This window comes from Crocodylus siamensis, chromosome 11 (assembly GCF_052110815.1).
Source record: "Crocodylus siamensis isolate JL-2025a chromosome 11, ASM5211081v1, whole genome shotgun sequence".
In the NCBI taxonomy this organism is placed as follows: Eukaryota; Metazoa; Chordata; order Crocodylia; family Crocodylidae; genus Crocodylus; species Crocodylus siamensis.
The window spans coordinates 49,482,561-49,554,649 of record NC_143405.1 but is presented as its reverse complement, the minus strand read 5'-3'; the positions used below and the strand labels follow the sequence as shown (position 1 = coordinate 49,554,649).

The following is a 72,089-nucleotide window of genomic DNA, read 5'->3' as shown; positions in this document are numbered from 1 at the left end:
AGGTCTATACTGTCTGCTCACTAAACCAGGAGAAACAAGGCCAGCCCACTCACTCCTACTATGCACATGGTCAGGCCCAACAGATAGGCTGTGTAGACAGCTTAGAGAGGTCCTGATCAGGTGTTCCAGAAGCACACTCAGGTTCCCTGTCTTAGGAAATCTTCAGAGTGGTGCTGGAGCAGGCAAGCAGGATGCCTTTAATGCCAGTCTTGCCTGAGTGTGGGGTAGGAGGGCTTACTGGTCAGTGGCAGCCCTGGGCTGGGCAGGGAGGTAAGGTAAAGATGACCTAAGTCCTACTGGAAAGGAAGTAAAAATAAAGGTATAAAAGTGGCACACTCATTCACATTTGCATACACAAACTGATTATTAGGGTGTTGCCTGGCATGTGAATTCTATTGCAGAAGACAAATCTAGAGGCTTCAGCTGTACATTTATCATGCACACTCTAATTATTCCACTTAAACAAGTCCAAAGGGTAACCACAGCCCCACCTAAATGACACAGCATTTTCCACTCCTCTTTCTTTGACTGAATCCTACTTTCTTCCTTCTGCATGAAGTTACAACATGGTATTTGTGGCTTCTCAAATGAGTCAGGCAGGGGAAGCTGCATTTTTAGAGTGATTGTATTAACACCGGCTAGGATATGGAACCAAATTCCAAGAGAAGTGGTGCTGGCCCCTACCCTGGGGGTCTTTAGGAGGAGGCTGGATGAACACCTTGCTTGGGGTCATTTGACCCCAGTACTCTTTCCTGCCATGGCAGGGGGTTGGACTCGATGATCTGCTCAGGTCCCTTCCGACCCTAGAAACTACAAAACACATACAGGCCTTGATTTAAGCAGTAGTGGAAAGGGAAACAAGGATAGTCTATTACTCCCTTCTTATAAAGCATCTATTTTTTTGTCAAATAATTTCTCCATAAAACTGAAGTGCACAACAAAAGGGATTAGCCTTTAAATAATGTGATGCTAGTGTTAATTCCATCGAAAACGGGGTTTACTAACAAAAACAGAATTAGAGGAAGCAAGTGGGAATTCTGAAAATCTTTTCAGAAAAGGAAGCAACAGCATGAACCAGACTAGAAGCCAAAACTCACAGTCTTTTACCCCAGCACTGACAACAACTACTTGGCTTTGCATGCCATTTCAATTCTCAGCATTTCCCTCAATAAATGGAAGTTTCTGCTTATCTATGACCCAGAGATTTGTCAAGATTCATTAGCTCTGTTATAATTATGGAGTCAAATACAAAGGCAGTGTGGTGTAGTGTTTATGGATTGGGCATCAGGGAATGTAGATTCTCTACCCAGCTCTCTCTCAAACTTCCTATATGACATAACCTCAGACTGGTAATCTCAGTCCTTTGTGCCTCATTTTTGCCATCTACAGAGTGAAGACTAGTAGTTCTGACCGAAGTAATGAGAACTCATTCTTCCAGATTTGTAAAGCATCCACAATATTTTCCATCACTGACTCCCTCTTTCTAGCTAACAAACTCCCAAGGCTTTTCACTGGTCATAAATAAATAAATAAATAAAACAGAGTGAATAAAGTCAGCCACAACGATAGACTTGGAAATGGTAAATATTTCAAAGCGGAGAGAAAAAGAGTGGAGAAATAAGAAAGTGAGTTTTAAAAGAGGTTCAGGTTCAAATGAACTCTAAACTAGATGATGCACCTTGCTGCGTAGACCCATATATGCCATGAGGTCAGGAGGAATTAAACTGTTTCACTGGTTTGGTTATAGGCAAAGCTGACAGTCGAATGGAGCAGAGATGGATCGGGAGGTGGCAATACCAAGCATAACTTTTTCCGCCATCATACAAAGAAAAAAAATCTTAAATTTCATAAAGAAAAGCAGAAAGAAGTGGGAAGAAGACACGGTTATTAAAAAGATGCAATTTTAAATCAAGCCAGGATGACACTTCTTCCCATCACAATTCTCTGAGGCCCACATTTATCATATTCGAGAATGGGCAGTCATGCTGTTCTGATCAGTTTTGGAACGTGTAAAGGTCTAAACAAAACAGTACTTTTTTCCTCAGACTGCATGATTTTCATTAAGAAAAACATATAGGTGTTTATTTTAACCGACCAAATCTCAGAAATAAGGCACTGCTGCTAAATATCAGTGGTTCATATATCGAGTCAAGCGGATGTCTCCTCTATTTTACTGCTTCAGGTCTGTGCAGTGTTTACCTGGTACAGATCAAACCTGCTGACAAGGTACAATATTGTGTTCGCCACTCAGACTTTACCATTTTTTCCACAGCAAAATTATTACTGAAGCTGGGCTTTAACCAAAACCTGGTATCCACACACCTACAAACCTCAAGAAAGTTGATTGTGACCCAGGCCTGCAGTTTCTTCAGTCATTACACTTCCAATAGAAATGTGTCCTCTCAAAAACCACAAGGGCTTTCATAAAACTATATTTGGTTTAAAGAGTTTTGCTACTTCCATTAATACTCTTCTATTACCCTGTTGTCAAAACATACATAGCTACCACCCTGCTAGATTTCCCATCAGCACTGCAGATGGGCAGGGCCTTAATCTGACTGCTAACGTGAGTCCAGAAGGTGGTAAAATGGTTCAAGTTACATGCACGAAGACTGTAGGCAGTACAGCAGCTTATCCCGTTAGGGCCATCCAATGTATTCCCTCAATGAACAACAAAAACTAAATACAGAATAAAATTCCCACAAGCCAAAGGAAACTGAGAATTAAACAAGTCACCATCAAGTTATGTCAGCTACAGTAGAGCTCAGATCAAACTGCACAGGGACATTTTTCAATACAGAAAGTAGTCAGCTAAGAAGAATGAGTTATAGCAGGTTTAAATTCTGACAGATGTTGAGAATTTAAGGGTGTGCACATTGTGGGGTTGGGGACAGGACCCATTACCAGTTACAACAATGACTGGTTATGTCTATACTTCAGTCACAGAATCATGACCCTTGAACACAAGTCAAGAGTGTAGTGTCAAAAAAATCAACTGCTCACCCAAGTCTTAGTGGCCCATTGGGATACAGTAGTTTAGGCACATTCATTTCTATAGCCAGTGGCAGACAAAGAAATGACGTGCCTGGCATCTGGTCAGGCTGCCATTGACTCTTGCCTGAATGGCCTGGTACACCTGGGGTAGCTATGAGCAATGTTCAGCACGAGTCTGATGTGAAGCTTCAAACTCAATACCTTCCGGAGCCATAGCAGGATGCTTTAGCACCTCTGCCACCCGGATGCCAGCAGAGCATAGAGATAAGCCAGCTAACTGGAAACTAGCTAGTTTGCACACCAGCAAGGGTTCAGCATAGCCAGGGCAGCAGAAAATTCAGACAGAGATAATGTCTGAATTCTGCATCAGCCACTGACATCAGTCACATGATAGTGAACTCATCTATAGATTACAAAATGGTTTGTAGTATTTATATAATCTATAATAATAATAAATGTATTTAGTCTGTCCAGGGCACCTGGAGAAGGCAACCGGGACGGTATGTGGGGCACTGGAAGCCCACCAAGCCTGAGCTTCCACAAGCACGCCCAGGCTTCCAGCACCCTGTGCACCAGCCCCACCGCTTTCTCTGGATAGGGCCCTTGTACATGTGAGGAATAATCGCTGGAATTTGTTATGTAGCAAACTATAATACATGGGATGCGTTTTAGTTTGCCACGTAAAAAAAAGTCATTTCAAAAACAAAATATGCCACCAAACGTGTACACTGTTACTCAATTAAATCATTAAAAAGGGCAATTAAACCACTAAAAAGGGGCAATTTCCTCATGTGTACAAAGGCTTTCTTATTCTATGACTATAAACAAGTCAGAAGGTCAGACTTTTAACAAAATATGTATTTATATTCCTAAGACTGTGTTTACACATGGATAGCTTTATGTAGCCTTTTGAGGGTGAGAAGTTTTGATTCCATTGAAGTATTTAGTCAAAGTTAACTAAAAATCCTGTATTAAAAAAATAAAACAAAACACTTTTGCAATAAAAATTCAATTGCAAATGTTTTGCACCTTTCAGCTTGTAAGTAAATACTATGCTAATTTCTTCAGGTTACATAAACGTGTTATGGAAAGTTGCAACAGCAAAAAGATGATTTGTGCTCAAGTTATGTTAATCCTGTAGAAATAATTACAAATTATTCAGGTGATTGAATTACCTGCCCCAGGTTATCCCTAAAATATAGATGTGAAGGTCTCCTAAAAGACCATTACACAATAGGCAATTTCAGAGTTCTATAAATTATTTATGGTTTGGGAATTGCCATTCTTAGTAAGTTTTAAATGGTAAAAGTTTAGTTTTCATGAATATGCAACATAATAAAAGCCTGCATGTTATTCATCCTAATTTAGGGCTTGACATTAAACACTTATTTGTTAGCTTTTGCATAAGCATTCACAGAATTATAGTCAACTGATCCTTTGAAGTAGTGGTTTTCAACCTTCTTGGACTCGAGGCACACCTTGATAGTCTCAGGTCACCCCTCAGAAAATGCCAGCTCTTAGTTTTCACTCCATTTTTGAGAACAGAAAGATAACATAGCAATTCTTTTGTTGCAGAGAATTCAGAAAGACCACAACAAGCCAGAATCTCTTGGTTTAATCTTGTGAATTGTGTTTGCATACCTTACAGTAACAACATTATGTAGCGCCCTGCATCACACCTGAAAGAATCTCAAGGCACCCCATGGGCCACGGCACCCTGGTTGAGAATCACTGCTTTAAGGAACAGAGCTCTAGCTTACAGTATTAATGCATGCGCTTAATTTTACCTAGCCATGAGTAAAGTAAAATAGAGGTAATTATAATGACTGAAATGGGGAGGGGGGGGTGGACACCTGCCTGCCCCCACCAAAAGGTGAATTACACCGACGTGGTTTCTGTGTGGACCAGTCCGTAAGTTATGGACACCAAAAAACTGCAGCAAGTTAAGAGAATGGGGATTGCCACCCATCAGCAGCTCCATAGTAATTCTCCATATGTCTGGTCTTACTTCACAGTAAGTGAAAGCAAAATTGTAGTAGTTCAGCCTTTCGAAGAAGGCTAAACTACCTCAGTTACTGTGAGGTAGGTAAGGGTTGGTATGTGGAGAGTTATTGCAAAACATGACATGCAGTAAAGTCCTATGACTTCTAACTCACGGCAATGTGTTAGTTTATCCATCCCCTAGGCCTTTGTCCATGTGGTTGTGTGTATTAGCGTTTTTATATACCTGGATATTCCAGCTGCACTCATAACATCAACAATTTAGTTACTTCCATCTGTCCCGCTCTATTAACATCTAACAAAAACACACCTCAAAAATAAGAATTCCCCCAAAGCTGACTTTCTCAAACTGAAGCAAGCAACAGTTTCATTAACATGATGCAATGTTATTTGGGGGGCTTTCTGCCAATCCAAGGAATTTATTTTCTTACGCTCAGAAATTGAAGACATTGAATAATAGATCTCCAGTCTCGGAAAGAACATTTCAAAAAAGCTGAGGAATGACTGGCCCTGGGATGTCCAATATTGGCCAAATCAAATATTGGAAGTGGCTAACAGAGTGACATCTTCACAAAATGGCAGGCTGGGTACGCCCACAAAGAAGGGCAACAGCAGTGCTGAAGGGATGCTTGCCATTTAATGAGCCGACAATGGTTAAGGTAACATAACTCTCACTTTACCAGGAAGAGTAAAATGTACTTTTTCCAAGTTAAGCAGCCTTGTCCTACAGATAAGGAGCACCTCTTGTAAAGTATCTGTAACATGTAGCTCTCAATGAGAGATGAGGGTACTCAGAAGTGTATCTAGCTGCCAGGGTCTGCACTCTGGGCAGTACCTGCAGTACAGACTGGGCTGACATCAGTAGTGACAGTGGCTAACCAGCAGCAGCAGTGCCTGCCTTTCTTATAGCCCCTCTATGAGGGCACTTGGGGCAGATGCCCAGTTGCCCACTCCTTGGCTAAGGACAGACATTACGCATACACTGGTTTAAGTGATCAGAAACCAATTTAGCCCTGTAACAGATGCTCAATACACGTAAACTAGTTTGAAAATGGCTGAAACTGGCTTGAGATAAACCTGGTTGAATGTAGTATCAGACTTAACTGATTTGGGTCAAACTGGTTTATGCAGTGTCTGTACAAGACCCCTTTCTGGGGACCCCTTAAACCAGAGTCCTCCAGCATCCCAGATGCTTTGCAGCCTTGCCCCGCCTCTCTGCCTGGCTTTCCCCTGCCCCCCACCCCTCACTGCTCATCAAGTCCTACGCCCTGCCTAGGCAGGGAAGAGTGCTGACGTAAGATGACCCCAGCCAGATGCCTATCCAGCCTTCTTTTAAAGACCCCCAAGGCAAGGGAGAGTACCACCTGCCTTGGAAGCTCATTCCAGATTCTGGCCCCCCTCCCCTCTCCCACAGCATGAACAAGCCAGCATATGGTATGCTAGCTAATGCTGAGAGGTGTCTGTGTAAGGGAGACAGGACAGTGTCCACTTAGGGCTTTTTGGAGTTAAATCAACAGGTAGCTGGTAATGTTTCTGTTTCTTCCTGGGAAAAAGTTTAAGAGGAGCTTGAATTAATGAGAGAGGCTTTAGTTTTACTGATGGGGTGTTAAATGCTGCATTATCAGCTCCCTGCTGGATTGGTCAGGAGCAGCAGGGAGGGGAGGAGGGCTCCCTAATCAGAGTCCTGCTGGGCCTGGCCAGGCCCCCATCAGCTCAGCACTAGGCAAGGCAAGGCAAGGCAAGGCTACTCTACTGGCAGGCTTTTAGCCTGCATTTTCTCAGTCCAGAGGGAATGTCTGTGCCGTTGGAAACCAGTTCAGCCTAGGCAGGTTAGACTAACCTGCAAAGAGTGAATCAATTCATGGCTTAGGCTTTTTAAATGTCTGTCCCTAGCTCTTGTTACATAGTTGAGGATGTTCGAAGCCAGATAGGGTTTAGCCCAAAAGGAGTAAAATGTGGATAGCATAAAAATATTTGGCAACATTTCGTTTACAAAGACAACTACCTTAACTCCTTCAAGATTCACAATGAATCAGAATTCATCCAATGCTGCAAATTTTAATGTTATAGAGGCATTCATTTTGTTATTTGCTGGAAGTGAAACTCACATACTTCTCTGGGCTTTCTTACCTGTAAAACAACACCATTGTATCCAGGGACCAGAGCTTCACTGTGTCATCCAATGATCCAGAGATAAAGAAAGATGAGGTACTTGGATGGAGGAGGAGCAGCCATGTCACAGACCTAGTATGACCATGATATACATGCAGCAAACCACTCTGCTCACTCCAAGATTTTACTGGTAAAAATTAAAAACAACAAACAAAACACAAATCAGTAAATAAATTCTATGCTGAAGAAAAATATACTTCTCTATTTCCTGTTCTTTGCTAGGAAGACAACATACAAAACTTCTGTGGAAGAAAAATATATTTGTGGCTCATTTGATACTATATTTTCCATACCAAGAGCTATTGAAGATACTGTGCTTTGAAGGAACACACTGAAATGACTACAGTTAGTCCCTAGTCATGAACACTATTATTTTTGTAGAACATGACTGATCTGAGCCTTTTTCTTCCATATCAGTTCCTGATTTCTAATAACTATTGTAGCAAAAGTAAAAAAAAAAAAAAGCTTTTCATGTTTTAATTAAGGTACTATAAAAAAGATCATATATTTCCTTTCATTAGAAAGGCCTATAAACTTGTATAATCCTGGAAGTAACATAGTTAACTAGCCACTTGAAATGTACTTGCTAATGTGTTTGAGAGACACAGGACAGTAGAAAAATTCCTGCTAGGTAACAGGCCAGTCAAAAGAATCGCATCATGTTACAATTAGCAAGACAGTGACTGAAAAGTGCTACTGTTTGGAGGAACTACTACTTCAGAATTTAGCCCCGGGGAAAATAGACAAGGGGTTCCAATTCTTCAGAGACCCCAGTACTTTCCATGCAATGGAAACCAAAGGCATTTGGTACTTAGTGTGATACACCTAGTACCTTGGCATCATCCCAGAAAATGATTCTCACATTCACTGGAGAACAAAAGGAAGGTAACTTGTGGAAAGTTAAATAGAAATGAATAATAGATAAGAATCCCTCATACTTATCTGCTGAAGTTTTTAGAAAGTTCCATCAGTTCTGTATTTCATATATTAATATTTATATCTGGTTTCAAGCATCAGAAAACTTGCAATATTTATCTTTATTAAAATTCAGAGAAACACAGACAATGACAAGAGGAAGGACTGAAAAGCCTTGACTCCAGAACCCCCATGCTATTGCAAAAGGCTGATTGTATAACATGGCACATGAGCTCTGTTTTCCAGAGGGAGGGAACAAATGCAAAAGCCTCTGTCTAGATTTCCTCCCTGATTTCAAATGTGGCAATAGGCTTCATCCAGTGTATAGCAGGAAGAATTGCCAAACTTTAGGTTAGGCTTCTATCCCATTCTTGTAGTGAGATGCTTCTGTTTCAAAGGACTTTTATTGTTCTCTCATTAAACCTGTACAGCCAAGTAAGGGAAAACAAAGCGGTGCGACTGTCGGTTGTGATGCTTTGTTAGTGGGTGTCACTACTTTCAGGCTCCTTGCAGGATGTAAGCAAACGCCCAGAGCATGATGAATCAACATCAAGAAAAGTGTCTTCATTGTGAGGGCGGCCAAAATCTGGAATGAGCTTCCAAGGCAGGTGGTACTCTCCCTTGCCTTGGGGGTCTTTAAAAGAAGGCTGGATAGGCATCTGGCTGGGGTCATCTGACCCCAGCACTTTTCCCTGCCCAGGCAGGGGGTGGGACTCGATCTGCCGAGGCCCCTTCCGACCCTAACATCTATGACTAGACACAGGAAAGAAGAGTACTTTGGTGAGCACTGGTGAGTCGAAGCAGTAGGTAGGTTTTTTTGGTGTCATAGTGGAAGAGATGGCAATTAGAAAAGCAGTAAAATCTTTGCATAGCAACATCCAGTTCCATGCTTGTGCACCAGCTTTGCTGTAATGCGAGAATTCTGCACTGTACTTGGAAAGATTCAGATGATAAAAAACACAGCGGTAAAATTTCAATAAAATCCCAAATCATTCCATTTTGCAAAGCATACAATAAAGCTATTCAGCTTACTTTGTGAAAGCCATTTGATGTCTTTGATTTCTAAAGAACACATTTTCTCCGGAACTGGCAAGGGAACATATGGTTTGAAGGATGCCAGTATCCAAACAATGGTCTAAATCGCTCTACACCCAGTGTGGGATTACACAAATGGTTTTGTTTAAAGGTTGCACTGACACTCAATTAGAACGGCCACAGCTCACTCAAGGCTCTTTCTGGCGAGTAATTTTGATCTTCTGGAACAAATGCTAATAAAATTCTTGATAATACCCCATCGTATGCCAAACCGCTTTATGTGCAAACTATTTTAAAGATCAGAATAGTTTCACTGAAGTTATTTTTGCTTTACTATTACTCTAAAGCCAAATACCTCAATTATCATGAGTCCAGCTCTACTGGGTTCAGAAAGAACCATTCATCAATCTGAATTGCTTATTTTATACTTTAAACTGAGACATACAATCTCAGGACTTTCTAGGACTAGAAGCAAATCCTTGCTCAGACAGAATCTGTGATTGCTCACTTCAGAGGTAAAGCTACTATTGCTAGTTTTCAGCACTGGTGGATTTTAAAATTAGATGTTTTTTGTGCATAGAAAAGCTGTCAGTGGTCTACGCCCAACTCACTTTGGTCCTTATCCTTAGATAAATAGAATTATTTGGGGGACGGGGAAAGGGGAATGTGGAAATTTCACATCTGAACTGATGGGAAAAAAGATTTCTGGCAGGGTGGTTGGAAATAAAAAGTTGATTAAAGCCACTGAAAGGCTTTGAATATGAGACCAAATACAAAAATCAATAGAAAGCGTGAAGGTGAGGCACTGAGTGGTGCAGTATATAAGCTGACCACATGGCTTTGAAACATATCACATGATATTTATTCCAAATAACCACTATGTGCGTCTATGAATAGATAGCCAAATGCACAGATTTATAAGGACATCCTAAACAAATAATCTATACAGAGTTAATTTTCTGAGTCTATAAAATTGACATCTCTCTACCTGGGGAAAAAAAGCTTATAATTGAACATGTGACCAACAGAGTTAACCTCTGCTTTCTGTTTTTTTAAATGTCCAAAACTAAAACTAAAACCAAAGAATACAAACATAGTTTTGTGAGCCTGATTTCATTAGCAAGTGTCACAATCTTTCCAAGATGCCTTTAAAGTCTCCGATTACTTCTACCCTAGCAGAAAGGACTGTTTCAAAAGAGTTAAGCCCAAACTAAGACAGCTTTGAAGAAAAAAAAATAATTATGAAATTTGTTTTTGCCAGAAAAAACAAAATGCAGATGATATAACATCACCATGCAAGTAATGCCTCAGCTGATATGACTTCAGCCTTTTTGTTCATTAAGTCAGGTGTTAAAAATGAAAAATAAGTTACACCATTTGCAATATCCCCCACCTCCACCCTTTTTTCTCTTTTTTAAAGTAAATACAGTACTCGTGAGAAGTGCCGAATCAACAGTTCCACGGAGACGTGCTTATATGTGGAACACACGCAACCTGGCAGTGACAACTTTCACTTCTGTCCCAACCACGTAATTCAGTCTTTATTCAGGAAGAGTGACCTCTCACAGAGAGAGGAGAGTTGGGTTATGATAGCTGACTCAGTCTCTGCTGAGACTGCCAACAGGGTTTGTGAGATATGGTTGGTGGGATATTTGTCCATCAGAAAACTGACAAGTACAGCCAGTGAGATGGTAATATCTTTTAGTCTCCACCAACCAATGCTAGGCTTGAACTAATGAACCAACCCATGAAATCCTTTCTTTTACCCACATTTAATTCATCCCCATCTTTCCAAAAATGTTGTAGGAGACAACTAAAGCAATTAGCCATCTTAAACCCTGTTTGAGGTATACCCTTACCTTCCACTCCTTTGGAGTCTTCCTGTAATGAGTTCACCACACACTGGATTAAATATCTTAAGGGTCAACAGCTATGACTTTATGTTCTTTACTGAGCAGATCTCCTGTTAATCCTTATTATAAACCTTATGAAAACAAAGCTGATGTTCGGAAGCCAGGCCAAAAAATTCCCTGCATGATTAAAACCTTGATCCAACAAAAATGTTTGAGTTTACAAACAGCCCCTTTCTGAACTGAGGCCAGGAGAGCAAGAACATGATTTTAGAAAGATATAGTTCCATACATAAAGTATCACACTTGTCCAGATCTTGTCCTCATCAATACATTGGTTATTTTATTGGAGTTTTTTTTAAAGTATATTTAAAAATGCTGGTTTTACATGCATTTCTTCCCCCACTGTGAATTCGCAATAGGCTGGAATCATGATTTTTCTTCTACTTGTAGACCATACAGTTGTAATCAAGGCAATTAAGCATATAATTAATATGTCATAATGCGTTTAATTCATGCCGGTATTGTATAGAGATAGGAATTCATATGGTAAATTGTGCTGCATTTCCAGCAAGCTACAGCAGTGATGTGAATCCTAAAATGACCCCAGTAGGTTACACAGAATGATTAGGCGAATCCTGAGAAACACCTCAAACAGAATGATAAAGAACCCTTATTGATCTTATGGTGCTACGGGATTTGTGAAGACATAGGAAGGAAATACAATAGCAGATAAGAATTTCTCATCTCCTTCATTGTTTGCCCTTACTTCCCATTGCTCCCTTATAATGTTCAAAGCCATGCTAAATTTCAATAAGCATGTTTAGTAAAATTATGATAACAGAAGTCATCTGAACACAGTGATAATGTTGGGCTTTACCGTGGTGAACTGGAATTTTTCTTCTAGAACACAGCTAGTTAATCCATAAATCGGCAGATGTGTGAATAGCGCATGGCTGGTATAAGCTGCTCAAAGGATGGGGGAAGCTGGGCAAGGTGGCATTATTCCAACAGCTAATCCTATTGGACTATCGAAGCATGAGAGGAAGCATTCAGAAACACCTATGAATACTCAGCACTTTCTTTGCTACCAAAATCCTGAAGACTGCAATCCCAAACAGGAAATTTGAGGTCTCCCCTTCCACTTATGACCAGTTTAACACAAATATACTTGAAATACAAAGTAGACACAAAGACCAAGGATAACCAAAAGCAGGGTTTTTTTCCTTCAGTGAATAATCTCTTAGTACAAAGTAAATGTCATACTTTGAACAGTAGGTGATGCTTCTCCCTGCGTTGAATTTCTATTTGTGAAAATCCATTTCCCTGTTAACTAAGACTCCCAAACAGAGAAAAATCAAAACAAAAAATATGGCATTTCTCATGAATGGTCTTTTTCAGCAAAGAACATCTGACAAAGTTTTGGTGCAGATGATGCATTTTAATGATTTAAACATAGGTCTCTGTGTTCTTCATGTTAAATAAATTTATATTTTTATATGCAGATAAATACATGACAAATACATAAAATATCTGGATATCAAGCATTGCCCCTGTTTAGTGTGGGATGTTTCCAACTACTTATCAACTTCAGTCTGTCCCAGAGAGAAAACAAGTAATTTTCAGTCCTCCAGCATCCCAGGATGCACTGCTCCCAGTACCTTCAGCAGGGATAGAGCCCAGGTGTTCTGGCTCCTACTCACGCCCCTACTCACCAGTCCTTTAATAGCAAGTCAGAGCTGTGCAAGCAAGAAACACATTAATTTTTGTGAGTGACTGCTCATAACACGTTTTAACTTTAATAACACAACATTCCATAGATTTAGTATGGTCTAATTGAAAAAAAATATTAAGAATGAAGTTACACCTTACAATACTGCTTCTGGATTTTTTAATTTTCCCCCTAGATTCTAGGCTACACTTGCAAAGAACCCCCTTCCTTTATAATTCCAAATGAAATCGGGTAATGTCCTAGTTACGTCAGTTGTGGTAGCTTGGTTGTACTGTTGTTTAACAGTCAAAACCATTAAAAACAAGTTTACTCACACATTTCACTCTCTGCATACATGAGTCCCCTTTTAGATGCAAATAAATATTTTTGAAAATGCAAACATAATTTACAGGCAATAGGGCTGTGGCGAAGCTTTGGTCCCCGATTTGATTTGGTGGAGATTCAGCCCAATTCGGTGGCCAAGTCTCCGAACCAAATCGGAGGACTCTTTAACCTCGGCGAATTGTATTGGAACCCTCGAATCGGAACATACTCTTGATGGCTGTGATGCTCCCCAGTGCGCTCAGCAGCAGACCCAGAAGTGGACCAGAAGCACTTTCGGTCCGCTTCCTGGTCCACTGTGGAGTGTGCTTGGGGGCCCCCCCTGCATGTCCCTGGCTCAGCAACTGGTGCCTCCTGGGTCCAGGGGGGCACCTGGGGTCCCCTTGCAGCTGATCGCCGAGCCTGGGAGGCATGGGGTGGGGGGGAGGAAGGGGAGGTCCAGTGCGCTACCCGGCAGACCTGGAAGTACTTCCAGTTCACTCCCAGGTTTGCCACTGAGCACATGGAGACCCCCACCCTGCACTCCTGTGGGATGCTCCATGTGCCCCAGCATTGAAGCAATCATGAGCCATGCCTGCTACCTCAAGGTATGTAGAAAAACCATTTAAAGCTGTGTCTGTGTTTGAATCACTCATTCTCCAAGATCAGCATTGAACCTTCAGATTTGGATTAAGCGGAGTCAAATCAGGGACAGTAATCTTAATCAACTAATCGCATCACTGTCCCGGATTCAAACTGAATCCAAAATCGAGTTGGGCCCACTTTGCACACCCCTAACAGGCAACTAGAGAAGAGAAAAAAAACCATGATCCTTTGATTTGAATAAGACTATCCTTCTCTAATGGTATTCTGCATCATGATCTTGCAATTCAGTTGGACTCTCATTTCAGAGGGATGAATTCTTTCTTAAACGTGCTAAAGTTGCGCGAATCATAGCACAAGCACCGATTGTTTCCCCTGCATTAAATCCATAGACAAAGCTCTCATGAAACACTAATAAGGGTTCTGTGTACTGAATGAGTACAGAACATGATGTTAAGGTATAAGAGATTCGAGTCTGGCTGAAATAAAGAACTTTGCCCATGAATTTAACATTGGAACCATAAGGAAGGAGTGGCTTAAGAGAACAGAAGCTCTTTAATTCCTCTTCAGCTACACCTAAAAAAAGAACAAGAAAATTAGAGGCATGATTTGGGTGCAGATACAAGCTATTAAGTTACTCAGGCATGGACAGTGTTCAGGCATAAGAGTATCATGATAGTACTATAATTACAAATTAATAATAAGTAGTAGACTATCACTTAGTGTTTTTCTCAACAGGCAAAAACGTCTTCAGATTAAGGGTTATAAACTTTCATGTCGTAAATTTTAATAAATACATGTAGAGTTATTACTGTTAGCCTCATAAAACATGATTAACTACAAGAACCACAGGAGAGACTAAATTGCTTTTCATTAGAAGTTGGAATTTTAATATTTCTTTTCAAAATAATTTTATTAAGTTTTAAGAAATGGTGCACATGAATATTTTTTAATGCCGGTGAAAGGCTGAAAATCCGAACTGAAGTCTTATACGTACAATATAGATGCATCATGGAAAGCAAAGCAATGCATTACGGAAAGCAGTGCAAGTTTTTCAAACGGAAGCCTAGCAATGTGCCTGGGAGAACTTTCTGCTGGTTAGCGAGAGAATTCCACGTGCACAGTCCATTCAATCTATACGGCGAGAGAATTCCACGTGCACAGTCCATTCAATCTATACGGCCTCAGCCAAGCGTATCAATAAGAGGGGCTAATACTGCCACTGGAGGCAGGCAATGTGAGGTTCGAACGTGTTCACAGTAAACTGGACTGAATCACCAGATTTGTTTCATAGGGGTCAAACGAAGAACCATCAGATGGCTGTCATTCATTGCCCTCCCACAATGGACTAGAACTTCAAGCTTCAAAGTGTCTAGTTTTCAATTTCTAATTCCCAGTCCCACAAGAAACTTAAAACATTTTGAAAAACTAAGAGCAACTGAATAAGTCTCATTTATATAGGCTGTTGGTAATCCAAGAACAGCATAAACCAAAAAGAACTGAAAAGAGGAATGATCCTTCAGGAAAATGTATCTTAACTACATACAAGAATTTTAACATTTGCTTCATCTTTAATTTCTTATGGAGTTGATGGACCTACCTAGGGGTGTCTGACTGATAAAGAGCTCTCTCACCTGCAGTGCTGGCAGAGCATAGGTCCAACGTGAACTGAACAGCCCTCTGCCACCTCCTAGGATCAGTCTTCAGTCTTGCTGTTGTAAGTCACTAAAAAGAATGGGGAAAAGGACAGTTTCACATCTTGGCTCTGGATGGATGTTCTAGGATTTTGGGGACAGAACAAGAACATCCCTATTGTGCTACTGAATGCAACAGACTTGCCTTAACAAAATTATTCTTGAATTGTAGTGCTGTAGTGATGCACTAGTTTTTAGGGGTGTGTGAAGCAGGCCCTATTCGATTCGGATTCAGCTCGAATCAGGGACAGTGATTCAATTCAGCCAAATCCAAATCTGAAGATTCAAAGCCGGTTCAGAGAATCAGCAATTCGGACGTAGACACAGCTTTAAGAGTTTTTTCTACATACCTTGAGTTACCAACGTGGCTTGTGAACGCTGTGACACTGATGCACATGGAGTGTCCCACAGGAGTGCAGGGGGCCCTCCACGTGCTTGGCGGTGAATCTGGAAGTGGACTGGAAGTGCTTCTGATCCGCTCCCAGGTCTGCTGCCAAGTGCACTGGGGGCCACCTGCCCTTGTGGGACACTCCATGTACCCCAGTATCACAGTGTTCATAAGCTGCCTGTTACCTAGAGGCACGTAGAAAAAACATTTAAAGCTGTGTCTGTGTCCGAATCAGTTGGGGGGAGGGGGGATCCAATTCAATTTGGAGAGATTAAAGGGTTCTCCGATTCCAATTGGAGATTTGGCCACCGATTCAAGATGAAGCCTTGCCAAATCGAAAATCGGGGACTGAAGCTTTGCACCATCCTAATAGTTATCTGTAGCAGGATCAGAACTGATGGATATAATATACCTCAGTTCAATACTTCAATTAACACAGCTCAGTTCAATATCCTAATGTTTTAGTAAACATGGTAGTACCCATTACTAGTTTAAAGTCAAGTAAAAAAAGCTACAAGTCTTTGGAATAGGTGCCAATTCTTTCATTAGTATAAATAATGGTGGCAAAGAAAAACACTCTCTTTGCCATGTCTTAAACCAAGACCTCACAAACTAGACTCCCAGCATGTGCCATGCTTGTCCAGATGCCTTCTAGAGACTTAATTTAAACATTTGTGAGTCTGTTTTCAAAGATTATTGTCAAGGACTATCCATCTTAAAAGGAGCTGCACATGCCTAGAACACTTTGTAAATATATGGGTAAAAGTTCTCCCTTCTCCACATTTCTCTGGCCTGTCCCTACCTCCGCCTGCCCTCCCACACACCCCAAAGACTCCAGCGTGCTTTTCCAGACTGCCAGGCTTCATATTTAAACATTGAACCCTCCTTTTTTAATTTGATACCACTTGCTGCCTTTCATCTCCTGCTGTATCTAAACATTGTTGAGTAAAACTTCTAAACAAGTGGAGGCCAAAGGTAAGAGAGCTGCATTTTGTTACTATCTTTGTTACAATTCAAAATCCATTCCTTTCTTTCTTTGGTAGGCACACTCTCCAACTCCCTGCTACAGGCACGACAAATCCTCTCTATTGTACTCCATTGCTATCTAACCTTCCTACTCCTTCTGACAGAGCAGAAAACTGAACTTTTGAACCCACCATTTGGTTGCCGTAACCACACTGGCTATTGTCGAGTCAAGACCATTCCAGGATTGTGAAGAGGCCAGGCTTTGAACTAGGGACTCTACACTGGGAGGATGAATTAGTTACTACTCAAAACTCCATCAAGAATCGGGTAACTATGCCCTCCAGAAAGACTTGCTTCCCATCAAGGCACTGAGTCAGCTCCTTTCTCTGTATATACTAGACGTAAGAAAAGGGCACTGCACATGTATGTTTATATGATCTAGAATAATTAATCTTCACAATAACACATTAGGATTAAGTTGTTAAATAATACATCTTAATTTGAAGCCCAAATCCCCTGGGGAGTTTCATCAGGAAATCATTTGGCCATGAAAAAGATTTGTTAGTTGTCATTAGGTTTGTTCAGTTTCACTAATCACCATTGATTCTTCTAATAAGCCAGTGGTTCTCAACCTTTTCAAACTTGAGGCAAACTTGGAAAATGTCAGCTTTTAGCTTTCATTCAATTTTTGACCAAAGATAATAGAGCCGTTCTTCTGTTACCAAGAACTCAGAAGGACCACACCAGGGCAGGATGTTTTGAATACTGTGGATTTCTTTTTGAAATCTGAGTTTATCTGGTGAACCTTGTCTGCACACCTAACAGCGCTAACATTGCATGGCACACTGTGGCACCCTCGAAAGGATGTCAAGGCACCTCAGGATGTCACGGCACCCTGGGTTAACGTGGCCTTATTATAGCAATGGTAAGTTCTTCCCACCCATTCAAGTGTCCTGGCTGTGGAGGGCTGGATGGAAACTGGAGAGAACTGAAGGGTTATAAAGCACTCAGAGTCAGTATGTAAAGTAAGATGCTTCTTGCCAAAGAGATTTGATCATAACATCTATAGTGCTCCTGGTCAGCAGTACTCAAGGCCAGAATTAGGAAGCAGACACAGATTGCATGCAGAAAACAAGTTGCAGACTACTGGTGTAGTCAGTATTTGAGTCTTTACGGTAACTGATGACTGTAATTAAGAGATCATCATTGTGAGATACGTTCATTCAGCATTATACAACAAACTTGGTTTATGCAGACTTCTACCTGTAGTAGTTAATAATCATACTTGCTCAAAGTACATTCCCAGCAAGCCAATAGGAAAATGGGAACGTATTGGCACCCTGATCCTAATGCTCAACTTCACCTTTTCCTGTAATTCTGTTGCTGCTTCATTAGGCTTTTTAGTAAAATCACTATCGACTATGTGTCAAGTTCCATCTTGGCAAGTTATTGACCGGTGAATGCGAAACTAATTGGATCAGTGGAACGTTTGTCTCTGGCTATTTATTTTCTGAGCCGTTTGATTTCTCTTTTGGTGACGTACAAAAAGGTTATCTGAAATACCAAGGTAAAAGTGTTAGCTCACTTACAGAAGGTAAGAAAATAGGATTTACTACTGAAAGAAATAGCTTGGCATGCCCAACCTGAGTCCAGTAGCAAGTGCAAAGTAGTCATTAGAATTAAGCTTAAGATATCCAAGGCTTCCCAAAGGAAATCAATCAATCAATGGGCTTAAAAAAACCAAAACAAAAAAGGAGATACCAACGATTTATTCAAGGTCATACAAAAAATCTGTGCCAGAGCTGAAAGCAGAAATAAGATATCCAGAGCCAGAAGCATACATCTTACACAAGCCAGCCTTCCTTCTCCAAGGTTTGATGCCATTTGACCGGGTACCCAGACCTTCCTGCCCAACTGAATGCACTTGAACTCAGTAGAATATCACCAGGGCTCACACCACAGCTTACTTTGAAGGTTGGAGCTCTACTATCCCAGTGTTTTAAGGTTCACTCCTTTTGTGGTTCTTTTTTGCCATTTTAGAAAGCAAAATTGGGGTGGGTGAAGACTCTTAACCCCCTCTCTAAGCAAGTTCTAGCATAACACTGAGCTAGATTTGTTTCCGGCTGAGCACTGGTTTTCAGTGCTGTCTAGTGCTTCACACTTGGATGTAAATAGGCTGCTTTAAGAGTCAAGGAACTGCTTACAGTCAATTCACGACCAATTTGAGGAGCTTACTACCCTCCCCAGCCCCAGCTAACGCTTAAGTTATGAAGGCCATTTTGGAACATAGGACAAAAGCTGAATGACAAATATTTTGACACCAAAGAAAAATAGATCCACCAATGAGCACAATTGACCTAATTGCCAGATTTCTTATCACAGACCCCACATCTAAACCTCCTGGCTTTGCTTTACCAATGGGGAGCTGGCCAACACTGAACAGTAGGGCTGTGCGAAACAGCACCGTTCTGTTTCACCTTGAGTTTCGACGAAACAGCGTTTCATCTTGAATTTCATTTAGAGTTGAAACAGCTATTCTGTTCCATTGAAAGAGAGAGGCTGTTTTGAGTTTCACTGGGGATGGGAAATCAGCCCAGCTAGGCTGCCAGCTGCCCCCGGCATGATGTAGCACAGGAGACGGGGAAGCAGCCCAGCTTCACTGACTTCCCATCCGCAGCCTACGGTCAAAATGTTTTGAGCACCCTCGTTTTGTTTCGAGGCTATTTCAAGGGCCTTTGTTTTGTTTCGATTTTGTTGTCTGGACCTCGAAATTGGTCAAAAGTGTCAAAATGAAACAGGAGGCGAAGTTTTGCACAGGCCTATCGAACAGTGTTTGTACTGGACAAGGTAGATGCAACTACCTACTACATAAATGAAATGTTGATAAAGACCTTAAGTGAGAGCGTGGAAGAATCCAAACTATTGCACACATAGTGGAGGAACATCCTACTTATCATTAATAGTTGCACTGAAGTCCCGCACCAGGCTACTGATGATGCCTTGCAATGGGTATCAGATCTAAAACTGTCACTCTAGCCTTATCCCTCAGTACTGTTGTCTACAGGTTGTTTATAGGATACTTATAGCTTGTCGTCATTCAGTTGCTGTATGCCATATGAATAAATAACTTCTGCGCTTTGAAGATACCAAGTGCTGTGCAAAACGTTGTTAATCTGCTCAACACCTCTGCGATTTAGGATTATCTTTAGAAAAGGTTAAATGGTTTCTAAGGTCACATAATAAGCGGATTAACGTGAAACCCAGGCACCAGCCCATAGCGCAAGTTCAAAGTGCTGGTAAAGGCAAGAGAAGTGTGCATAGCTGAGCAAGAAAGGGAACTGGGCTAAGGTCTAAGTTAACCCTGTACCATCCTCAGCGACAGTCTCTAGGACCCATCTCTTTGGAGGAAGCCACCCCTCTGCTAAAGATGAGGCAATGCCAACACCAGTTTGGAGCAGAGCTGAAACCAGAAGGGCGTTTCATGTGAGGTGGGAGAACATACCAGCTTCCTTCCCCCTCCCCTCCCAGGCCAGCAGGGACTCCTGCTGCCAGGGGCAGAGGGAGGATGCAGATCCTTCCCAGGGAGATGATTCTACCCCCCCGGATCATCTCAGCATGATAACAAACAGGTGAGGAATGGGGAGTGGCTGCAACGTGTGCTCTGGGAGGCAGGACGGCACTGGCTGCAGGGTATAGGGAGTGGCTTTAATTCAAAATCACTTTGGACTAGGGGGATGATTGACGGTGCTCTTGAGGGCCTCTGGGAACAAGGCAGTGCATTAACTGGCAACAACTATGGCCTTCATGCCCCAGGCTGGAGCAAAGCAACAGTGCATGGGGAAGTGGCACAGATCACCTTCATTTACCTCCGACAAGGGGCCAGGGGAGATGGGCTGCCAGAAGGCATGGACACGCAGCTGAGTCAGTTATCCAGGTTGGTTTCTGGTGATCTATAAGACATGAATAAGAGAACAGGGGCACATCCCTGTGAGTGCACGTTTGGTTCGTGGTCCTGAAAATCCATCTATGGTACCACACACTACACGCACCACATGTGTACACATTTGCTATGCTCCTAATTAGCAGTGCAGCAGGTTTTGGGGGGGGGATTTTTTGGTTTAGTTTTTTTTTGACAGCAGGAGATTCCAGCATCAGATAAGCCATGCAAAGAAAAAAGAAATAAATAAAGCAGGGCAGCACATGTGAAACCAGAGCTTGACTGACCAGTCGTGCTTCAGCTGCCAGCCAGGCTCTGCATGCCTGGGTTGCCACCACCACAGCCTCAGGCAGCCCACAGGCACCCAGGTAAGGGTGCTGGCCACAGCCTCTCCTGGGGCAATTTGCCATGTGCCAGAGTGCATGTGTAGGGGCATGCCCAGAGCAACTGGCAGCTGCATAATTATGTGCTGCTGCTCTGTCCCTGGGGAAAATGCACATTCCACCTCGTGGGGATACACCACATGGAGGAAAAAGAATAAAACAGAAACCCAAAACTGAGACAAAACAGGCCAAGGTGGCAACCACAGTCCTACTTTCTCCTCTTAAACAGATCAGACTAAGTCTGCAGCACTGCAACTCAATGAGCTGTTGGTAAAGTGTTCCAAGCTATTATTTCTAAACAGAACGCCCATTTACAGATGGACAGAAAACAGCAGCACAGTTCAAAATCCATTTAATTACCACTTGGATCATTAAAAGCTCCCCCACCCACACACATTCATGCATTTAAAAAACAAAACAAAAAAACAAACCAATTGTTTCAGGTTCTTATTTCTAAGATGTCCAAGTTATAACCTGCTCTAAGTGAATGAGTTTAAGTGAAAACAACCAAACTAGAAATTAAAAGATTTTTTTCCCTCCCTAGTGGAAACATTTTTTAATAAGCTGTTTTGTTAAATTTTGGGAGTTTTATTCATTTCTATATGTACACACAGAGGAATGAACAACAGATTAAATCAAGCAGGGAGACTTTTCAGTTAATACTTTTAAAAGTAACACCTGTGCAGTTTGATTAGGCAATTTAAATTTTTATAAAACGGCAAAAGGGAAAGAAAAAAAAAAGGCACAAACCTCCCTTCCACCTCTCTCCCTTCCTTCTCCTGAAGTGGTGCAGTTTTCCCACGACAGCCACATGGAAACGCAGTTAGATGGACCTAAATTTCAATTCCCTCTTATCCACATGCCCCCTCCTTTGTGCCAGGTCAGTTTTAGCTTCCTTGATGGTGAAACCAAGAGAACGGACAGGCGTGATGCTCTCAGGCTGCTTTGTGAAACAGGAAATGCAGCTCATTAGCAAAACAGGACACTGACAAAAAAAATCAAGAGGGCCATCAGCCCAGTGAAGTGAGGAAAAAAAAAAAAAAAAAAGCAATATTTTCCCATCCAGGCTTTCAGCCAGAGCAATGTTGGTTGTTACAAAGAGCTAGTAGGCATGTTTAGGTCTCAAAAGAAACGTCCTCCCACACTCTTTCTGTACAGAAGTAGGTTGGTTAAAAAAAGGTGATCCCTGAGGATTTATTTACAAATTGGGATCACGACTTTGTAATATATAAATGGGGCCTCAGAAGGACCATTTGTTAACCATAATGGTATTAAGAACATGATCAGAAAGTAAGAGTGGACTCTGCTGGTTTGGCTAGAGCTCCTGGACTAGGTCTTAGCTCACATATTGGTGACATTCAAACCATCTCAAGGGCACCAGGTTCAAGAATCACCTCAAAAGTTTATTCTACACTACAAAAAGCTCAGAAAAATTCCTATTGCACCGCCTTTGAGAACCCCCTCCCACACAACTGTGGAACATGCACTGTCAAATTCAAAATTACAGAGAACATAAAAGTTTAAGAAGGACTATTATATGTAATTTTTGCAATAGCACTAAAACAAAACAAAACACCTGTTGCGAAAAGCTTCGACATTGGAATTTTTCCGTTTGTCAAATTTCTACTGGAAAGGATTTTGTTTTACATAAAAAAATTGTTTGAAAAAACAAAACAAAAAAACCCCACAACCCCCCTTCCCCCCACAACTTTTCAGTTTCTTAAAGACTCTTTTTTGGCATTAACAAATCATCCCTAACAATTTTCATTTTGCCAAAAAACTGATTTTTTCACTACAAAAATCTGACCAGCCCCAGTACAAGGCCAAACAGGACCTCATAGCTAACTCATTTAAGATCAGAGATACTCCAAGGTTTGAATTTAAACACCGGCTTTTCCTATGCTTCGGACAATTTACCTCTGCCACTCTTGCACAGGACACTTACCTGGTCTTGTCAGCCACAGTGCTCAACATTAAATTAAAATCTATGCCAAAGGCTACTTGGAAAGTTGCACAGTAATTTGATTATTAAATGTCCAGCTTGCTTATAAACTAGTGATAAGTATCACCACTCCTAGATTGGATGAGTACTTTTCTACTAAATTAGTAGCGTGTAGGTTGGTGTTTATTCACCCTTTCAAGAGACAGGGTCCACATATAGACATTAACCTTCATCATGCACTGATGCAGAGCTGGTATTGTTTTGGCTAACACTAGTCTAATGATGAAGTTAAAAATTTGCCCAAGTTACAGTCTACATAAGTTTACTAATAGAAAAGTGTAGTAACAATGAAATAACATTGAGATAGGGGATGCCTCTCCATTACCACCCGGATCCTACTGAATGAGTTTATATCAGTGATCAGCAAGTCACAAAAAAGCCATGAGGAGGTCTAAAGCAAAACACTGCTTAAATAAAACCATCAAACAAGCGAGTCACAAGGGGGATACGTTCCTGTGGGTTATCCGTGAAAGTTCCCTCCGCCTTCACTTATTGGGAGAGTGCAGCAGCTATTGGCAAATGACCCGACATGGCTTAGCACCATACATCTCTTTCTACTGTATACAAGTTTGCTGAACTAAAATTTGTGTGCTTAGTTTTCTATACCATGCCACAGGAGTTTCCAGTAACAGTAATACTCTTCAGTTGTGTCCCCCCAAAAATCGATGTTTCTTCAAAATGGAATACTCCGATAGTCATCATTTTGTGCACGTCACAGCTTGGCTTCACAACCCTGTTGCAGACCAGGCCAAACACCACTGGTAGTTCCCCAGTAGCAAAAGGACCAACCTTGGGTAAAAAAAGAAAGCTTTTTGATTTCCTCAGCTCTTGTAGTTTTTACATCAGGCCTCACATTTCTTTAAGAACAGTGAAAGCTTGCTGCCCTATTAAATCTGTATCAAAAGGTACTGTCACACATTAATGAGACTACTGTAAATGGACTCTTTAAGGACCAAATTCATTTAGTATACACCAGCTCTTTAATAAGTAGTATTAAGAGGCTTAGAACATACACGTATTGGCCAAGTTCCCCTCTCATTTATGAGAAGTTAGATATTATAAGCATGTTACAGACAGGTTGTACATGTTACAGATTATAACAATTAAGTCATTACCATGAGGTCCAGCAGAGTAATCAACCATCCATTTGTAGTTTTACAAATCCCAGACAGATTTGTAGCTCCTTTCACAACAGATGTTGATGCTAACTTTGGCCAAATCCTATTGGAATCCTTTCTATACACCTAATATTCCTGCAGTATTTGTCTAGAGATCTTCCTCCTGAAGTGTGTAGTTCCTGTGACAGAATTAGTGACATATTCCTCTCCACTAAAACATTGATACGCAGAGTAGTTCCAGGTTTAGGTTCAAGTCCAGGACACATAAGTATGTCTGACTACTTGAATAAGTCTTTCAGGAAGGAGAAGGAAATCTCTTGCTTCTAGGTAAGTATAAACTACGCAGTTCTATAAAAGGACTTCAAACTTGGTTATTGTACATGCTTATAGTACTATATAAATTTAGGTTTTTAAACATTCACTCACGTTTATCATAGAGCAAGTCAGACACCACAAATAATATGCAACTGTTTATTGAACTTCAAATTCCATGATATGCCACAGATTAAATAGTTAAAACCCATTCATGTAATATTACAGTGTTTGGAATACTGTCTCAGAACATCTCTTTAGACAAAAATGAAGAGCCAAACTCACACTTTCCCCAAATAATTTGAGGGGGTACGGTGGGGAAAAAAAAAAAAAAAAAGCGCTTCAGACTGACCACAGAAGAAACTATACAAGGCATGATAGCACAGTCACGTATCTGTTGCAAGGTACACTTCGAATTAAAAAGAGTTGTCCATTATAGTCCATATAGTACATTTCCTAGGAGGTATAACAGGACAGATTACGTGGTAGAACAGATGCTCCAATTTACACCCCCCCCCAAAAAAAAATAAACAGGAAGCCCAGAAACATAGGTTAGCATTTTTTTTTTTTTTAAACTTGGGGTAGAAACTAAATTTGAGCTGGACTGCAAGTAGACAGCTACACTCTAATGGACTTCAACCCACATATGGTAAGGTTTACTATGAAAACCTTTTACCTTAAAGTGCCAAGGTTAAGACAGGATAATTTGATTCTCTCAACTATGATCTATTTGGGGTTTGAACAAAATCTTTGAAAAAAGTGAAAAGTTAACGAGTGCATTAAGTGCACTTCTCAGCTTCTGGTATCTGACTTACACCCATTTGCCTTAATGGGATATTTATATAATTAAGGCAAAAGAGAAAAGAAAAATCCGTGTTAGCAACAGATACACAGATGACACCATGAATTTTCAAGCTAAGCTACTGACAAAGTAACTCAATTATACATTCATTTTTATGTCTAAAGCATTCATACAAAACACAAAGTTGGAGCCAAAACCAAAAAAGTTAACTTTAGCTTGTGCGACTCAAGAAGTTCATTTGGAAGGAAGCTCAGTCATCTGACCGGATGACAAGGTTTCCCAACTTTGCGAGGTAGTCATCAGTCACAGCTCACCTCAGAAAAAGGTTCTGAGCTGGAACGTCAAGAAAGCACGTTGGTGCCATACCCCACAAGTCAGGATGGATAGTTCCAATTTACCCCGCTGTTATGCTGTTTTCACTGCCATCATCTACTGAGGAGGCCTTGCCAATGTACTATTTCTGGTTGCAATACAACTGGTGTAACTGCTGCTTTCATTTGTTTTACCAGAGTGTATTTGGACACGGAAGCCTTTTACAGAGATAAATGTACATGGCATGAAACAGCTTAACAGCAGGGCTTAACCTCAGCAGCCAGCCTGAGTAATCTCTTGTCCAGAAGATTTTGTAACATTCATGGTAGTGAACACCTGCAAGAAACCAGAAAATTACTGCTTGGATTTAATCATATTTTGTGAAGTAATGCAAACTGCAATTGATTCCCCCCTGTAAGACTACATTAAGCTAGTCTTCCAATATCACTTAAAGAAACTGAGCTGCAGACTGTGTAAATTACCATTTACTGTAAATGTCTCACTTCAGGAATCAAAGCAACATCTGTACAATTTACAGAAGGATGACACTGATTGAACTCAGAAGTCTTGTCTTGTAAGTAGGCAACTTCCCTCCCCATTCAGTGGTAATGAACTCCTGCCTTGAAGCTCCAGTTTCCCCACTTACCTCGGCACTTGTTGGATGTATACCAATCGTTTCATTAAGCAGTTCTTTTGTCAGACCACATTTTATTGCTGCAGCAAAGCCTTGAGTAATTTCACCAGCATTGGGGCCAAGAACATGAAATCCAATGACACGGTTCTTAAAAGGAGGAGAAAGAATGCCACTTTCATTATATTTAGAGACAACTTCATTGGCTATTTCTTTCAAGCAACTAAGCGGAATAGAGCAATTTTACTGTACTTGAGTTTTAAGAAACAAATAAATTTAAGCAATTAAGTAGGTACTGCCTGCAGTGGCTACTGGTTACCAAAGCAAGGCAGAAGGTAGAAAGAAAACAAGCCAAAATCTTGGGTGCTTTACATTATTCAGTAGGGGACATTTTCAAAAACAGTTGTGATAGAATACTTGTTTTAAAATTTATCTGAAAACACAGAAGCAATTGTTGCCAGACATCTGCGAGCAGTCGTTGATGTGGGATACTAATGCCTGACCATACTAGTGACTTGTATGTAAACATCCACCTATTCTGCATCCGTTCCAGCTTTTCTTGCCCCAAAAAACCTACCAGGTGTTTTGTTTTTTTTTCCCCTGTAGTTCCTTCAGTGAAGCTTCAACATTAAGTTTGAAACAGATGGCTTTGTGAACAGATCAGATCTCAAGTTAAAAGTTCAGGAAGAGATTAAATTTAAAGCTCACCTCCTCTCAGCCTGTCTAAAAAGACCATAGCATTTTCTACGACCAATACTTGTCCTCATAAATGCTTTAATAAAAGGCAATAAAGTTTTGGGGGGTTTTGCATTGGATGCTATGAAACAACTATAAAAGTCATCTTTTCCATTACTGGAAAAAGCTGAATTGCTAAGGGAAACAATATGCCTTTATGGAGCAGAAGAGATGTAGAAGAACATACTTGTGGCTAAATACACAATGGCATATCATGTAAAACACAAGCAATACAAGGTTCAGGTTAAAATGACCCACCAAAACATTTTTTTATACTGTGAACATTGAAGAGCAAAGCTACCCCAACATTCACTTGACGTACCAATTTACTTCCAAATATGCTCCTGCTAAGGAATATCAAAACAGTCATCCTGTAAAGACTACCCACTTGTTCAATCTGCTCAAATACCCAAGAGTTAAAATTTGCTCCCCAGATCCAGTAGTTAAAGTCTCTAATGTACTTGGAGACTGTATTAACTAAACAAGTGCATAACTGGACACATGGCTAGAACCCCTGACCTCAAGCAAGCCAAATGCATCCTAACATTACAGACCAGAGGAGTGACATAGAATTTTCATCCTGGGAATCTCTCATACTGCACATACCACAGTTTATAGCTACGTACATTTGCAAGTTTGTTGCATATAATCTTTGCATAACAAGTATTGTTGTCTCTGTTGGGTACTGTCCACTCAAGTGGCCAGAACAAAGTGTGATAAACCTAAGGGAACAAGGGAAAGCAGCGTTAGATATGCACGTTTCCTAATTTAGAATCTGCTCAGAAATCCTGGGATTTTTTTTTTTTTTTTTTTTTTTAAATTATACACATTTAACCAAGCTTTCATATATTGGAGGAAATATGCATGCAATTCATTAAAATGCATTAGTTATAGTTTCCATCTCCTCCCTTCTTTCTAAATAAGCAGGGATATTAGCAATTAAAAGACAGTTTACACAGATTGAACTTGTCCATAACTAGCAGGCTTTTATTTAACATTGCTCTTAAAGTGGTTTGTTACACTGCCATAAAAACCCCATACAAATACGGTCTTTTTATTGAATGTGGAGCAACCTTAGTGCAACTTCCTATGGTATTATATATGGTTGTTCATTACTCCTATGTTTGTGCTGAAATCTGAAAAAATAAATGAAGCGACATGTACACTTGAAGGAGGCAAGATATAAACAACAAAAAGGTATAGTCCTAAGAATCTCCAAACACAAGTTCTTTGCTAAGTTTGTGTACTACTGTATTTACTCAAAACCAAAATGGAGGTCCCCCCCCCCCCCATGTCTCAAGCTCCAGGCCAAGGCACAGAACACACAGCAGCTCTGACCCCCTACACGGCCAGGCAGCAGTTGTTGCAGCGGCAGTACCTCTGACCCTGTGACTGGGCTGGAGCTAAAGCTGCCATCACAACTTTAACTGCTGCTAGCTCCAGCCCCCTCCTGGTCAAGCACCCTGTGGCTCCATGCCACTGGCTGGAACGGGACTGGTACAACTGACCAAAAGCACTAGCGAGGGGGGTAGGAGGGTAGTACAGGTGACAAAGTGTGCATGTGTGGGAGGATGCCGGTGTGAGGGGGCACAATTAGATTCTACACATGGAAAACTATAACAATTTATCATTTTTCCTATGGATATAGAATGCGATTACAAGGGGGTCACCTTGGATTTGGGGAAATGGTAAATAACTTTGGAGTGCTGGTTGAAAAAGCTGCTTGTGCCCCGTTCCATGGAAATTAAAGTTCACCCCACCCCTTTCGATTTGTATAGCTGCAGAACTTCAAGAAGTACATGCAAACTCATCTTATTCAAGGGCTCCTGGATTTTTTGGAAGACATGTTCTCAGTTACTTGACTGACTGTTTCAGTACTGCTGACAATCACAAGTGTTCAAATAGGGACACAGTATAAACATCTGCAATATTTTCAACTCCTCTGGCAGTCCACTTTATTTATAAAGAATAGTTTAAACAACCTTGAAAACAAAGCCTCCAGATTCTCACCTCCAAGTTATGCTCTCCATATTCTTTAACTGCTTTCTCTTCTGGCAGTCCACAACAGCCATATTCCAAAGGAGTAAAAACTGTAGTTGGTACATTGACATAATCACACTGAAATGAAGAATGGAATTAGATGTGCATGTCCAGCACTCAAGAGGAACTAAGCTGTCCTTGTTTTAAAAAGGAAAAATCTTGTATTAGCAAATACTCTTTAGTTCCAGCACTCAATGGCATATTGTGACAATAGCTATGTGAAGCTGGAACAAAAACCAAGACTACCAGAGAATGTCTGCAGGTTGACTAGGTTTTGCCACTCCCCCCCACTCCATTTTTTTAAGCTAAAGCCCATGTATTCTTAGAACATGATCTTACCTTTATAGAACTACCAGCATAAAGTCTGCGAGCTAGTAGTCTGCCAGCCTGAATGGCAACTGGGGTCAGTTCAAGTTTTCCATCCAAGATATCTCCAATAGCGTAGACATAAGGCACATTGGTTTGTTCTTCATCACTTACTGGTATTTTTCCATTCCTTTTTAAGAACAGTACACATTTCAATATCAATGAGATACCAAAAGGAGATTTTTCCGGTACATGTAAAGTTTACAATAATTTTAACTACTGCCCCATATAAAAATGTGGATGTATCATATTACGTTATAGCCTCAAGTCGTAAGTTACCCATGTCCCCCTCAATTCCAAATCATCAGGACTTAACCTGCAGAGAACAGGTTTGGCCCAAAAGTACATATCTGACAATTGTGAACCTAGTGAGCTTAGACTGATCCTTTTATCCAATAGTGGCTTGATGAAATAATGTACATCTCCCCCTCCAGGCAATAGTGTTAAGTCCATTAATTGACAAAAAAAATTAAGAGCTGTTAAGGCAAGGGGATGCTATTGCTTTGCTTACAATACTAACTGAAACAGGTAAAAACAAGCAAGGCATGTCAATCTTACACTTGCAGATCACAAAAACCAGTCTCATTACTCCACGAGGGCCGTCATAATGTAATGTATTTTCTTATTAAAAACAGGACTCCTAGTGAGCAACTACTTTAAAAAAAGGAACGGGATTAAGCTTTTAGGGTGCCTATACATGTGCAGCAAGGCTGCTCCAATGCACATTGATTGTCTGCCGGGGCATGGCAATTACTGTGCATCAGTGCCAGCATCGCTGCACTGAAAAATGGCGGCAGGGGCACTTTAACTAAAGCTCATTCAACAAAGTTTAACAAAAGTGCCCCTTGCCACCATTTTTCAGTGCAGGGACGGTGATACGAGATGTGCCAAGTGCTTTAAAAATGGAGCTGCTCTAATTGAAGTGCCGCACCCCCCAACTCTTGCAGCACATGTATAAATGCCCTTAGTTCTTAAATAGTAGAACTAAGGAAAAAATAACTTCTTTAAAAACATGGATAAAAATTACAGGAAGTAAGAAGCCAACAGGCCTGCCCACACATCAGCTGCTACTGTAGTAATTGTTTCTGTGTATTCTTACCACAAGGTAAATGAAAGTAAAACTGTGGTAAACCCACCCCTCTGAGGGTGTAACTACAATTACTTAGCTTTCACATGCCATGGGATTAGGAAATGCACATAGGCAAGCAGCAGCCAAAAATTAAATCTGTCCTCTCCTATCCAGCTGTGATTGGTTTGTTTATATTCCAAAACAGGGGTGTCAGACTCTTTTGGCCCTGCAGACTTAATCTAGGGCTTCCTGCAGGCTGGACAACCCATGAGCAGCCCTGGCACTGTTTTGGTGTAGTTCAGAACCTAGAGAGTTAAATGCCACTGCCGCTCACTCCTCCCCTTTTCCTCTGCTGCCGGGGGCAACTAAAACACCCAATTTTAGCAGCAGGTGACCCATCTCCACAGAGCAGATCTGGGCCATAGGCTGCATGTTTGACACATTGCCCTAAAAGAATATACCCGAGTTCAATTTTAGCAGGAGAACATTAAAATATGCTCTCACATTTTCTTGAGACAGGTGTATGGACAACTGTTTAACTGCTCTGTGTACTATTAAATTTTGAAGTCAACTCACTATTTACTACCTAGAATTCATCAAAAATAAAAAAATAAAAATACTGAAATGAAGAAGATGTCAGACAAGTTAAATACTCACTTTTCATTGATTCTGACCCCGATTTTATCCAAACCAATGTTTCTGGTGCATGCATCACGGCCAATTGCTATCAAAACCTACAACAAAGTTAGCTAAAATTACTGTAAATCACTGTTATGATTAGTCTGTTTCAAAACATCCAGTAAAAAGCAGAGAGAATAAATGAAGCCACTTTTTCCTTAAGCTCCTGGAAGCTACAGAGGCCAGATGTAATCTCTATTTGTTCTAAAGAGGTAATAGGAAAAAACAACATAAAAGAAACAGCAACATGACCTTACATATGGCACAGGATACAAGAGTAAACCCTACAGTACCCTGGTTAAATGTGTTATGTTGTGTTGGTAGGATACTTACAAGATAAATAACAAATGGAAATTTTTCCTCATATATCAGGTTGATAACTCAGGCAAAATGACAGCACATTAAGCTTTTCACTCTTCTGTGCTTCAACAAGCAAGCAAGCAAACTTTGATAAACATTAAAGAGAACCTAACTGCTTTTTCCCTTCTGCCATCATTACAGCCAAGAACAGGGATCTCTGTCAAGTATAAGGCTGCTTACAGTGTTATACTCTCCTTCAAAAATGTCTGATCCTTCAGTAGACCTTGCTACCACTTTCAGTCTTCCAGGCATGCCTTCTTCCAGCCTTTCAATCTGTAAATAAATTCACAGGTTTAGCAAACTTATCTGGACTCGCAGAACCTTACTGCACTGTCTTACTTTCTCTACCGCAACCCACCAGCTTGTACAGTTAGCAATTAAATACTTATAAATACTTAGTCGTACAGAATGTTGTAGCTTGTCTTCTGGGAAGAGTTTAGCTTTGTAGAAGATATCTTATCACAAGAAGCCTGCATGCTTTGTATTCTGCTTTTTGGGCCAACAATGAAACAAACCAAAAAAGTAAAACAAATGCACTTGCCTGAATAGGTACAAATTTCCTGATGAATTTTACACCATGGGTTTCCATATGAGCACCTGCTCTTTCTGCCATTTCTTGATCAAAGCCTCGAAGAAGGATGGAGCGCACCATAACCGACACATCCAAACCAATGCCGGCAAGAAACCCTGCACACTCCAAAGCCACGTAGGACGCTCCCACAACCAGAGTTTTGCCAGGGCAGTAAGGCAGGGAGAAGAGATCATCACTAAACAGAAAAGAATATGGCTGAACACACTGAAAAGTTGTTATACAATTCAATTTCACTTAAATTTTTCTGAATGCACTTACAACAACAAAAACCAATCTCTGTTAAAATCTTTTCATCTCACCTTGTAATACAGTATTCTTTATCTCCAGGAATACCCAAATATCGGGGCCTCTCCCCTGTGGCTAGGACAAATCTTTCTGCTGTATGATAGGTTTCTTGCCCTTTCCTATTTGTTGCCTGGGAAACAGAAAGAGAAAGATGTACTACTAGATACCAGGAAGGTTATGACAAGAAAATTGTATCACCTGCCACCAGCTTCAATTCTTCAAGGAACCAATAATGTAGGCGGCTTCAGAAGAGCCTTCTGAAAATTGGTAAATTATATTAGAACTATGCAGTTCAGCGGTAATAAGATCTCTCAGGATCATCATCCATCAATACTCATCTCACTAGTTACAGTGAATAAGAAATCACATTTTAAATCTTGTTCAAATCGGCTAAACTGATCTTATCTTTTAATGTAAAACTTGAAAAACCTTGGATATTCCTACTTGCAATGTAAAGTTACTTTGAAAACCCAGATTAGAGTTCAGTGGTAATTACAGTGCCAGAAAATAATTCTCCAAATAGCTCTGAGACTTGTGGGGCAGAAATCTAGAGAGGCTTTCAGATAGTGCATTATACCAGGTATACTTCCCAGCTGGTAAATGTAACTCTAATAGTTGCAGTGAAGATTCAAAGAAAGGGTTGGAAGAAGGGGAGCCAGGCAATACATACTTCCTCATCAATGTTACCCTTTGGCTTTCAGACAGTTAGGCTGGAATAACCAATACAACTTACACTAGAACCAGGCAGTTGTTCCTAGTTAACTATGCACTAATCAGTAAAGCTGTGCAAAGCTTCAGTCTCCGATTTGATCCAGCAGCGATTCGACCCAATTTGGTGGATGAATCTCCAAATCAGAATTGAATCGGGAGACCCTTTAGATCTCTCCAAATCGAACCGGAGAAATTCCGCTATAGACACAGCTTTAAATGTTTTTTCTACATACCTCAAGGTAGCAGGCAGCTCATGAAAGCTGTGATGCTGGGGCACATGGAGCATCCTACAGGAGCATGGGGGGGCTCCCCAATGTGCTCAGCAGCATACCCAGAGTGGACCAGAAGCACTTCCAGTCCACTTCAAGGTCCACCTGGGAGCATGCGGAGGGGCCCCCTCTCATGTTTCCCTGGTTCAGCAACTGCCTCCTGGGTCTGGGGGGGCACCCAGGTAGCTGATCACTGATCCAGGGGAGCACAGGGGGGTCCTCCTGCACACTTGGTGGCAGACCTTAAAGTGAACTGGAAGCACTCCCAGTCAGCTTCTGGGTTCGCTGTCAAGCACGTGGGGAGCTCCCCCACGCTCCAGCTGAATCCAAATCTGAATTGGGACAGCGATCCGAATCAACAAATTGAATATGGCTTGTTTCGCACACCCCTACTAATCAGGCTTTAAATCACTTCCAATGTCCGACATAGGTAATAGGGGTGTGTGAAAACAGGCCGTATTTAATTGGGATTCAGACTGAATTGGGGACAGTGATTTGATTTGTTGATTCAGATCACTGTCCCGATTTGATTCGGCTGAGTCTGAATATGAAGATTCAATGCCGATTTGGAGAATCAGTGACTTGGCCATAGACACCGCTTTAAAGGTCTTTTCTACATACCTTGAGGTACCAGGCACAGTCTGTGAACGCTGTAATGTTGGGGCAGATGGAGCACCCCACAGGAGTGTGGGGGGGACCCCTGCATGCTCGACAGCAAATCTGGAAGCGGACCGGAAATGCTTCCGGTCCACTTCCGGGTCGGCCACCAAGCGTGCAGGGGGACCTCCTCCCCACCCCCTGCCCCCGTGCTCCCCTGGCGGTGGAGAACCCAGGTGCCCCCCCAACCCCACCCCGAGACTTAGGAGGCACCAATCGCCAACCTGGGTGGAAACGATTTGGGGGGGGGGGTGCGTTTCTGGTCCACTTCTGTGTCTGCTGTCAAGCACTCTGGGGAGGCCCCCTGTGCCCTAGCATCGCAGCATTCACTAGCTGCCTACTACCTAGGACGTATGTAGAAAAAACATTTAAAGCTGTGTCTGTGGCCGAATTTCTCGGAATCGATTTGGAGGGTTCCAATTCAATTTGGAGAGATTAAAGGGTCCACCGATTTGATTCAGATTTAACCACTGAATTGGGCCGAATTGAAATCAGGGACCAAAGCTTTGCACAGCCCTAATGACTAAGCCCGACTCCATTTTGATCCGCTGTAGTCTGCACTGAACAGAAGTGGTTAACTGTGTCCTTGAAGCTTGCAAAACTATAGAACTCTTGGTTCAGAGATAACTTTTATTATGCCAACTAAGAAATCACAAAAAAAAATTCTCTCCTTCAAAAAAAAACCAAAAAACCAAAAAAGACAACTTTATGATTTCTTAGTTGCAACTTCTTCATTGTTTCTAATAAAATGTATCATCTTTGAAGCAGGAGTTCTAGAGTTTTGCATTTCTTTTTGTCTCAGACCAACACTGCTACTCAAGGATGTATTTGGGCTTGGTGGTTTTATCACTATGCCAATACAAAGAATGTTCTTCCATCCCTAATACGTCATGCTGAATTTGAACCCTAGTAATAGATCAGGCTTCAGATATACTTTTTTAAAGGAGTTCCTTTCCTCTGCATTTTAAGTTTGAGTGGTAGGCATTTCCCATTAATTGTAATTTTTTTTTTTAGTTTTGCCTGCTAACATGCTCTGTCACTCACTGAGATTAAAAACCTACATATCAGGAAAGTTGAGGCAAGTTACAACACAAGTACAGCCAAAGTTAAATTTAATTAAACATAATCCTGCAGTTTAACTCTAGGTAGTCAACATCACACCTGTTAAGTAATACTGGATCTATTTAGTACTAGTTATATATAAAAAAAAAAAACACAAACAAAAATACAGCTTTAAGGCAATTTAATAGTTAGATTCATAATTTTCCTTTAGAATTTTGGAACTGACTCATGAAACTGGTACACGCCCTCTACTTACTTCAGTTGCAGGTGCCTGCATAATTTCTGCCTAGCTGGTATCAACATGCAAGCAGTAGAACAGTTTTAGGTAAACTCACACCTATAACCAACTGATTATCCCTGTATTTTTGCTGCTTTCAATTAAGATTTTTTGTTTTTACATTAATATTCACACTGGGCTGATGTCTTTTCTATACTACAGTTCAACAAAATAGCTTCAGAAAATAAGATTTCCCATATACTAAACAGGTTAGAGAAGGCACAGTAAGATACATTTCTCTCTCTCACACCAACACCCCCCCCCATATACCTTTACTTTATGTGGTTCAATAAATTCTGCGTACGCGTTGAGGTATGTGACAGTTTTCTCTCTTAAAGACACCCTGTAGCCCCAGTTTAGAGAGCCTATATAGTTCTGAATCGCTTCTACCATGGTTTCCCAGTTGTGTTTAACTGAAACAGAAACAAGAAAACGGTATAGCTTAACAAAATCAAAAGCAGAAGGAGGTTGACTTCAGGGAAGTCAATAACATCTCATCATTTATCCTAAATAGTTGCTGAGCAACCATAACTCAAATTATGGAAACAGATTAAGCAATGCCTCATTACATGCAAGCTCCAACACAACAGTAAAATTTCATGCATCAAATTAGTCGTGTCCTGGGTACACAGTATTAACATAGCAAAAGTATAAACAGCTTCCCCAATGTGTTACCATTTGTAAAACGATCTGATTTTATATCTATGTTGCTGGCTCACTTGTAAGCGACCCCATGTGCTACTTCTTGCCTATGCAAACTACTGTGCTCCATCTTCAATTAAAGCCCGTTTTAGGTTAGCAAAAGGTTTTCCTAACAAATCTGTGGGGAAGGACAAGACCCTAAAGACCCTGTGGACAACCACACTGAAGTCAATTCTACATTAAATAAGGTACTGAACATAGAGGCACCCTATAAAGATTTTTTTAGCTGATACAGAGGGACAATTATTAAACTAGCTATAAAAACAAAACAAAACAAAACAAAAACAGGCAAATACTGATCCAATAGCTGATATGCAGCCCAGTAGTGTGGAGAGCAGTGTCTGGCAAGTAAGTCTGTGGTGGGGCAGATCAAGGCATCCATGGTGAGGGAGGGGTAAGGCACGGGACAGAGCTATGAGCAGCTTGTCTGGGAGATGCGGTGGGGGGGCTGTGTGCACCCTAGGGAAAGCATGGGGGTCATGTGCCCCTCCTGAATTTGAGCATGGGGTGAAGACAGCCCACCCACTGTGGGCTAGGGGGCTGTGCGCCAGCCTCTTCCCAGCAGGGGGCTAGGCTAGGGCTGCACTTGGGGTGGGCAGGGGCAGCAGCAGAGCTGGGAGTGGTGGTCATGGGGAATTTTGGTGTGGCCATAGCCCACCCTGCAGCCCCGCTCCCAACTCCTCCCACCTGGCCCGAGCGCAGCCTCGGCCCAGTGCCTCCCACTGGGAAGAGGCTGGCACAGCCCCAGCCCTAAGCCTAAAGCAGCAGTCCACCCTTGCCCTGGGCACAAATCCATGGGGGAGAGGGGGGGGGAAGGAGACATGCACCGCCTCCCCTCCCATTTCTCCTCTGGGGTGTATTCACAGCAGGGTCTGCCCCCACATCACCATCCCTGCTGGACAAGCCACCTGTGGCTCCATCCTATGTCCTGCCCAGGCTGGGCAGCACCTGCGCCTACCCCAACCCCACTCCCTCCTTCACCATGGGGACCTTGATCTGCACCTTCCACGCCCCCTTCCCCCCCTCACAGACTTACTGTCCAGACACTGCTCACCAAGCTGCCAGGCTGCATTTTTGACTGCGTGCATACTGCATCTGTACATGCACACAGCTTCCGTTGGTAACATTATTGGCCACACCAGCAAAAAATGTCTATTGTCAATAATGTCAATCTTCCTTTTGCTGGTGCCAATCTGATATAAAAATCGGTACACCTAACTGTATGTGTATACTTATGCGACCTAAAAAACAGAAGAGATCTGACCTGTATCCTTCCCCAAAAGTTTTTGGTAGTATTACCAACCTTGCTCATCATACTGCCAGCCAAATTTCCGTGAATCCTTAAGGGCCTGTCCCAAAAGTGCAGCTTGATGCATCAGTTTCTTAGGAATGCAGCCTACGTTGACACAAGTACCACCAAGTCCTGTAATGCAAAAAGCATGTTTGTATAGTACTAGCATCAGCATTGATGTAATATTTGTACTGTTGACTTTGTGTACTTGGTTTATTCAGCAGTGTATCCATTACTGCTACCATCTGCATGCATGTAAAGTGATGTCAAGGAAGTTCCCATTTTATGATACAGAGTAAATGAAAATTTTTACAAATGTTTTAATTGCCCATTTACATTAAGTCTGTATTTTACTAATGGATACATTAGTAAGAAAGTATAAAATAAGACCAGATACACTTCTTATGAAAAGTAACTGTGGATTTTTGTAGTTAGAACAGATTGAACCCCTCAGAAATCAAGCAACCAGGGTCTGCAGATTAATTACATCCTGTCTGTTCCATGGGATTCAGAACACATAGCTAAATACTAAAATGGAAACAAAGACATGCATTTCCATTACAGCACATAAGAAATTAACTTATACAATCTTCAGAAGAAGATACTTTTCCAAGTAGTGCTGACTGTTGGTGGTCAAAAAAAGGGTTGCAGCATGTTTTGACCTATTCATTTAGCTGGACATAACCAGGACAAATTAGTTTTGTTATGGAAAGAATGGACGTGCTGAAAATGTAGAAAAGACACTAATCTATATTATAAAGGCATCCATGATCAGGAAAAAGACACCAGTAAACAACACAATATCAGGGGACAGATTTCTAGAGCCACAGAAGTGTCATCTGACATGCTGTTAACGTACTTTTACACTTGCGATCTCTGGACATGTGCAATTTTGAGTGTCGCGCAAGAGTTTGGCACTCTGCAAAGATGCCATTTGTATGAATGAAGAGAGTCCAATACAGCATTTTCAACTAAGAAGCTTGAATTTGCTTTGTAAGTGTTCATGGAGTGAACTTTAAAAGCAAGTAAAGTCATTTAACTACCAATTTAAAACGAATATGAAACCCAAGAGTAGTTGCTTAAAGTAAAAGATGACAACAATAGTGAAACTCAGGATAAACAGATTCATCCAGAAGAGCAGGCAAGCCAGAATTTCTTTTGCTGTTAAATGTCACAGAACCGTTGGGATTATGTCTCAACACCTGGCACACTACAGGAATACAAAGCCACAAGACTCAATACCAGCACCTAGATCCTTTCACATGCATTCTAATTCAAGGCAGATTATTTGAGCCTTACCCCAGGAGGCACCCAAAGGTGTTGGTACGACATAATCTAGCACCATGACTTTTTTTCCTAAGGTAGCAGCTTCCTGTAAAAAAGAGGAAGAAATTAAGTACAAACTACCAAGTTGTACTATTATGACAATGTTTCCCTTGCTTATTGAAGCGTGTGCTTCTACAAAACTTGAGCCAACAAGTCACACAATTTTTGTTGCACAAAGGCAGAGCTCCAACAGGAGAAGAGAATATCTCCATCCAGCCTAACCAACAGTGCCTGGACCAGCAGCCTCTCCTGGAAGATGTTTGGTTAATCCAGGTATCTTACTTCCTGTTTGGGTGCTCCATTTACTAAGCCAATCCACAGAAGGTAGGTACTACCATAATGGCATCCTCCTCATGGCCAGCTCCTCAAAAGAACAGAATAAATCCTGTTCATTTTTTGAGAGGATAGTTGTAGGCACCCAACTTCTGGGGAAGATTCCAGGGTCCGAACCCCAAAACGATAAATCCACCTTGGGTCCAGAAGAGGGGAGAGAGTTCAGATGTATTCCTCTGCTTAGCTTTCCTATTGGGGTACTCTAGGGAGCTCCTTGTCCAGCACCTGGATCTTCTGGATTGCTACCTATAGATTGACAAGCTCCCTTATGTATTCCATAGGGAAGCAAGGCAATTAATATATGGGTTTGGATTCCATTTTGGGGGTAGGCACCCAAGTTTTTATTGGATTCAGGCCCAACTAACTATATATATGCTTGAACAACATCTAGCTCATACCTTTGAACTATGATCATCTGATTAAGTGGCTGCATGGCTACTGGACCACTGTTTTGCCAATTACAAATGCTTAAACAATGGGCAATTAAAAAAAAGCAGCAAAGTGGATGCATATACACATGCACTTTACTGTGGAGTTGGCTAATTAGTTCTGCAGTAAAGCATCACTATCTACATGTGTGCCCATATTAGGGCTCAGTAAATTAACAAAACTCCACCATAGGACAGTACTTTCCAGGACAAGTGCTATCCTACAGCAGAGTAATTTACACTGCTGCAATGTACGTGCAGATGGTGATTGGGGCTGGCTGGGACACAAAGCTGCTACAGTGCAGGGGCTGCCTGCTGGCTAGCCCTGCACTGTAGCACCCTCATGCTCTAGCCAGCTCTTCTGCCACCACCTGGAGCCCAGGTCTGATCTGCCCTGGCTCAGACTGCTGCGATCCCATGTGCACATGTAAATGCTGTGCCCAGGAGCAGCTGACTCCGGTACAAACCGAACCCGAGTTTGTGTCCGATTAACTGCTCACATAGAGGCACCCGCTGTTAACATTAATGTAATTGATGCAGACATTAAGAGTTGCAGAACTTTTAATCTGGAGTACCAGTCAGAGTGCAAACTTATGACATACCTTTGAACAAGCAAGTCCACCAGAGCCACCACCAATAACAATGAGATCATAATCATATGGCTTTACATCTGTTCCAGACCCGAGAAGCTTCTGCAGTGAACCATTCTGGTAAGCCTGCAACAGCCATATGGATTAATCAAAGAACTGTACATACATAAGTGATAGTGCAACATAATTTATGAACTTTACCATACTCCGATAGTTCCATTATTTTTGGATTAATAATTAAGAATCTTTTACCCAGCAAATATCTTTAAGCCTGAGAAACAAATAGAGCCATACTCATCTAATAGACAAGGCTCATAATTCCAGAAGATTCAATTACTTTCTTATTTTCTGTTTTTAAAATAATGTCATGTCACACAGCACAAGATTCATACAAAAAGAAGGAAGAGAAAGGACCACTGATGCAAACAACCCCTTTATGATAGCCTAAATTATAAAAAAAAAAGCTACAAAAGCAGCATTACAAAAAGCTGCAGAACAGGGGTTCTCAGCCTTTTTAGGCTCAAAGCACCACTCCATAACTTGTCTGAATTTCATGACACCCCAATTAAGGACAAGTAGCCTAACGCACCAAGTATCTGACCATTTCAGGCTTTATTACCATCTGTGACCACAACTGGGTGCAAAATAAAGAGGGCTGATATCACTTCAAAGGAAGTATCCCTAATCCCGAACCCAGGGGTAACATCCCAGAGGCATAGCCAGCTTATTTTGGTGCCTTGTTCAGGTGATGGGAAGGGGATTTTGCCAAGTGTAGGAGAACAGGGCTGGGGGCCATGTTCTTAACTATTATTATCACTATGCACTGTCCCAGTCCTACCTGCCACAGCACAGACTCATGCAGGGGCTGTAGGCTCCCTGCCTCACTCTTCCTCACCCACTCACCCTGTATTGCACTGAACCTCTCAAAGCGGTCACTGATCTGCATGCAGATCAGGGCTGTAAAAGCCTTAATTTAGCTTTAAAAGGGTTAACAAAGCAGCTGCACAGCAGATGGGAGAAAGAAAGAGGCTGCTAGGGGAATCCTGCCTTGAAGCCAAGAGCTTCCAGGTGAGCCAGTGCTCAGCACAGCCCTTTGCCATCATTTCAGTGGTCCCTTATTTAAAAAGGAAATGCCTGAGGCTTGTGCTCGGGTTGTCCACACCTCCTTATGCTGCTGTGGTATCCAGGTAGACCCCACTAACTTTCACAGTTCCCCAACAAGCAACTACTACTATTGCCTTATTTGGTGCATGTTATCCTGAGTTGAGGGCAAGGGGAAGTGTGGGGTAGGGCACAGCAAAGCCATGTCCTTCTCTCCATACAAGGAAAAAAAAATCCAGGCTGATACTAATTAAGGGCTGAACATTTAGTGCAGTGGTTTTCAACCAGACTGCACCAGCTATCCTGCCGAGCTGTTTCCAGGAGGGGCCTGAAAAAGACAGCAACAGAAGGAGGCACTCCTGCCAGTGTTAGGCTTATCCAGACCCACCTCTGCAGGTCCCTCCTGGAAACAGGTGTTCAGGGCAGCGGCCCTGGCATTGTGGCACCCCCCCCCCCCAGAGGGTCTTGTGGCCCTAGTTAAAAACTAGGACTGTGCAAAGCTTCAGGTGGCGATTCAATTTGAAGGAGATTCAGCCTGATTCAGTGGCCGAATCTCCAAATCCGAATCAAATCAGGGAACCAGGTAAAAGGTCTGAATTGATTTGAACCTCTCTGAATCTTTGGAAAAGATTTGGAAAGCTTCAAATTGATTCAGACAGTCCCCGATGGTTGCAACAGGGAGCTGCAGCCGGACTCGGAGTTGGTAAATAGGCAGCAAGGGAGGGGACCATGGGGGAACCCCTGCCAGTGCCCAGCCCCCCACCCTAGCTCCTTGTACTTTAACAAAAGCCCCCACTCACTGGGAGCTGGCAGTTGGTGGAGGGGCAACCCTCACTGCCCCCCACTCCCCCACGCTGCATGGGGGCTCTGTCACTGCCCCATGCTGCATAGGAGGCGAGCCGCCTGACCCTCCCCTTGCTCCCCCAGCCCTCCCGATGGCTGCCCTGCCTGCCCCAGCTCCAGCCCTTTAAGATTAAAAAACCAACCAACCAAACAAACAAACAAAAACCCTGGGACTCACTGCTCCTGCAGTGGCCACATGGCATGGGGCAGCAGGGATCATTCCCCACTGGTAGGAGTGGTGAGTCTGGGAGGGTTCTCTTGGGTTTCCCCTCCCCCACTTAAAGAACTGGAGCCACGGCAGGCAGGACAGCCATGAAGGGGGCTGGGGGCAAGGGGGAGGGAGTCAGGGGGCTTGTGCAGAGCCCCCCACACAGCATGGGCCAGTGGAGAAGCAGCAGAGGTTGCCCCCCCCACTCAGCAGCACCCAGTGAGTCGGGGCTCCCCCAAGTGCTGGGAGCCGAGGCAGGCAGGCAGGGGATGGGGCCTGGGTGATGTGGCAGCCGACGAATCTCTGAAACAGATTTCGCCGAATCAATTTGGAGCAGTGATTCGAATCACCAAATCGAATCACTGTCCCCTGAATCTGAATCCAAAGTGAATACTAGCTGCTTAGCACAGGCCTATTAAGAACCAGTTCTGCTGAAGTTAAGGATGCTAAATATTGTATTATTGTATTCAGCTTCCTTCATTAATTTACTGGGGGTGGGGGGGGGAAGAAATCAAGTATTCACTTGTGACTGGCATAAAAACAGTGTGCTAAACTGAACTAATTTGCCAGAGCATCATGCAAATAGTGGTTGCAAAAGAAATAAGCAACAAGACTGAATTCGAACAGAAGAACTGTGTGGGATGATTTTGTTTCAAAATTCAGAGCAGAAGTTACCTGAAGAGTTGCATCGCATCCACCTACATGTGTCCCGTTTACAAATACATTGGGCACAGTCCTTTGGTTAGTCATCTCCACTAACACTTCCTGAATACTGGGTCCATCATCTGAGGATAATACACAAAATAAGTACTAAAAAAAAGAGTCCTTCCTACAAGCAAACTGAAGTGATTTCTAACAAGCTACAAAACAGCAAAAGGCTTTCCATGAAAATCCACACATTTGAGACAGGGCAAGTTTGTGGTCAGCATTCTCCAAAACAAGTTTTCAAAGACCATATTACCCACAGATGCATATTTCAGATTTAAAAAAGGGATGAACTGGTGCTTCACAAACCTAAAAGCATTCAGTTTTCTGAGTGGATTTTAAGCTGCTCAGTTTAACCTATAAAGCCATACATTATCTTGGAGCCTGAGCATACTGTTGGGCTATGGCTGAAGATTGCTCTAACCCATCTACTGAACTTATGGCCAGGCCTGGGCATGCACAGAGTAGGGCAGGCTGACCCAGAAGCAGTTTAAACATAGCCTCTGGCTAGGGAGGAGGACTTAAGGTATGCTACTTAGCTGACCTTACTGAATTTTTGAAGCACATAAAAGTTATTTCAGGGGTTATTTTAGGAGGGTGGGGTATCTTCTCTTGCACCAAATTGGTAATTACTTACAACCATCTCTGTCATTTTAACTATTACATCACTATGCACTGTCAAGATAAGCTAGACAGAGCCAGAAAGGTACCTAACTATGGTCTAGCACAAGTGCAGGTAATACAAGGGGGACTGCTCATAACATTCAAGGAACAATTTTCCTAGGGGTTAGCCCCTGTCTGAGTGCTAATACTTACAGAACTGCAAGTTAAATATACCTTTAATTGTCAAGATAGACTCAGATAAACGTGATTCATGGACTTTATTCCCTTTGTCTAGCTGTGATCTGTTTATTTGGACCACACCATTTATGAAGAAGATACTGAAATGAGACCAGAATCTCAGAATAAGTCAAGGAATTAGAGTGCATTCTTTCAGTCTGTTCAATACAGTGGTTTCAGAAGGTTTATAAAAGTAGCATAAAACTTTGCTCATTAAAATATAACCTAGAAAGTTTCTAAAAAAAAATTGGGATGAATCAGCAACCTTTACAATTAATCTATTGTAAACCCTTACGATTTCATTAAACCCTTACGTGTTTCAAGTCTATTTCAGTTTCTAAGAATGTATTACAAGCACAGAAGTCCAGGCTTTTAACAAAAACAGCCACAGAGCAATTACTGGAATTTAGTCTTCTTGCCAGTGACTCGGCAACTCTCCCTGAAGGTCACTTCCCTATCAAGTCAAATATTAACAATTCAGCTGGCAATACAAAACAGCAACTGTTAAGGGAAAGATACTACAGGGCTTTTCTTGGGAGGGGGGGGAAAAAAAAACAAAACACAAAAACTTAAAAGCAAGCCGTGGGTAATTTTTCATACCTCTGTCAGCCAAGCTTTTCTTTTCCATTTCACATGCCAGGGTTGCTGACTTAAAGGTGTGCCCCAGGCTATACGGCTTTATATAATGAATGTTAATTATATAGAGAGATCACTCATGACAGAATGTTGTAATATTCGCTGGTTCTCACAAAAAAGTTACAAAAACAATGACTAAAGCTGGATGAATATCTACACAGCCAGCTTCTCAGTGCATCTACTGTACATTTACTTACCAATTATATCAAGTTCCAAGGCATAATACTCTAGTCCCAGAGAATGGAACAGGTCTTTCACCTGTAAAAGAAAGAAGAGTGGCATGTGCACTTGAGATCTGCTTTTCTGGGCCCAAGACTATATACACTATTTACAAAAGTTAGGTATCTTGTATGTAGATGTAATTTGGGCCCAAATTCTGCTGCTAGACATGCTTACAAGGGTAAATTCCTTAAAAATAAATAAATAAATAAATAATAATAAAAAAAATCACTGGACCAGGGCGAATAAAAAAAATCAAGTTTAAAAAACATTAAACATTGTATTTTCTATTTTAATCAGATTTTTTAAATGTAATTGTATTTTTTTGTTAAGATGCTTTAAAAAAATAGTTTTAAATTTAAGATGTGTTAAAGCTCAAAGATATCATGGAATAGGGATTATATCTTCTAATTATATACCTAGACAATATATTTATGTAACCTTTTTAGAAGTTTTACAAATAGGTCACAACAGGCCATGGGCTATATTAGAGGCCCAATCTCATGGGGTTCCCAGAGGCTTCTCTATAGATTAGTAAAGATTAAAGAAAACCAATCTACCCAATGGGACTCAATGCTCAGTCGAGAAGATCCCATTAAGCTTCTCTGCAATGCTTAGTTTCAGTTTTCAAACTGGATTTGTCTCCAGAGATCACAGGCAGACAAGGTTTTTTGGGCAGATATGATACCTTTTATTAGACCAACTAAATAGCTGGAAAAATTGTTCTTTGCAAGCTTTTGGCCACAAACACCCTTCTTCAGGCATAAGGAGAGCCTGTCATATCCAGAGATAACATCCTTACATATGGGAACAAGAGATAACAGGCCTGACTACTAGGGGTGTGCGAAGCAGGCCCTATTTGATTCAGATTTGGCTCGAATCAGGAACAGTGATTTGATTAGTTTATTTGGATCACTGTCCCTGATTTGGCCGAATCCGAATCTGAAGATTCAATGCTGATTTGGAGAGTCAGCAATTTGGACGCAAACACAGCTTTAAAATTTTTTTCTACATACCTTGAGGTAGCAGGCACAGCTCATGATTGCTGCAATGCTGGGGTGCATGGAGCATCCCACAGGAGTGGGCCCCCCCACCCATGTGCTTGACAGCAAACCTGGAAGTGGACCGGAAGTTCTTCAGGTCCACTTCTGGGTCTGCCGCCAAGGGCGCTGGGGAGCGCCCCCGTGCTCCTGTGGGATGCTCTATGTGCCCCAACATCGCAGCACTCATGAATGAGCCCCTGCTACCTAGAGGCATGTAGAGAAAAAAAAACAACAAAAACCCCACACATTTAAAGCTGTGTCTATGTCCAAATCTTTCCGATTAGATCTTTTTTTTGGGGGGGGGGGGGGGGGGTTCTGATTCAATTCGGAGAGATTAAAGGGTCTTCTGATTTGATTCGGTTTCAGAGATCCAGTCACTGAAACATGCCACGCTGAAATCAGGAACCAAAGCTTCGCACAGCCCTACTGATTAGCCACCCATCCACCCTATTGTCTTTCTGCCAGTTTGTGTACATACAGTTAAACCCTTAACTTTCTCTAGAAGTGCAAAGTTTCAAGAAATTAAACTAATAAAAAGATATCAGCAACAAGAATGCAGAAAACAATGATTAAATCAAGACTTCCTGACCAGTGGTTTAAATCATGATTTACATTGATTTTACAGTATTTAAATCAAATCCACTCCTGCACTGGGCTCGACGAAAATGCAAAATGTTCACTTCAAACAGGTTTCTAGAAGCAAGCTGTTATCTATTCTTTGTGCCAGTACAGTAATCAATCAAACCTCCCATGCTACTTCTGAAGAAGATGGATTAACTTGGTGTCTTTATAGAAGAAGCTCAGCAGCAGACTGCCTTTCTACCCCCTGCATATATGAAGAGCAACCAGAGCAGGACTTGAGATCAACTGCATTAGGGAGCCAACATACTGGGTGAGACTTTGGAAAGTAACAGACAGAAAGCAGGAAAAAGAAATAACTTGATTTTGTTAGGGAAGTTATTAAACAGCAAATTGAAAATTATCCCCGTCCTCCCCCCAATTTGTATGCCTAGAAAATAGGGCTGTGTGAAACACCACCTTGAGTTTCGACAGAACAGTGTTTCATATTTAATTATGAGTCAAAACAGCTGTTCCGTTTGGATGAAACAGAAAGGCTGTTTTAATGGTTTTGCTGGGGATGGGGAGGCAGCCTAACTGCCTGCTTCGCCACCCCCTACCAAATTTCGTGCTGGGGATGGGAAAATCAGCTCAGCTGGACTGACTTCCCATCCCCAGCCTATAGTCGAAACATTTCAACCAGCCTTGTTTTGTTTCGAGGCTATTTCAACAGCCTGTTTTGTTTTGATTCTGCTGTTTCAACCTTGAAATTGGTCAAAACAGTGTTGAAATGAAATGGCCAGCGAAATTTTGCACAGCCCTACTAGGAAATTACTTGATCCAAAGTTAACCCACCTACTGCACTGGCAACATCTTCAGCCCAAAACTACTCTAAGTTCACACCAAAGTTACTAGGAAGACACTGAATTTTAGCCTTTTTTAATAAATGAAATCTTTATAGATTTTACATGGAGGAAGCAAGTCTTACTACCTGAAGCCTGAGACCCTGCTCCTGCCTTTGTTGGAGGTAATCTGCATTATCACAGGACCCAGAAATGCCTCACCACAAAAGAAATTCTTGCTCAGAAGAGCCTTGCATCCTTTTACTTTTCTCTGAAATATGAAACATCATAACCAGAAGGAAACATGACTACATTCTGCTTGCCACCAAAGAACTTCGAGGTAAACTACCATTTCCAACTTCTCTCTGAGCCTAATCTGCATATAAACAAACTGCTCCAAAACAGGAAATTTTACCATATCTTCAACTCTCTTATGTAATTTCTCTTATGAAATATGAACTTTCATTTCTACCCAGGAGAACTGTTACAATCTTTTCTCCCATGCCTGAAGAATGGTGCTTGGGCCCGAAAGCTTGCAAACAAAGACACTGTTTTCCAAAAATGTAGTTGGTCCAATGAAAGATATCACCTCTACCACAAGTTCTGAACTATTTTAATAAAACGATCAAGATGCTTTGATTAGCTGCATATTACTGTAAACAGGAACAGTCGCTTTATGACAACTTTGCTGTTAGTGGTGTTTGCATCAGGTTTTAAAAACTTGTTGTAACACAACATATGTTTATTGGTGGCAAATAGCTAAAAGCAACTTTAAAAAGTCCATTTGTAAAGTTCATTGTAAAAGGGTAGCCAGCTGCTACTGCATAACAGCCTGCAGTGTGTCACAGACTGAGCTTATTTGCTGGCAACAGATGGGATATTTTGTCTGTGCTTGTGGAAGACAGTATTCCTTCCTCCTACAGCTGTTTCCAGGCCAAGCAAAGCAGTTATAGGTAGAGTCCTACCAAATTCTTCCTTCCCCTCACCAAACAGTGAAGGGGCTGGAAGACATGACTTATGAAAAGCTGAGGGAACTGGCCTTATTTAATCTGGAGAAGATAAGACCGAGAGGGGACTTAATAGCAGCCTTCAACTCCCTGAAGCAGGGTTCAAAAGAGGATGGAACTGGACTGTTCTCAGCGGTGGCAGACAACAGGACAAGGAACAATGGTCTCCAGTTGCAGAAAGGGAAGTTTAAGTTAGCTATTAGGAAGAATTTTCTCACTAGGAGGGTAGTAAAACACTGGAATAGTTTGCCCAGAAAAGTGGTGGACTCTCCATCCTTTAAGATTAAGACCCAGCTAGACAAAGCCTTGGCTGGGATGATCTAGTTGGGGCTGGTCCTGCTTTGAGCAGGGGGTTGGACTAGATGTGACCTCCCGAAGTCCCTTCCAACCCTGACTCTCTATGAAATTCACAATTTCACAGATTCTGTGAAATTCAATGTTCCCCGCAAAATCTGTGGTGGAGGCAGAGCATGAAAAGTGCTGGCTCCTCGGAAGGAGCCAGCAATCCTCAGTGTGCTGCAGCAGCCTGGCAGGGCTGGCAAGGGGAAAAGGGCAGCTGCCGACTCCAAGGATTGCAGGCAAGATGGCTGCCGTCCCTACCCCTTGCCTCTGATCCACTGCAAGGGCTGCCTGGCATGTGTCCTTGGCCCTCTCCACCAATTGGTGGCAAGGCTGCATGACAGACCACCCTTGCAGCCAATCAGTTGTCAGGGGCATGGCCACTGCAGACCCTCAGACAATGAGAGGAATGGGAGAGGTGCACCGGGGCCCCTTGGCTAGGAGGCATTGGTAAGGGGGTGTCACCATGTTCCACCTGTGAAATAAATAGCTGCTTAGGCCCAGGCCTGCACCCACATTCTCCCTGTGAAATCAGGGTGCAGCCCCTGCAAATTAGGTATGTCTCTAGTTGTAAGTAGGGATCCAGATTTTAGAGTCAACTCCTCAAAACTGCCCTCCTACAAGGAGTTAAATTTGAAAGCCAAAGATGCTGGTAGCAGCCATGGGCTGTAGGAGTGCCGCTAGCAAGTTAAATGGCACATGGCCAAAATTTCAGTGTCATCATCAGTGATCCTGGTCCCCACAATTTAAAAAAAGAAAGAAATCCATATTCTCCGATTAATCGCAGAAAAACGTGGATTTTGCAGGGGTCTACGTGAAATGCCACACTTCAAAGGAGAAAATCTGCATCAAATGGAAATGGAAAACTTGGATCCCTGGTCATCTTTAGCTTCACAAAAGGCTGCTATGCAGTCTGTAAATCCTTGTGCTAAAACAGCCCCCACCACAAAGTAACCAATTGAGTCCCTGGAGTTCCCAGCAGCCCATAACTACCTTTAGAAAATGCTCAGCAAGAATTTAAAGTGTTATATAACATTTTAAATTTGAATATTAGACTTATACAATGCATTACTTCAAAAAGAAGTTAACTATGCACATCCGACTGTTCAGATTTAGAGTACATTCTGTTCTTTATCTTAAAAAAACTTTACCCTATCCACTTATATTTCTCCAAAGAAACTTGAAATTGTTACCACTATATTTTGTGGTGTAAGCTTGTTTAAATAAATTGGTGAGTCAGGTAACCTAATTAAAAAAGCAAAAAGGAAACGAAGGATAGTTATTCAGCAACATGAGCTGGAAGTGACTACTATACTTTAATCTCACTTCCATACATCTATGGAAAACTAATCCACTTGTAGCAGACGATATGAGAGATTCTGAGTACAGGAAGACTGAGTCAGCAAACTGAGGATTACAGTCTATGCATTTAGAAACAATGCAGGTGCTGTTAATGTGCTCAAGGAAATGAAATATCTCAGTCTCATCCAGGAGTTTATTTTTTTAAAAGGTATATTTTAAATCTCAACAACAAAATGTAAATCTTTAGATTTTAAGAGGTCAGCCATAATGCCTGGGTGAAACTATTACTTGGCGATAACTGCAGTCAAGATCATCATGGGAACCTAGAAAAAAAAAGAAAGCTTCCTAATGATATTTTAAGAAAACTTAGTTTCTTTAAACTTTATATTTGGAGAAATTATAAAGTTTACAGAGTTGGAACTGTTGCACTATTACTGTTTTGCTTTCGTTATCAGAACTTACCGGGCAAATCTTTGTAATGTCACTACATCATGTTAGACAACTGATAACTATTGCAAATAAAAGGTTAAATATTTCAGTTAGCCAAGCTGATAATAGTTGGCTACTGTCCTCCACCATTAAAGAGATTCTTATTTGGGCAAAACAAATGGTGTCAACTAAGCAGTTAAGAAAATATTTATTATATATAAAATAAAATTAAAAAAATACTTTAAAAATTAATTTTATTTAAAACACATACACGCACAAACAAAATAAGAAAATCCCATTTACAATAAGCTCACCAGAGCACCTGCCACAGGATTCTAAATAAATCTGAAACATTAACCAAGAGACCAGAGATTTGACAAGACAAGTTTAAGTAGCAACAGCAAGAGAACTTGATATCTTACAAGGACATTAGGGGGTCAGGAACCTCTTCCATGCCCTTTCAGCAACCTTAACGACACTGGTCTTTCTGCAATGAAAAGTGGCTGATGGATCTGAAATGTCAATGCAGGCACCTGTTCTAATACCAATGCCTAGCAAACAGCACAAGCAAACTGTGGGACTCTTGGATGGCAGCCCTTTCCTTAGTAAGCATTCCCATAGGCTGGTACCAAGCACTGAATTGCAGTGTTGATTTTACAAGACTTCATCTTCTCTTCCTCCTTCTCAACAGTCCTACCTACTAGTTAGGAAGATTAGCAAGGCAAAGTACTGTTCTTCAGAAAGCAGATACCCTGATTTCCCCCCCGCCCCAACGAATGCTTGGGCAACCTGCTGGGAAAGATTAAAGCATGACTGAAATATGGCTGGCTGAAGCACATTCTAGATAAGCAGGTAGAAGCAAAGATTTTATCTGCTCATCGGGGTTTCCACTGAGCTATCTGTAAGCTAGGGTGCACCCTGATCCAACAATTGTTGGAGCTCCAACAGTCCAGTAACAATCCTAAGGATTGTTTCCCCCCCCAGCTCCTTTACATAGTGACTTTTTTTTTTTTTTTGTGAAGGACCTACAGCTTTCTGAAATTTGCATTCAAATTCACTCTAGTCACATTAGTTACTCCAAACCTGTTCAGCTAGATGAAAACCCCTGGGGTGAGGTTACTTAATATATTATGTCCCCTGTTTGCTGTTTCATAAGGCAATGATTATTCTGTAACAATTCAAAAATTAAGCTGACCTGCCAGGTCATCATTATTCTATACAGATTCATAATTTACTAGCCTAAGGCTTTTCAAAAAAAACTAGCACAGCTGGCAGAACATGCGCACTTGTGACCATCTACACATCAAGTCAACATTCAAATGCTTGCCTTGTGTATTTTTAATCTCATCCAACATCAGTTTCTCTATGCTGGGAACAATTTATATGGACAAGTTATTCCTGATTGAAACTACAGGCAAGAAGAATCAAACTCTAACAAATTTATTTGCCCAATATTGCCCTGCTAAGGAAGCTTTCACTCAACAAGAAAACTACCTTCACAAAAAGGACTTGTGAGTTGCATCAGTGGAGGGCCTGAAAGAACAAATCCAACTGAGGTATTCATTTAAAGGCCTGACTCACTGTTTCCAATTGCTGTTTACTTTGCTTTTCAGTACAGGCTCTCCATCCAGATCAAGCATTCAGTCTGCCATGGCCAAACCCAGCTGGACAACATTCAGCTTACATGATGTTTCAAAACACAAATGAAAAGAAATTCTTTCAAGCTTTTTCCTTCTCCACTCTCACCTGCAGTTATTTATTTTAGTCTTTTAGGGCAGCGGCCAGCAACCTTTTCAAGCGGCAAACTGGAAGGATCCAGCTCCAGTCTGATGTGGGCTGGGTGGCTTCAGTGGCCTGTCAGTTGCAGAAGGCTTTCGGAAGCTGTATGCACATTGCTGTCACTTCTGTACCACAGCTAAGGGGGTGAAAGAGGGAAATAGAAGCAGCATGGATGCAGCTTCCTGCTGTGCTCAGCCCCAGAGCAGCTCCCCACTGGCTAAAGCCATGTCTATGCTGTAGCCAGTGAGGGGGACAAGAGGGAGAGGCAGACAAGAGGAAGCAGCAGTGGTGCAAGAGTGTAGCTGAAAGTTGCCAGGCCCTGGCACAGCCCCTTGCTGCTTAGCCCTGATGCAGACATAGGCAAAGCCCTCAGACTCTGCGGAATGAGTATGGCCTCGCCATATTTTCCCAACCACTCTTACGGAGTAGTATCCTAATGGTTATAGCATGAGACTAAGTTCCATAGTTTCTAGGGTCAGAAGGGACCAGAGCAGATGGCAGGAAAGAGTACTGGGGTCAAATGACCCCAGCAAGGTGTACATCCAGCCTCCTCTTAAGGACCCCCAGGGTAGGAGCCAGCACCACCTCTCTTGGAAGTTCTAGAGAGTGCTCCACTTCCACAAGGATGGACACTTATATTCTTCAGATGAGAAGAAATGTTTAGTCATTAAGACAGGGATGGGCAAAATGGTGGATCTGGCTGGAGGTCAGACTCCATTTCCCAGCAGCCCATGCCTGTGTTGCCATTGCTGGTTTCTATGGAGACCCCAGCAGCAGGGGTACCATAACAGCATGGGACCAGGGTTTCCATGGAGACTGGCCCCAGCAGCTCTGACAGGACAGTGGCTGGTTAAGGAGCTGCTCCAAGCTATGGCTGGGATCCTGCAGCGGTGACAGCATGGTCTGCAGCAGGGAGAGAGCCACAATCCGCTGCCTGAATGCCCCTGTCTGGGGTGTGCGGGCAGCAGATCACATGGCTCTGCCCCAGCCGGACCACGCTGTCACCGCCACAAGATCCCAGCCTCAGAGCAGCTCCCTGCCAAGCTCTGCACCCTGCCAGTGGTGCTGGGGGTCAGTCTGAATGGAAACCCTGGCCCTGCACGGTCACATGGAAAACAGCTGCAATGGGAAATGGGAGTCTGCTGTGGGCCCAATCCAGGCTGTGGGCTGGACTTTGCCTGCCCCTGCATTAAGACACTGAATTCCTCAGATGAATGGCACTACTGAAATGCCAAGTACCCAAGTTAATTCTAGGTAATTAATTCATATAGAAGGTAGATGGTCTCATTGTTCAACCTACCGTATTTAGCATGGCTTAGCTATGTCCTATGTTTATAAGGCAATTACAATTCCATAATGCACTGAAAAGGCATCTTCACTGATCTACCCATAAATGGCACAGCAGTTTCAAGAGCTTTTTATATACTGTCAGGCCAGGCAAACAATCTCTACTAATGTATTGAATATTTGCATCTTACTTCACATAGTTTTACAATTTCATTGATTCATGCTGCTCCGCCTTTTTTTTTTTTTTGGATACAATAGGCCCTCCTAGAATTACTCAATCCTTCTCAAGTCTTCACTGTCCTGAAGAGTCGAGTCATTTTTTCCTATTATGTTATCACTTCCTCCAAGTTGAAAGTCACTGTGCCAAGCATTGCACAGTAACACCACAACCAGCTTCTCTCTATGTGAAATTTTATCCTCCCCCTTACTCTTTCATGCATCTCAAACTAACGAAACAAGGGAGGATCATGAAGCAACTGCTGAAAAATGTATCTACATCTCTGAAGTGGTATCGTGATATTCTTCATCCTCATTTTTTGAATCTTCAGCTCTGGGGCTGTCTGTCCAACACCACCCTTTTTGTTACTATAGAATAATTTCCCTCTGCCATCAATCATTATTTTTTATTCCTGGTACTCTTTCCCATTTTTCCTCTCCTTAGATTACTTTACCTTAAACAGCCATATTTACTATAGTAGTGGAGCCCTGCTGGAGCCAGGATGGTGCAAGAAATGTGACAGCAGGACTTTTGCAGGTAATCTTTTATTGAACCAACTACATGGTTGGTATAGACTTAAACAAGCTTTCAAACTTTTGTTTTAAGTCTACCTCAACCATACAGTTGGTCCAAAAAAAGAAAATCACCCACAAAAAAAAACAACCCAAGAGGGAAAGAATGACTTAAGCACAATATTCCCTAAAGCTAGAGGTTTCCATGGAACAAGCAAGCTGGCTTACAGGAAAACTTATGAGCCCAGACAGGAGACAGCACTGATTTAATTTGCAAAGATTTTTAGCTAATTTTCCTCCAGAACACAGCTTCTTCAGTATCAGCAACATGGAAGTAGGAGCATAGACAGGAGACAATCTTTAAAGTGACCCTCATGATCTCAGGCTCCAAAAACCATGTTAAAAATACATTATGCCAGCCTACAGCCCCAATACAGTGAAATCAGAAGTGCAGAAAAGCACAGACCAAGCCATACAGAAAGGCACCAGTTGCTGGACTTGGGTCTTAATGAGTATTTCCAATAAAAGTTTTGAAGTAAAAAAAGCCATGCAGAATCTTCAAAAAGGGGGATACTTTCCCCATCTTTTGAGGAATGTTTAGAAACCCAAAAAGAAATGCAAAAAAACCTCTTGGCTCAGAGATGATACCCTTTATTAGACTAACTAAGAAACTGCACGCACACACAAAAGACCCCCCTCTTTTTCTGCAAGCTTTGGGCACACCTGCCCTTCTTCAGGCTCAGGGAAAATTAAAGATGAAAAAAATCCCTTCAGCTATCTCTGTGCAAAAAATGAAGTTTATTTTCTACCCGTGGGGGCTTTTTACTGTATTTAAATTTTCCCCTGAGCCTGAGGAAGGGCAGGTGTGCCCAAAAGCTTGCAGAATTTTTTATTTTTTTTTGCAGTTTCTTAGTTGGTCTAATGAAAAAGTATCATCTCTGAGCCAAAAAGAAATGCAAAAAACTCTAGTTTCAGACCAACAGGGCTACCAAATACATCCCTAGAAACTCAAAATACACCACGTACAAAAGTAATTTCACTTCCTACTCTACAATTATTTTATTTGCTCAGTCTTCCGCAAGAAGAGTATCAGACAGACTTTTGGATGTCTAAATAAAGACTACCCAATGATGAGATGACCCAGTGCTTTATTCTCTTACTTGCAAGGTATCTACCACATATTGGCACAATATAATTTAGCATTTTAAAGACAGTTTATCCTTACAGAAGCAGTGATGGTTAGGCACTCATATTATTTAACTATTAAATTGGTTTTGGACTCAAACTGAGCTATTACTAAGCATATGTCAAATCAAACAAACTTGGAAAAATTCACTGTCTACATCAATTTTATAGTTCGTTTCTCTCAGTCCCATCCCCAGTCTACCCGCATAAATGCAAGTTCTGGGCAGGACAATGAACCCCCCGCCCAGTTTCAGCATGAACTTCAGTCTAATATGAAAACCACCACCTGAGGTTCCAACTTTGCTTTTTCCTCCATCACATCTAAAGTTTAAGCATGGACGTAATAAACAGAGACCAAATAGAGACACAGGCCAATCTGAGCCTAGGGTCTGTGTATGATAAGAACCTGATGAGAATTTGTTAACAAAGCCTACGAATAAGCCATGCCCTGGCTGGCCTATGTCAGTTTCCAGCCAGTGGGGCTGCCTGAAGGCGAGGTACCTTTACAGACTGGTGCATACACACACTGGTCTGTAAAGGTGCGTATCTACCCTGCCCACTGATAGTCATACTGATTGGAAATTGAGGACTACTGGTGTACAGCAATGTGCGCACATACACAGATATAGAGATATAGCTAGCTTTACACACACACACACATTGCACACACATATACAGGCTTCCCCTTGCTTTATACTGTACATGTGTTCCTGGGAGGGGCACATAAGTTGAATTCAGGTACTTTACAATGTAGCAAACAGGGATAGTTCCAAGACTTCAACTGTACTGACCTCCAGACCCATTTCTACCACTTTTGCAAGATTGTTGTTGGCAAGTACCAAAATTGACAGTACACACAAGTAGAGGGCACTATCATAATAGGAATGACAACTACAGAAACACGTGTTGCAGGCAACAAGCAAAGATCCACACAGACAACTGTATTTTGGTGCAACTCACTCCCACAATGCACCACACAAAGCAGCTGACTGTGGGCTTCCCCACACCCATTGTATAAGAGTGAATTAACTCACATATAAAAGGCAATCAGGACTCATAGTGGAAATGGTATCTTTTATTAGCCAAGACTTTTGCAAAACAATGTCTTTAACCACAGGCTTTCAGGTACAAACACCCTTCATCAGGCATTGAGAAAAGATTGTAAAAGTTCTCCTGGGTAGAAATGAAAGTTCATATTTCATAGGATTTCACAGAGGAGTCAATAGTAGAAATGATATCTTTTATTGACTTCTCTATGAAATATGGACTTTCATTCCTACCCAGGAGAACTTTTACAATCTTTTCTCAATGCCTGATGAAGGGCGTTTGTGAGTGAAAGCTTGCAATTAAAGACTTTTCTTGCAAAAGTCCTGTTGGTCTAATAAAAGAGATCTCTACTACAAGTCCCGATTGCCTTTTCCTCTAGACCAAGGGCAGGCAGTTATCTTGAGCAGAGAGCCAGTTACTGAGTTTTGGCAAGCCATTGAGGGCCACATGACAGGCAGCCAGGGGCAGATAAATATTAATTGTCTAAAAGTTCAAGGAGCCCCACAGACTGGACAGAATGACCTGCTCTAAACCAGCATGGCTACAACCTAGATACCTCAACCTCATTAATTTTTGATAGAAAGAGGGTCATCACACAGGAGCAAATCCACACCTACACAACCCACATAAAGCATGGGAAACCTGCAGAGAGTTCATACTAGGTCAGTATATACCCGTGTATGTGTAGAAAGCTTATGGTATGTGTGCACAAGCTCATGCTATAGACACACGTATACACACACATCTGTATACACACCACATACACAGGTCTGCATCTGTGTGGCACGGCCTGCCTCTATACTATACACACATTGACACACACATCTGTGCGCATGGTAGATATGGAGAGAGACACCCGCCCCGCCCCACCCGCGTCAGGCCCAAGCCTCTGCCTCACCCGTAGGCAGTAGGGGCAGTAGCTCTTGCTGAAGACCAGGACGCGGTGGGAACCGACCAGCGACCGCACGCGCAGCTTCAACCCGTCCCAGTCCGGTAGCCGCGTCTGTCCCGGCGGCGGCGGCGGCGGCGGCGGCATGGTCGGGTCGGGTCGGGTCGGGTCGGGTCTGGACAGGCCGGGCCGCGCACTCGGATGCAACACCGCAGTCCGCACAACTCCCGCTCCCGCCAGCCAGCTAGCGTAACCACCTCACCCCGCCCCTTCCCTTCCGGGTGGAAGAGTCCATTTGGAAACACATAGGGGTGCTCCCCTCCCTCCCATTGGTTACACGCCCCTGGGAACGAGGCTGGGAGGAAGAGTCCACTCTTCAGCAAACGCTTTCTCACGTTGGTAAATCCCTCCCCCCCCAGAAGTAAAATTTGGGCCAGTCCAAGGATGGGGGAGGGCGCATGCGCAGCAGCGTCTTGGGGGTGATGGGGTGGCATATGACCGGCCCGGCTCTGCGCGGGAAAGGGGGGCCTGAATACAGGGGAGCTGCACGTGAATCAAGGAGAATATATCGATGATAGTAATAATAATAAAAAATTATTAGAACAGTAGTTATAATGACTGGTCATCAGTAATTAAAAATCATTTTTAAAAAATATATAAATAAAACGTTTTATTTATTTTAAATAAAATAATTTAAAAAATGACTGGCAATCACTGACTGCCTGTCTTGCATGCAGCCCAGCCCAGCCTCTGGCTGCTTTACTTTTCATTCCATCCTGGAAGAGCACACACCAGCTGCAGATGCTTCCTCAGCCTGACAATGGGTTTTTAAACCCAAAAGCTTGATACATTTTTTTCCAGCTATTTCAGTTGGTCTAATAAAAGATATCAGATTTACCCAAAGAACCTTGCCTGGTAATCAGTAATTCATCTTCCTTCCTGCCACCTTGTATTGAGGGGCTGCTGACGACTACATGCAACGTGTAACCTCTTCGCAGTAGGGTGGTTGATCTAAATAATCAACCTAGCTAGGATCATTTACCACAGACAAGGCTGTTTGGGTAGATCCAAATATCTTTTATGAGATCAACTAAAATAGTTGGAAAAATCTTGTTGTCAGGTACAAACCCCCTTCTTCAGGTAGAGGAAGCCATATGCATTTGCACAATCTTTTCTTTGACAACAAATTTCAAAGTTGCCTAACTCATCCCACGAATTCCCAGCTGAAAAATATTTCCCTGAATATCTAACACAATCAGCTTCCATTCAGTAAAATCTGGGACACCAATCCCCATGCTCCATTATGAGCAGCCTTGGCATTGACTGAAATGGGCAGTCAGTTTGTAGCCGGGTTCAATGGTGAGCTCGCACACGCTGGCCCTGATAAAGATGCTTCCTGGCCCCAGGGCCAATTTTTAAATTTTGAGATGAAAACTTCTAGGAGGCCTCAGGGATGCAGCCTCAGAATTTATGAGTCTCCCAGAAAATCCAGGAAGATTAGGCGCTTCAAGAAGGCCCTGCACAAGATGTCAGATGCTGCAGTTGAGTCATCTTTTTTTCTACTACAGAATGAGAAAAATTGGGAGAAGCTGCCATCTGCAGGCAGAGTCTAACATTACAATTATTATGTGTCCTGACTGCTACGATTTATTAACAAGCTGGGATGGGGGGGCGGGGCAAAACAAGAAGCTAGATAAGACAGTGCAATCCTGGACACAGAACAGTGGAAGTCTTTTTGTTCATAAAATGAAGCATGGGAATGGTGGCAGAGGAATTTTGGCAATTTGTTATGATGGCTCCAGAGGTGTGAGTTCATGCTTGGGCTGAAGGCTGCTCCCAATCAAACAAGCTCCAAATGGGTACCTTTTTCTTGCTGGGAAGTCACTGCTAGCCTTGGGGCTCTCTTACATGCTGTTGGCTACAAAAAGTGACATGCTTTAACTGTGGATTTTTTGATAGTGTAAAAATGGCTTAATAAACACCTGACAGACAAGGTTCTTTGGGTAAATGTGGTATCTTTTATTAGACCAACTAAATCAGGGGTGGGCAAAATGCAGCCTGGGGGCCAGATGCGGGCCGCCAGGCCATTCTATTTGGCCCGTGGGACCCCTAAAAATTTGAGAAAATTAATATTTGTCTGCCCTGGGCTGCCTGTCATGCGGCCCTCGATGGCTTGCCCAAACTCAGTAAGCGGCCCTCTGCCCAAAATAATTGCCTGCCCTTGAACTAAATAGTTGGAAAAATTGTGCTTTGCAAGCTTTTGGGTACAAACACCCTTCTTCAGGCAGAGGGAGAGTCTCCCTGAGACTTCAGGAAGAAATCCCCTTCCCCTTCCCTGGTTGGTACTGCAAAATGAAATACACAGGGAGGGAGAGAAGTTGCATGTGATGTGACCTTCAACCATCTAGCCACACCTGATATTGGATCTTGGACTATTGGTTTGTCAGGGATTGTATCAGTTCTTGTGCTGAGATGAATAAAAGCTGACAGGTGACTCAGAACAGTAGAAAACACTTCAGCCAGGGTATGGTGCAAAGAAATTCCCTCTTCTTACTTCCTTCACTTTGGTGAGTATCTGATCTGTGGCAATATTTGAATATTAACCCAAAAATCTGCCTCTCTCTCCAGTGACATGTGTCTGGCAATTAGTTTGTGGGTGGTTTTTGTGTGAGTTCAGGAAGATGCAGCCCTTTGGCTGGGGTTTCTTTTGAGTGGAATGCAGTTTTCCAGGTCAGATTTTTAAGGTGAATGACAATTTAATTTGAAGTCAAATTTGAAAGCTAGGAAGGAGCAAGCTCTACCGTTGCCCTCACCTCCCCTGTATATCTCACCTTCCGTCTTGGTATCTCTGCATTGTGTCCCCAGCGTCTCCTGGCATGGATGCTCCCCAGCAGTTGCCTCTCACTTACTTCTACTTGCTCCAAGTCTGGAAAGGAACTGCTGAAGCCATTGTGGGTCATGCTCAGTGCCGACTCACAAGTATTCCAGAGACCCAGGTTCTGAGAGCAACTGTCAGGGGATGCCCCTTGAACATCTCCACCAGTGCATTTCCAGGTTTGGAGCATGTGAGCAGGAACAGGGGAGAAGTTGTGCTCAGGAGGGTCGTGCTGGGAGCATAGTGTAGACTAGTGATTCTTAAATAGGGTGCAGAGGCACCCTAGGGTGCTGTGAGATCCTTTGAAGGGTGCTGCGTGAAGTGCGAGGAGGTAAGTGAGGTGTGAGGAGATGAGCAGATAAGGGCAAGCTTGGGCTGTCCTTGCCTAGCTGTTCCCTCACCCCCACTGCCTTCTCCCTCTGCAAAGGGGGAAAAACTGCAATAAAAAAATGAGCTTTTGCTCCATTCAAAGAGGGGTACCTTGAGTCAAAAGGTTCAGGACCACTGGTATAGACATATAACCCTGGCTCCCTCCCTTATCACTTAACCAAGGTGAATAGAAAAGGTGTTTCTTCCTTGCAGAGTGACCTGATGTCTCTGCAGAAAACTGCATTTGCCTATTTTGGTTGAATCCCGTTGTGTTCAAAGGTGTCCTGTAATTCTTCATTCATTTTCTCGGGTTCTTGAAAGGAAGATTCTGGCAAGCCTTACAGAGGCCCATTATATGTCTGGTGTCTCTTCCATCTCCCAGTCCTTATTTTCTGCCCAGATTTATCTCTGGATTCTCTCTTTTATATCTTTGCCTACATATACCTCTCAGCATCCTTCATTTCACTCTTTATAGTTAGAACAGTTCCCCTAAGTAGCATTTGCTAAATATCTTTCTCCTCCTCTAGAATCAATCCTCCTTGCAGCATTGAAAGTATAAAGTTCAAGCATCACAACACTCATTGTGAGCCTGCTGCTGTTCCCATAAGTAATTTAGCTCCTTCCCTAGTTGAAATCAGGACTGGGACCCTCTGCATTTTTCATTTACTGTAGGTACATCCCTGTTTTTGAAGCTATAAGCTCAGTGAGGGCAGATACTATTGTCTGACTGACACATTCAACATTGCAACTAATGCTCACAGTTTTACATGAATAATGAAGATGCTTTGCACTTCTGTAGTGCTGTCTTAGCATTTTACAGATATTAATGAATCAGGCCTTGCAACTTATTTGTGTGATAGGGATGATCCCATTTTGCAGATGGGAAACCTGAGGCATAGAAAGAAATCAAGTGACTTGCTCGGGGCCTCACAAGATGTCTTTAATATAGTTGGTAATGCAACCCAGCTCTGTCTCTTGCCATGGCACATGACTGTCTTTATTACTGTTTATTCATGTTAAAAAAATAAGCACAAAAGCAGCAATAACACCAACAATAGAAATGGACCCAGTGGGAAACATTTGACAAGCGGGGCTTTATTCTCTTTTTCACCAATTGATCATCGTGGTTTGGTGTTAAGTGAGCCTTGAAAAATGGCCTGGGTCTATTACTACATTTATTTTAATCTTGACAATGGAAAAGTCCTAAATTGAGAATGTTTCTGGCCACCCCACAGAGAAACAAATGTCCCTTCATTCAAGTTTGGCAGCCTCCTTTTCAGCTTAGTTTTGTTGAGAAGCAGGTACAATCCCTTGCAATTTGTAGGTTTTTGATGTAAGTTGGACAGGTTACAACAATTCATCATACCTTGTTGATGATTATCCAAAATTGCCCGTTTGTTTTCTTTCTGTGAATAATTTCTCTTTCCCTGTCTCTCTCAAAGAGACTTATTTAACTTGATTTTTCTGGGAAAGATTTCTTCTTCTTAACTATATAAGCCCCAAACTGACCTTAGCTGTCTACATTGTTTTCTCATAGTATATTGAATCAAGCTTAAACCACAGTCCTCATCTACAAGGCACTCCAGTAGCCTGGGCATAGCAAATCAAAAAGATTAACTCAAGTTCTCAGGATAAAGACAAATCTCCTCTGTCCCAATGAACCTTATATTCAATTAGGATAAATCTCGTATCTGAGACTTTTTCGTTTTAGAGGTCAGTCCAAACCTGTGAAATGAATCCACACAGGAAATAAAAAAATCACAAACTGCTACCTCCTGTTATAAGCCCAAAATATTCTCCATCGACTTGTCTCTTCTACTATAAACCCTGGAACAACATGCACATGAACATAAATAAAAGAAATAAGCAACCACAGCAAAATGCTCTGCTGCACACTCAGCTGCCTCCAGGAAAAGGAACGAACACACCACATACGATAGATATCAGTCATGGAGCTGAACAGAAGGTGGTGGGATACTGGGGGGTGAAGGAGGTAGAAGAACCTATATAGGATAGAGCACAGTGGAGCAAATCAACCCTGAACGCACTGAGGTCTCTCAACTTCCATTAGTTTGAGCAGGACCTTGAGGAATCTCAGTACCTCAAAGGATTACACCCTTATATAGCACTGTAAATATACAAGAAACTTTACAGAGAACAGAATCAGAGACAGTTCCTGTCCCTGAAAATGCCAGTCTCACATAGCCACGGCCAGACAGAGGACACAGATGGGAGTTTGAAAAGTGCAAACACCAAAGTAGGAAGGACTGCTGGCAAAAGTGGACTTTGAGAAGGGATCCGGAGGAAGAGAGAGCTGGGTGGCTGTTTGATGAACAAGAAGCAGGAAACAGTTTCAAACATGTTATGCCATGATTTGAATAATTATACCAGTGCAAGGCATCTGTCGTGGGTCTTCACCTTATTTACATTGGTAAAAAAGGCTGATTATGCTTTTTTTAAATATGTTGTGTGGCCAAGTGTTGAGAGACAATGGGAATGATTCTCCCATCTGAAGAGCTGTGCTTGACACAGGACTGGCAGGTGGAAGCTTTGGATGTGTAGAGAAGTTACATTTTTTTCTGGAATGAGGCCCCCGAAAGCTGTCTGTAGACACAACACAACGTCCATAGCTGTAGAGTGCTTAAAAATGGCTGATCACACAAAAATGTAACCCTGGTCTGCTATAGTATCAAACAGGGGGCCCTAGAGAACCTGTGTACAGGTCCCCTGGGAGGGTTAATTTTGGGTGCTAAGCCAGTAAGCTCTGTGGCACTCCTGCACCAAGTCACCTGCCTCACTGCACCTAACCTAAAAACAATGCTTCGGGTGTCTTCCCTGGGGTGCCTACATCTGGCCATCCCCCTTCCTGGAGGTCACCCGCAAGCCGGGGTAACCACCTCCACCACCCGGGCCTGGGTCTTTATTAGGGCTCTGTGCAGCAGACCCTGTGAATCTTCGGGGTGCTTAACCCACCATAGTACTTTGGGGTATTTCACTTTAGCCTGAAGCATTCACAAGTAGCCTCCCGTATGGGAGGAAAGTAAAAAGCCATGCCTATCTTAGCCAGCCAAGCAAAAAAGAGCTAAAAAGTCTTGCCTCACCCTTCTCAAGCACACACACAGCGAGGTGTGTTATAATAACAGATAGTTTTATTGATCAGAGAGGGAGAGAATGAGGAAGGAATACAAAACAACAGAAAATGGATAGAAAACCCTCTTGAGCAAATCAGAATGGGCTTGTTGACCCTTTTTATACGTGTCTAGTTCACTGAATCTTAAGTTACTGGCTAAATCTCAGGCAAGTTACTTACATGTTTATCCAGAGACCGATAGAGCTCTGGAGGCTGATTGCTTGTTTCAGTGTCCCAAAATGTCTCCCCCTTCCAAGATGGGACGACCCCTTTTTATAAGTTTTTGTGACCTCACCACTAAGTCCGAACCAGAAGCAGCCCCATTGGATGCTGACCAATGCTTTTAAAAGACGTCAGTGTCACCAGGTGAGGTGACCTGGTCATTTGGCGGGGACATCCAAGACAAAGAAAGAGCGAGTTCCACCCCGCTCTGGGATTTTTACCACCCAGTCATGTAGGCTCAGCGGTAAATGAAACAGAGGGGGTGGGATGCACGCTAACAGCAGTGAGGCAGATGGGGGGAGGGATTTCTCTGCAAGTCCCACCAACTTCCCTGGAAATGACTGTCTCGTACAAGAGGGGAACAGGGCCTGGGGAGTTTTGGAATTAACACATCACAGAAATAAAGCCTACATCTCCTCCCGTCCTCTGACTCACACTAGTAGTACAGGGGTACATGTCTTGTCAAATTGTTAAGCCCTGCCCTCTGGCTGCCATCTTGGGACCAGAAGTCCCATCCCTATCCCCTGACCTTTGCCACCAGAAGTCCCACCCCTTCCTCAGAAGTACTCCTTTTGTGGGGGGGTTGCAGCTTTCCAATTGGAAGTCCTCCCCCATTGTGTGCTCTGTGACACCATAAATCCCACCCCCTGGCTGCCATCAGTCCCAGAATCCCCTGTTCCCCTGGACACAAGGCACTGGCATGACCTATCAGGTAGCAAGGGGTTCTGACCCCTCTAACAACTTGCCCCACCACCCTTGACCAATTCATGAGGATTTCAGGGGCGTCAGATGACCCTGAGAGTGGCGCTGAACCAACCGGGGCAAGTTTAGGGGTGGGATCTGGAAGCTGCTGGCCTGCCTCTTTTCCAAATCGTGTTCACAAACCCTCCAAAGCAGGCCACATGTTTTCTGTGACCACGCTAATGCAGGCAGAAACAAATATGGATCCTTACACTATGCAAGCTCCAGACACTGTTCTAGCATCTCTCAGGAGCACTATGGATGAGATTTTGGTAGTTGAGACAGATCCCCAGACTCCCAAGACAGGCCCAGGGACCATGGCAAAACCCCAACAACCCACATCAGAGCTGCTGATGGCAAGCATGGAAATGTTGGACAAGCTAAACCCTAGGGGCTCTGCTGAGGTAACTAATCTAGGCTTTTGGGAAGTGGCTTGCTGTTGTAATTGTGTGGGTTTGTGTTAACTATACTGTCTCTTTGCAGGTAGATGATGCCTTTATAGAGAGCTTTCGAAACCTACACATTGGTAGACCTGTGAGAGTAAGGGTCTCTTGTGTGAACTGGTTTTGTTCATGTCTAAAAGATAGGAGTTAGAGACAAGACTGAAGACTGTTGTATCATGGAGCTCACGGAGCCAGAGTACGAGCTTATGGAGGTTGCAGAGCAGGGGTCTGAACCTCTGGAGGTCACTGAACCCCGTTCAGAGAAGGTTTCTTCTGTGACTTGGTTTTCCATATGTCTAAAAGGGAGGAGTTCAAGATAAGGCTGAAGACCGCTGTGTATGTAGCATTTCATTACCTGATTAATAAACCTTGTTTTACCATGGTGTAAATATGTTGTTAGGCACTTGAATCCACCATACACGTTAGTAAGGAGAGCATTACGGTTACCAGTCATGTCTACATGGGAGGCTTTCTTAAAGGAAATTTATTACACTCCTGGGGCAGCAGGGAGTTTTGGCGAGGTGAACTCACTTTTTGAAGTGGCTAAACGTCAGAATAAGAATCTGAACAGAAGCCAGGTGACTACCTGGCTTTCAGATCAGGATGCTTATACCCTGCACAAGCTGATAAGGAGATGTTTTAAAAGAAACAAGATTCTTGTTTCAGATGTGGATGTGCAATGGCTGGCAGACTTGGTGGGTATGCAACAATTCTCCAAACACAACAGAGGGTTTAAGTACATCTTAACAGGGATAGACATATTGTCAAAGCATGCCTGGGCCTGAGGCCTAAAAAATAAGTCAATGGGTGAAATATCCTGGGCTTTAAAACCATTTTCTCAGGGGGTTGCGTGCCTCAAAAATTACAGACTGATTGGGGAAAAGAATTTTTAAGTAACCTTCACTGATGAAACATTCACTGATGAAATTTTCATAGTGGATGAAGTTGTTAGGTGCATAGACCCCCATCCACCACCTAAAAGATTATGAAGATGAACCTATCGTGGGTTCTTTTTACTTTGAAGAAATACAAAAAGCGAACCCCCATCGGGACAGAGTTTACAGGATTTAAAAAGTTCTAATGGAGAAAGGAAAGGTGAGAAAGAAGTAGTTATTGGTGAAATGGTTGGGGTGGCCAGCTAAGTTTAACAGCTGGGTGGAAGCTTCTCGAGTCTGTAATGTTTAGGGGGTAAAAGAAAAACCATTACCTCCACAGGAAGGACAAGATAAGCGATGGCAGCTTTTAGATCACTGTACCCAGCAACGCCTGTGCCAGGGTTTTCTTGCAGAACACCAACTCGAACTTTACCATATAGCTACTTTAACCTCCGGATCTCCTGGGGAGTTGGGAGGTGGGGTTAGCAGAAATACAATACCCACACAGCTGGAACAACATCAATGAAGACACCCCTTTCAAAATTGTTTCCAGCCCAGGGAGTTTTGGATTTAACACTTCACAGGAATAAAGACTGCAACTCCTCCCCACCTCTGAATCATGCTGCAGCACCTTATCTGAGGGAATGGAAAGTTTGTACTTTGTTCAAAACAGATGATAGCTGACTGCCCTTAGATTATCCTATGAATCAATCAGATGCCAGCAGACAGCCCAGGTCCCTATTGGGACCTCAGGTCCACCCTTTGCCAAGACTAATGATGAAGAGAGAGAGCCTGTCAGAAGTCTAATTTGATAGCCAGTCATTTGGGTGACATGCAAATTGCCTCTATCCCAGAATGTATTGACTAATGTTCATGGCAAATGATGTCAAAAGCCTTTAGGCAAGTTCACAGATTTTGGCACCATTAAAAGTAAATTATCATTGGCTGTGACAGTATGTGATGCACATAGTAACTGTGTGTTGCAAGGGTGGGATTCAGATGGAATTTGAGAGGGTTTTAGAGTGGGAGACATAGGCTGAATCCCCACACACTGACGAGACTGGGGAAACAGTGCTCTTTAGTTGAGAAGTGCAACTTGTCAGAGAGGGGGACAGGCTTATCTGGCTTTGGTGTGCAAGTCCTAAAAAAGGTAAGTGGCAGTTGTGAGAGAGGATTGGATTTCTCCCTGGAGAGACACAAGTGCAGATGTCTGGAACCCAGAACCTTCACAGAGATTATTTCTCTCTGGTGCGCTGGAGAGGCAATTATGATCAGCTGCTTATCTGCAGAGTTGGATTCAAGTGCCTCAGCATCTGGAATATGTGTCCATCATTTTCCCTAAAGATCAGGTTTGGCCCCCTTTCGGATGTCAAGATGTATTTGTTTAATAATGTTCAGTTTACCAGAACCTTATTGGTGGTGACTGGGGTGGGGTGGTGATTCTTTAGCTTGTATTTTTAACGGCTCTTTTGCATACCCAGGACAGTTGTTTGCAGGTACCTGCATGGGGACAAAATGTTGTCTGTTGGCTTCAGCTTGTGGGTGCCAGGAACTCCTGACTTCTGGCCCTAATGCTGCCATTGATTTCTTATGTAACCTCAGGGAAAAATTTCAGACCTTTGCTCTGTTCCACCATCAGTAAAATTGGAATAATAATATTTGCTTGGTTGGTTGTGATAATTACTTACATTTTATGCAGAGCTTTAAGAGTGGATGTTCAATGCAACAGCAATACAAAATTTTATAGAAATGTCTATGTAATGGTGAGATAAAAAGTCATTGTGTACCGTATAGGCACAGTACACTTCTATAATGGAATGCATTACCCAGCATTGCTTCAAGAAGTATAGGTGTGGCTGTCTGATTTGGGCCATGAGATAAATGCTAACAAAACAGTTTCATGTCAGGAATTTATTTATTATCACCTGAAACATTTCAGCTTCATATTGTGCAGTGTCCACAGACTCGTGTGAAAAAATGTGCACTGTACCGCCGTTAATGTTGTGCATGAGTCTGTCCGGATGGCAAAGTTACAAGACTAGACATAATGGTGATCTGTTGCCTAAAATTGACAACACTATTATATATTAGGGGTGTGCAAAGTGGGCCCTATTCGATTCGGATTCGGCCCGAATCAGGGACGGGGATTCGGTTTGTTGATTTGGATCACTGTCCCTGATTCAATTCGGCCAAATCCGAATCTGAAGAATCAGCAATTTGGACACAGACACAGCTTTAAAAGCTTTTTCCACATATGTCGAGGTAGCAGCATTGCTTGTGCATGCTGTGATGCTAGGGCAGACGGAGTATCCCACAGGAGTATGGGGGGAGGGCCGCCTACATGCTCAGTGGAGAACCCAGAAGTGGATCTGAAGTACTTCCAGTTCAATTCTGGGTCTACTGGGGAGTGCACTGGGGGCCCCCCCACACCCTCCTGGCCCGGTGATGGGCCATGGGGGGATCCTGGGTGCCCCCTCAGACCCAGGAGGCACCACTCTCTGAGCCTGGGATGTATGGGGGGTGTGGGAGGGTCCCCCAGCACACTCCCTGGCAGACCCAGAAGTGGACCAGAAGTGCTTTCAGCCCACTTCCAGGGCTGCTTCCGAGTGCACTGGGAAACCCCCCACGGTGCTGCGGGACGCTCCGTGATGCACCCCAGCATCACAGCGTTCAGAGCCCCTGCTGTCTAGAGGTATGTAGAAAAAACATTTAAAACTGTACCTATGATCGAATCTCTCTGAATCGATTCAGAGGGTTCTGATTCAATTCGGAGATATTAAATGGTCCTCTGATTGGATTTGGATTCAGAGATTTGGCCACCGAATCTAGCCGAATCTCCACCAAATTGAATCAGGGACTGAAGCTTCACACAACCTTATTATATGTATAAGGGTTATATTTGTACAAAGTCTAACACAATAGGCCTGATCATGACTGGACCTTCCAAGACACTGCTCCACTTTCAGACAATAATAAGAACTAACCACATTCAACCTGCTTTCAGATTTTGCATATTGGGCAATATAGTGATGTCCTTCAGTCAAACTCAAATGTCTCTTTAAACCAAAATTTGATTTCAAACACCTTCTTGGTGAAAAAAATGGTATCCTATGGGCCAAACCTTGCTTTCTGACTCCTCAGATAACAGTAGAATCACTTGAATTGATAAGTTAACCTTTTCAAAGTACATTGTGTCCATTCCTCACACTCAAAAGTCACCTTCCCATACTGTTTCTTAAAAGGGCTTCCTAGGAAAAAAAAAAGTTAAGAAAAGCAATAGAGAGAGAGTAGAAAAGAAAGGTCTTTAATCTTTCAGAAATATAGGAAGTTGGCTATATTTCTGAGCAATCCCAGTTCCTTTAAGAAGTTAGAGACAGCATGTGTCCCAGGAGAGTATTTTAATGAAGGGTTTTTTTATTCTAGTCAGTCCTGGTGAGATAGCTCAGTTGTACTAGCAAAGCAGGGTCCTGGCCCTAGGTTCTTCTCCCTGTTGCATTCCTCGCTTCCAGTGAAATTCCTAATTTCTTCATCTGTCCTTTGTGACTGTGCTACTGTCAACTCAAGGGAGAAGAGGTCAGCAGCTTCAAAGGTTAATATTTCAGGGTAGGGAATATTCAAATGTTTCCTGCCGTTTCTTTAGCTAGACCAATTTATTTTATCCTGCAGCAGCACAAGAGTGCTCAGCAGGGAGGTCAGATTATAAATTCAAAAGCACAGATTTATACATTGTCTTTTGTCACAGATTTATTAGCAGTTTGTCTCTGAGTCTATTTACATGACCTTTCCTTTAGGTAATTAAAATAATGTTCTGTATGGAGCAGGGGTTTTCTGAGCTTTGCAGCTGGTGGACAATTGTATCGGAGAGAAACCTTCCTCAGGATCCAAATTCCCACTCAAGTTTTCCCATCCCTACAAGCTGGTTCCTTTGGATTTTGCTGGGGTAATAGGCTGGATTTCTTGGGACTGATGGTGAAGATACTGAGATAGAGCTGTCTCCTACTTCCTTCCTGTTTGCTAGAAAAACCCAGCTTTAAAGATGAGAACCACAGAAGCCACGAAAAGCCACCATTTTATGGCTTTTTTCACTTCAGATAACAAGTAGATTAGTAGTAATGGGTAAGGCTCAAAAAGCTCACAGACTTGGATTCGTGTCCCAACTTCTGGATAAATTCTCACATCTCCTAATTGGGATGAGTCATGAGGTTGTCAGCGCTTTCTGCATTATAATGGCAATAATACAAGAACAGCTTCTCTTGTGATCATTCAATACTTCCAGGCTTGGCCAGGACCCAAGAATGCAGAGAAAATATTGTGTGGCAAGGAAAGAAGTAACATTACTTGAACTTTCTCAAAACTCAGAAATGCTTTACAAATGCAGGTCTAAGTGAAGGTTCAGTTAGATTCTTATTCAGTCTGCAGTGGTTTATCTGGCTCAGTTAACTAGTGACAAACCCCAGATATAAACAACCAGTATTGCTAAGTCAGGATTTCAGCACAGGTTTCTCAAGATTTGGTGTTTTATGTCAGCCAATTTATGTAAAAATCAGCCTGCATTTTCTTTATAAAAAAGGGATTTTTTATCCCTTGTTATTGTGGAGAAAGACTTGAAAACTGTAAAGCCTCACAATCAGAAAGCAAATAAAATGAATCAAATATTTTGATAGTTTTTAAAATTTCATGATTTTGGAATACTTGGGACTGGCAGTGCTAAAACCTTTGAATTGGAGATTATAAGAAGTGTATCTGGCTCTTATCCAGATTTTGTAACTGGTCCTTTTTTTCCTCCAATCAGATCAATCAAAAGCCCATATCTAAACATTCCTGAATGTTGAGATGTTTGAAATCTAGTTCAAGATCTGTTCCTTATGATTTTGGTATATCTTGATTTAATTATCTTGAGTCAGCTACAAACCCCCCTGGTCTCAATGGGACGTACCTCATGTTTCCTTGTGGGTATTCGTAATCTCCCCAGTTAATTTGAATGTAGTTAATCTATCTACGGTACATCTCTTGAGAAAAAAAATCTCAGTGCTGTTCAGTGAAAACCAAGTAGAAAACTCTAAATCTAATCAAATGTACTTATTGTTTTGAATTAAGCCAAACCAAATGTTAACAATTTAGACATGAGTACCAAAGTGGAACCCATAGGCAAAAGCCTATGGACTTTATAAAGGCAGCTTCCAATCTGCCTTTATCTTTAATGGTCCAAAGAGATTACTGATCTCAGCATGCCATGTTCAGTATAGCAATCAAGATGAAAAATTGAATGCTGCAATGTGAATTCTCCCCAGACCGTCCTTCTACAACACCGCGATGATGACTGCAGTCTGCTCCATTACATACCAAGTAGCCATAAGTCTGCTCAAGTGCCCAGAGAGGCCCATGGTCAAGACAACTTTGGAGGACCCTGCAAATGCCTAGAGAGTTGCCTAATGCTGAGTTTTGCATGGGATTCCCACGCAGCATTTTGTAGCCTTAAACTGTATGTTAGGGAGAAGGAACAAAGCAAAGAAGCGCCGTTGTAACAAGTTATTCAACTTACATAATTAGTTTTGAAGCTCCAGTAGGAGCTAAGAGAGAGCGAGGCCTAATCATGGAACCGCTCTCACTTCTGTACTCACTACTTGATTTTTCAATTACTTTTTACTCTCCCTCATATGGAATTCGTTTCTGTTATTTTGACTCCTCTCTGGCAAAAGTGTTTTATGTAGTACCTTGGATGTTACTGAGTCATTGATAAGTGCTAACAAACCATCTGCTTATCTCAATTTGAGCCAAAGGATAGGCTGTAAAAGCTGGGCACTTTTTTCTTTTCCTTTTTAACGTGTCAGAGGAAAATGCAGCAGAGGGCAGTGTGTTGTTAAGTTTCAGGGGAACACTTACTGAATTATGTCGCATCCATGGGAGCTAGGCTCATTCTAATGCCTGTAGAACTAAATAACGGAAAATTAAAAGCACTTCCAGTGAACGTGAGGGTTTCAGAGTTTAAAAAGCAGTCTTTTTTATGCCGTAATGACTTGACTGTTTTAATTTTTATAGTAATAGGAAAGTGCTAGCATCAGTATCTTTTTCTATTATGTATGGGCTCTCAAAAGCAGCCTCATTAAAGGAGGATCATGGAACACAGATGACATCCAGCAGGCTGGCTACTTATAAAAATGTTTTATCATTTATAGTAGATAGTGTTTCAAACCTGAAGGCTCCCCAAGCACTGGGCACGTTGGATGTGCATGCCACAGAAATGAAGCTGGTTCTGAGGTGTGGGAGAGCAATGCATGCACTGCACACTGGGGTAGCGGGAGGTAAAGTGGAAGTTTTGCTGAGAACAAATTCCTGCTCAGAAAAAATGTACCATGGGATTTTTTTAGTGTCTGTTCACTGAATGTGGCTGTTATTTAACATTTCATCTGCAGGCTCAACACATGGTAAATAACTCGTCTAAAGGGACGTAGAGTCGTCATTCACTGCCCCGGTCTATGTTCATATGACTTACTTTAAACCATGTGAATGTAGACCAGGAGTAGCACG

At 42.3% G+C, this 72,089-nt stretch overlaps 1 protein-coding gene and 1 long non-coding RNA gene across 2 annotated transcripts; both read right to left on the bottom strand.

The window, feature by feature from the left end:
* Positions 1-14,842: 14,842 nt before the first annotated feature.
* Positions 14,843-21,899, bottom strand: LOC149855842 (uncharacterized). Its single transcript, XR_016438579.1, has 3 exons — positions 21,721-21,899; positions 20,517-20,600; positions 14,843-15,327 (listed from the first exon to the last, which is right to left on the bottom strand). It is a non-coding gene; the product is annotated as an uncharacterized LOC149855842 (long non-coding RNA).
* Positions 21,900-23,988: 2,089 nt separating this feature from the next.
* TXNRD3 (thioredoxin reductase 3) lies at positions 23,989-57,181 on the bottom strand. Its single transcript, XM_090022102.1, has 16 exons — positions 56,916-57,181; positions 44,449-44,509; positions 42,746-42,855; positions 39,931-40,044; positions 38,541-38,613; positions 37,254-37,373; positions 35,519-35,661; positions 32,287-32,402; positions 31,937-32,162; positions 31,576-31,668; positions 31,015-31,091; positions 29,262-29,418; positions 28,893-29,000; positions 27,509-27,604; positions 26,163-26,297; positions 23,989-25,852 (listed from the first exon to the last, which is right to left on the bottom strand). Exons 1-16 carry the CDS (start codon positions 57,051-57,053, stop codon positions 25,784-25,786), a joined length of 1,836 nt encoding a protein of 611 aa, XP_089878228.1. The 5' UTR covers positions 57,054-57,181; the 3' UTR covers positions 23,989-25,783.
* Positions 57,182-72,089: the final 14,908 nt, after the last annotated feature.